The sequence below is a fragment of the Pan troglodytes genome, chromosome 1 (genome assembly GCF_028858775.2).
Source record: "Pan troglodytes isolate AG18354 chromosome 1, NHGRI_mPanTro3-v2.0_pri, whole genome shotgun sequence".
Lineage (NCBI taxonomy): Eukaryota > Metazoa > Chordata > Mammalia > Primates > Hominidae > Pan > Pan troglodytes.
Window position 1 is genome coordinate 199,031,494 of NC_072398.2, and position 71,548 is coordinate 199,103,041.

The window sequence follows — 71,548 nt, forward strand, 5'->3', positions numbered from 1 at the left end:
TCCAGCTCCCGCCGGCACCGGGACAGCGAGCCCCTCCGCGCGCGGACCCACGCCCCGAGCGACCCTTGACTTCTCCCGGAATTCACAGCTTCACTCCCTCCCCTCCCCCAAAGGCGGACGCAGGGGAAGCTCTAGTGCCTGAGGAGGCCGCAGAGTGCGAACTGCAGCGGCTCAGGGTACGACACCAGGGCTTCCTGCACAGGCGGAGAGGCCAGGGGCGGGGGATTCATGCAAACAGCTGGAGCCAGCGCCCTGCCCGGAGGGCCCCGCCCCTGCAAAAGAGGGCTGTAAAATTCCGGAAGAGAGATTAGAGGCAGGGGATGGGTGGGGCGGTGAATAGTACATTCCTTCCTCCCCCTGCCTCCTCCTACCCGGTTATCACTCTGGGAGGGTTGAGTCGTCTCTTGGCCTTCTCTTGTCCGGTGCACTGGCAGCGTCCAGACATGGGGCTTGAAACCTCCCATGCTCATCGGAACTTTGTGGAGCCTGGATCGCTTATTTCGCAGCTCATGACTCCATCTGGTTTCGGGCTCGGAAATTTTGGTTGTTACTTGCAACTGGGTCTTTTCAACTGGGTCTTTTCCATAAGAGTGCTTCATAGGCCTGTCTGTGCATTTGTTAGTAGTTCCTATTTATTGAGCGAACTTTGCAATGGAGGCATACTTTATTTAGTGTTGGAGGGAAGGAACATGAAGGCTTAGAGAGGCTGCGAAACCTCAAGGCCACACAATGGCAGAGCCAGGAATCAACTCAGCGATTGGTTCCACACATTTCCCACCACATCCTGCTGATTCCTTTGCTTCAGGTCTTTAAAAGGCGAGACTTATTTGTTAGGGGGTAGGGAAGTAACATTTATGGACCGTCTCCCACTGTGCCAGCTACTTTAAATATATTGTCTTTAATCACTTAATTTGTCACAACACTTCAAGACAGATGTGATCACCATGCCCATATTACAGATGAGGAAAACTTTAGAGGTGAGGAGTTTAAGGGCCAGAGCTGGGATTCCTGTACAGTCATACTGCAAGGCCTGTGCTGTTTCTAAAACCACAGTTAATGTCTGCATAGTGTTTGACAGTTTACAAAGCAAAGTATTTTCAAGCTCTTCATTTTAGAGCTATAATCCTATTTCATAGATGAAGAGAAAGGTTCATTTGTGAAGTTACAACATCTCTTGAAGATCACAAAACTAATGGTAAGTTGCAGAATCTGTAATTTTGAAATAAACTGCAGAGCTGGTGGTATCAAGGCTCATTTCATTTATTCATTGCACGGTGCCAAGTACCAACTAATAATAATACTAGCTAACATTTATTGAATACTTAACATGAGTTCAATGCATGAGTTATGCACACTAAGTCCTTTAGTCCTCAAAAAACCTTTTTTTGAAGTTTACCTTTTCTGTTTTACAGATGGGGAAATAGTTATTTCATCAGGCAGATGAAATAACTCCCCAAGTCTACATGACAACAAAATGGCAATGCAAAGATGCCAGATGAATTAGTGTAAAATCCCAGGGTGGGAACCAGTCACCTGTTCCCAACCTCTGTGTAAACCACTTTTCTGAGGGCTTCAGTTTCTTTACCACACGATCATGACTTGTTTTCTTGTTTTTCTTTTCTTTTTTTTCTTTTTTTGAGACACAGTCTCACTCTGTCGCCCAGGCTGGAGTGCAATGGTGCAATCTCAGCTCACTGCAACCTCCGCCTTCCCGGTTCAAGTGATTCTTCTGACTCAGCCTCCCGAGTAGCTGGGATTACAGGTAGGCACCACCACGCCCAACTAATTTTTTTTTGTATTTTTAGTAGAGACGGGGTTTTGCCATGTTGGCCAGGCTGGTCTCGAACTCCTGGCCTCAGGTGATCCGCCTTCCTCGGCCTCCCAAAGTGCTGGGATTACAGGCATGAGCCACTGTGCCCGGCAGACCATTACTTGTTTTTCTAACCCCTGTGTGTGGTGGGCCCACATAGCTCCTGCTCTTAAGGAGCTAATGCTCTGTAAAATTAGCCAAGAGTACTGCCAGCTTGCCCCACAGGGGCACTGGGAAGATTAATCAGCGAATGGCACTTGGAATGCTTCAGCAAAAGCACTGGATAAACTCAGGGCACTTATGCGTGAAACTCACTGCTAGGGGTGTTTCCTGCTGTAATAAGGCACCTGCAGCCCAGTTCCTGATCTGTTTGAGGTGTGGAGAGAGTAAAACCATGTTACAGCCTTCTGTGGGAAGCCATTTGGATGTCGGGGTGAGAGCATCTCTCTGCTTTCCGGAGGGTAAGGGAATGTGGCAGTGGTGTCATAGTCTAGGACCTTTCCCTCTCAGAGGCAGATATTTTTTTCAGCATTTCACAAGGGTTTCCAGCTTATTCTGAGGACACCAGTTATTGACTGAAGTCAGAAACGAATATCATGATTATTTGGGCTTCAGAGGCATACAAACCTGGGGTGAATCCTGTTTCTGTCATTTCGTCTCTCTGAGCCTCTGGTTCCTTCCTTTTTTTTTTTTTTTTTTTTTTGAGACGGGTCTTACCCTGTCGCCCAGGCTGGAGTGCAGTGGCAGGATCTCAGCTCGGCTCACTGCAATCTCCGCCTCCCAGATTCAAGCAATTCTCTTGCCTCAGCCTCCTAAGTAGCTGGGATTACAGGCGCACGCCCCCACGCCTGGCTAATTTTTGTATTTTTAGTGGAAACAAGGTTTCACCATGTTGGTCAGGCTGGTCTCAAACTCGTGACCTCGTGATCTGCCTGCCTCGGCCTCCCAAAGTGCTGAGATACAGGCGTGAGCCACTGCAACTGGCCTTTTTTTTTTCTTTTTTCTGAGACAGAGTCTCACTCTGTTGCCCAGGGTGGAGTGCAGTGTTGCGATCTCAGTTCACCACAACCTCCGCCTCCCAGGTTCAAGTGATTTTCCTGCCTCAGCCTCCCAAGTAGCTGGGACTACAGGCATGTGCCACCATGCCCGGCTAATTTTTGTATTTTTAGTAGAGACAGCTTTTCACTATGTTGGCCAGGCTGGTCTGAAACTCCTGACCTCATGATCTGCCTGCCTTGGCCTCCCAAAGTGCGGGGATTACAGGCGTGAGCCACCGCACCTGGCCTTTCTCAAGTGTTTTCATACGTTATTATCGATACATGAAAGAGCCCATGAGGTAGCTGATTATTATTTCCATTTAATAGTTGATAATACTTCCCTTTTTTAATGGGGGTAATAGTACCTTCTTAATAGGGTCATTTTGAATCATAAACTTGATAATAGATTTTATTATTTATTTATTTTGAGATGGAGTTTTGCTCTTGTTGCCCAGACTAGAGTGAAGTGGCGCGATCTTGGCTTACTGCAACCTCCGCCTTCTGGGTTCAAGTGATTCTCCTGCCTTAGCCTCCTGAGTACCTGGGATTATAGATGCCTACCACCACTCTCGGCTAATTTTTGTATTTTTAGTAGAGATAGGGTTTCACCATGTTGGCCAGGCTGGTGTCAAACTCCTGACCTCAGGTGATCCACCCGCCTTGACCTCCCAAAGTGTTGGGATTACAGGCATGAGCCACTGTGCCGGGCCTTGATAACATTTTAAAATGTTTCAATCAGGACTTGAAAAAGAGTAGATGCTTAATAAAAGGTAACTATGGCTGGGTGCAGTGGTTCATGCCTATAATCCCAACACTGGGAGGCCAAAGTGGGAAGGTTGCTTGAGCCCAGGAGTTCAAGACCAGCCTAGGCAACATGGCAAGACCTCCATCTCTACAAAAATAAAAAAAATAATTAGCTGGGCATGGTGGCATGGGCCCATGGTCCCACCCACCTACTTGGGAGGCTGAGGTGGGAGGATTGCTTGAGCCTAGGAGGTTGAGGCTGCAGTGAGCCATGTTTGCACTACTGCATTCCCTCTGGGGTGACAAAGTGAGACCCTGTCTTAAAAAAAAAAAAAATGGCCAGGCGCAGTGGCTCATGCCTGTAATCCCAGCACATCTGGAGGCCGAGGCGGGCAGATCATGAGGTCAGGAGATCGAGACCATCCTGGCTAACACAGTGAAACCCCACCTCTACTAAAAATACAAAAAATTAGCTGGGCGTGGTGGTGGGCGCCTGTAGTCACAGCTACTCAGGAGGCTAAGCCAGGAGAATGGTGTAAACCCAGGAGGTGGACCTTGCAGTGAGCTGAGATCACGCCACTGCACTCCAGCCTGGGTGACAGAGCGAGACTCTGTCTCAAAAAAAAAAAGGGGGGGGGGCGGTAAAGGTAACTACTATTGGAGCCACTATTCTTATCCTTATGTTGTTAATGTTGCTATTACATTATTTTATTTCAGGGCCAGAAGGAGAGCTAGGTGGAGGGAAGGGTCATTCACTTGGTCAGACAATCTACTAGATGAAAACAAACAAGCAAACAATCTGCTAGATTGCCCCAAATAGATCCATCTAAGCAGGGGAGAATCTGATAACAGGCAATTACAATACCATGTTAAGTACTATGGTAGAGTATTGCACAAGGTGTTTTGCAACTTTATCGGAAGAATCAATAACTCACAGACGCAGCAAAAGTTTTGCAGAGGTGGTAGCTCTTTCTTTCAAATCAGTGTATGCTTCCAGGAAGTAGAAAATACTGCTTGCTGGAGGCAGACAGAATGCAAGTGAGCCCAGTCTGTGCTCCTCACCTAAGGGCCTTGCTACTGATCTGCAGCCCCTCTTGCTCCTCAAGGCCTCTCTCAACTCCCACACAGCCCTGCTAGCCAGCCTTGCCCTAGAATACCCCCTCCTGGGCCACCTGGTGGTGAACATCCTGGACTCTGTGCTGTGGCTTGATGCGGCTGAGTCATAAGACCTTTCTTTTTACTGCTAAGCGCTAATGGAAGCCTTCTGGTCAGAAGCAATGCCCCAAGTCTACCTTGTGGGGAAGGTCTAATGACGACAGATCACTGCTTCTCCCCGCAGGGCTGGATGAGCATGGATGTGGTGGCGAGGTGGGGGAGAAGCACCCACGGGAGCATCTTCATTTCTTCCTATATAGGCGCCAGTTCTGGGCAGGCAAGACTTCCCAGGGGTGGACAGAAAGAACAGACCCTCCCCAACCCGCAATTCCCAGGGGGAGACATCTCCCTCCCAAGCCAGCCTCCAATGCCGCACTTTGCCATCTGGTCGTGGCCCAAACCAGCCTCCTAGCTCGCTAGTGACCACATTTTCCAAACCAAAACTCAGGACGCATGATCTGGCAAAGAATTTCTGGCTAGCTTCCAAATGCAAGAGGCAAAAACCTTTCCACTTGAGAATCTCTACGATAATCTGCGTCGTTAAAGGTGACATTAAGTCGGAAAGCTTGAAATTCAGGGTCTCTTCTTTCTCACTTTCTCAACTCAAGCGTTTTCTTTTTCTTTCTTTTTTTTTTTTCTTTTTCTTTTTTTTTTTTTGAGACGGAGTCTCACTCTGTCGCCCAGGTTGGAGTGCAGTGGCACGATCTCGGCTCACTGCAAACTCCGCCTCCCGGGTTCAAGTGAGTCTCCTGCCTCAACCTCCCGAGTAGCTGGGATTACGGCCCTCCTTCCGGGCGGGCGCCACCATGCCCAGCTAATTTTTGTATTTTTAGCAGACACAGGGTTTCACTATGTTGGCCAGGCTGGTCTCGAACTCCTGACCTTGTGATCTGCCCTCCTCGGCCTCCCAAAGTGCTGGGATTACAGGCATGAGCCACCGCGCCTGGCCCTTCTCAAGCGTTTTCATACGTTGTTATCGATACGTGAAAGAGCCCATGAGGTAGCTGATTATTATTTCCATTTAATAGTTGATAATACTTGGAATCACTTGCCCAAGATCCTACATCCTGAGTCTGAATTTTGGCTTGTCAGGGACAGTTCTTAGGGTGGGTGTGTGTCTTGTGGGCAGAGCTGGGGGTGGCGTATTAGTATCTTCGACGAAGATGCACACGCCATTCATTTGGGGCCTCAGGAAGGGCAGCCGAGAACTGAGCTGCCCAGGTTCCCACTTCTGAGTTGGAAATCCCCAAGCCCAGGACGTGGCGGCCACCCCGTTCCATCAGAATCTGACCCCAGGCCTGAGGGCCTAGGAGCGAGAAAGAACCCTTCGACCTTGCAGGTCACACCTCGGCTGCAGGCCCTCGACCCAGCCCAGGTGCGGATGGGCGGGGCGCAGCGTGGGCGAGCGAATCCCCAGGCCACGTTCTGCCTTCCCTCCCCGATCACATGGACTCGCCTTCCGTAGCCGGGAGTGCGGAGCGGAACGAACCACGAGGAGGAGGAGCGGGGGAGGCGCCCAGGGCAGTGGGTCAGCGCCCCGCGGGGCAGGTGGGCGGGCCCAACTGCCCGCGAGCCGGCCAGCCAGCCAGTCAGCGAACGCGGAGGGCGGGCTGGTGGCCCCGCGCGCCGCGCCCCGCAGCGCCCCCTGAGGGGCGGCGGCGGGAGCTGGTTCCGGCTGCGCGCGCAGCGGTGGTGGCGGCGGCGCGATCGGCCGGGCTGTAACCGTCGTCTGTCCGGGAGCGGCTGGAGCGGCAGCGGCGGCCGGGCACGGCGCGAGGCGACGCCACAGGGCAGCGGCGGCAGCGGAGGCAGCGGCGGCAGCAGGAGACGCAGCGGCGGCCGCAGCAGCAGCAGCAAGACGGACTCGTGGAGACGCGCCGCCGCCGCCGCCGCCGGGCCGGGCCGGGTGTCGCGCGCCGAGGCTGGGGGGGAGTCGTCGCCGCCGCCGCCACCGCTACCGCCGCCGCCGCCGCCGCCGAGGTGACTGAGGAGAGAGGCGCCTCCTCGCTCCCGCCACCGCCGGACTTCAATGCCCAGTCCCCAGCTCGCCAGCGTGAGTGCGCCCCTCCCGGGCGGCCCCCGCGCCGGCGCCGGGGGCCTCGGGGAAGGGGAGGGCGGGAGGCGCCGCAGCCATTAGTGCAGGCCGGAGACACGTCCCCGGAAGGAGGGCCGGGCCGGGCCGGGGCGGGGGAGCGAGGGTGGGTGAGCGAGGGGCGGGCTCGTGTGTGTGGAAGGGAGAGAGCTGTGCGAGCGTGGGGGAGAGTGAGTTGGTGAAGGGAGGGCGTGTGAGTGGGGGACAGGGCTGAGTGTCCGTGCGAGGAGGTGGGGGGAGTGGGAGCGCGTCGGGAGGCAGTGTCGATGTTGGGGGAATGTGGGTGAGGGCAGGGGAGGGTATGGGTGTGTGGGGAGCGTGTGGGCATGAGGGGTGGTGGTAGAATGAGTGAGTAAATGGGGGAGGAGAAAGTTGAGAGTGTGGTAAAGAGCGGGTGAGTGTGGGGGGAGAACATGGTGTGTGTCGGTGAGAAGGTGCGTGGCAGAGGCGGGAGTGTGGCAGGGTGTGCCGGCGTGTGTCCAGTGTGTGAGCAGGCATCCTGGAGGCCCTTCCCCTTGGTCTTTGTGTGTGGCGATAGTGAACCCTGGTGTGTTGGGTTGGGGAGTTCTTTCCGGGAGCATCTTGTCCCTGGGTCTTCAGGTTCAAGTATGAGGAAAGGGGGTATAAGTCTCTTCCAGCGGCACTATGATCTTCTGGCTCTGGGATTTTAATTTTTTCCCCCCAGAAAGGATGTGATGTGTTTTTTTGTTGTTGTTCTATGCATTTTTTTTCTCCCACGATTCATGACTTCAAAGTAAATTTTCAAATTTGTCAATGATGCCATCCTATCCTAGTCTGGGGCCCCTGAGAGCTAACGAAAAGAAGTTTGTCTGTTGCCCAAAATCCTACACTCTGGCCTGTAGAGTGTTCAGGAGCATAAACTTTTGTAAAGTACTGCAGTTTTTCAGGTGAAGAGTATTTTGTTGTTAGGTCAGTTGAACTGTAGTCTGGTTTTTTATTTCCTGGAATTTGTCAAGAAATTAGCAGTGACTAGCAATTCTAGTGTCACTGTAGGCATTCAGCAAATGTTTGTCTGTCCGGAGTCACCAAACTACAACCACTGCTGAGTTGGAATATGGTACTTGCTGTCATGCTCTGTAATAGAGAGTAGTTTAAGGGGGAAGTGAGTGAAGTTATGCCTTGCTGAGTGTGCAAAAGGAGATTAAGGATACAGAATGACACATTATCGGGGCTTCAGAATCACTTGCCAGCACACCATTGTATTGGTGAAGATGGTGAGAAGTTGTTTGCTGGTATTCTGATCTTGGCATTTTTAAGTTTCATAATGAATGGACTAATTATTGTCATGGACTTTTCCCATTCTTGTGTTGTAAAAGTAGGGATTCTTGAAGAGTAGTACCTTGATAGGGATTTTACACATTGATATAATCTTAAAAATGATGTTATCTTAAAAATAATGTCTCCTAGAAGTTGGTAGTCTTTCACTTGATCTTAGCCAAAAGGCCGAGAAGCGATAGAAGTTGGTAGTCTTTCAGTATAAGCAAAGAGTAGTATGGTCCTTTTGTTTTTTTGTTTGTTTGTTTTTGAGATGGAGTCTCGCTCTGTTTGTTGCCCAGGCTTCCCAGGTTCAAATGATCTTCCTGCCTCAGCCTCCCAAGTAGCTGAGAATACAAGTGTGTGCCACCACACCCGGCTAATTTTCATATTTTTAGTAGAGATGGGGTTTCACCATGTTGGCCAGGCTGGTCTCGAACTCCTGACCTCCAGTGATCCACCTGCCTTGGCCTCCCAAAGTGCTGGGATTAACAGGCGTGAGGGTGGTCCTTTTGATAGTGAACATAATAGAATTACAGGCAAAATCACTGATGTGTAATTAAAAGTTAGAAATTATATTTTTCGGCTGGGCAAGCTGGCTCATACCTGTAATCCTAGCACTTTGGGAGGCTGAGGCAGGAGGATCGCTTGAGCCCAGGAGTTCGAGACCAGCCTGGGTAACATGGTGACTCCATTTCTACAGAAAATACAAAAGTTAGGCGTGGTAGTGTGTGCCTGTAGTTCCAGCTATCCCGGAGGCTGAGGTGAGAGGATCTTGTGAGTCCAGGAAGTCAAGGCTGCAGTGAGCCAGTGAGACCATCTCTCAAAAAAAATAAGAAGAAAGAAATAGTAAATAGTATTGTTACTATTCAGCGAGGGAAGGAATTAATTAGTATTAATTTTCTCCTGTGCTACAGGTGCTTTTTATATTCATTTAATTCTCACAACTACAAGAAAGGTGGTATCTTCATTTGCATCCATTTAGCTTATTTTGAATCACTTCTATTTGCCAGGCACTAGGGATACAGCGATGAGCTCCCATGGATTTACAGTGGTGAGAAGAAGAGATACAGAAACTCAAAAGGTTAAGTAACTTGTCCCAGGTCACACAGATAATAATTAGTGCTGGATTAAAAATCCAGGTCTTTGACTCTAAAGCCCTTGATTTTTCCAATACGTCATACTACTCTCTCAGTAGCTCCTCTTATATTGAGGTTTCTCATCAACATGATGGCCTAGCAGCTTGTACTTAGGAGAGCTGTTGAAACTAATGGAGAAGGCTGGAGGCAAGGGGATCATTTAGGAGATGCTGACTGGAGGCTCTTTGGGGCCTAAGCTAGGCTTTTATGTGGGAGGAGATGCTGCCTTGAAACTCTCTTGGGGCCCTGGGGTGTGTGCTTTGAGACAGTTTTTATGAGGCACCTGGGATATGTCTGCGTGAGGGAAGTCTGATTAAAGAAATGCAGCAGCGTCTTATGTTTTTTATTTTTTGGAAAAAGAGGAGAGTATATTTATTGGGGCCAAGAGTGAACTAGAACTTAACCACTGTATCAAAGTTTCTCTGTTGAGCTGTGTGGGACACTTAAATCAGAAGAAGTGAGAAAATACACGTGAAAGCACTTTGTTAATTGTAAATTGAACTACAGATTCAAAGTATTATTACCACTAAGATCTTTCTACTAAGGCGACAGATTTTGTAGCTGGAAAAGGCTGGCATTTTAGAACACCTTTATAGATGAAAAATAGTTTTGAACTGCTGAACGGGGTAGTTTCTGACTCAGAACAGCAAAAGTCAGGCCACTCCCTCTGTGAGTCAGTCAAGTAAAATTTAATTTGAACGAACCAAATTTATAGGCAGAAACCATTTACAACATCATTGAACTTTGTAGCACTAGGAAGAGTAAATGTTTGAATACTTTTGTGTATAGCTTTAAAAAACAGTATGAGAGCCCCATATATAGTTGACTTGAAAAAAGTTTCAAACAAGGTAAATTGGATTTATTTTTCTTTAGAATTAACTTTTTATTCATTTTGTCCTATAAAGGTATTTCCTTATGCAGTAATTAAGGAACACTTTACAATTTTCAGACACAAAGTTGAAATTTAGTAGGGATTTATTTTACAGGATTTGACTATACTTTTTCCTTTTTGTTGTAATGTGGGGGTTGGTAACCACTGAAGCCTAGAAAACGAATGTATTTACAAATAAGATGGAGAGGAGCAGGTGCATACATTTTTAGCTGTTGCTCTTGGTCTTGGAAGAATGAAGCTTAAGTTTTTCTGAAACTAAGTTTGGTTGATTTATTTGGGTGCTATTCCATCAACTATATTTGTTGAATAGAAGATGGGATCTTTAAAATTTTGCGTAAGAATCAGGATCCATAGTTTTTTTTGTTTGTTTTGGTTTTTTTTAAGACGGAGTTTTGCCCTTGTTGCCCAGGCTGGAGTGCAGTGGTGCAATCTTGGCTCACTGCAGCCTGTGCCTCCTGGGTTCAAGCGATTCTCCTGCCTCAGCCTCCTGAGTAGCTGGATTACCGGCACACGCCACCATGCCCAGCTAATTTTTTGTATTTTTAGTGGAGATGAGGTTTCATAATGTTGGCCAGGCTGGTCTTGAACTCCTGACTTGAGGTGATCTACCTGCCTCGGCCTCCCAAAGTGCAGGGATTACAGGCATGAGCCACCGCGCGGCCCAGGATCCATAGTTTTAACATGGTGGACTTAGTTATGTTTATTGAATAGGGTGATGGTAGAGATCTTGGGGTACTGGTAAAGTTCAATATTACCCTTTCAGGGTTTAGGTTTCCACTTTCCTTTCTTACGCCAAATCATGTATTGTCTCATTTGAAACTCAATAATCCTGTAAGTAGTATTCTTTTAGCTTTACAGATAAGGAAATTTATTTATAGATTGATTGTTGTTGGGTTTTGTTTTGTTTTGTTTTCTTCCAGACAGAGTCTTACTCTGTTGCCCAGGCTGGAGTGCAGTGGTGCAACCTCAGCTCACTGCAGCCTCCACCTCCTAGGTTTAAGCGATTGTCCTGCCTCAGCTGGTGTTATAGGCGTGCGCCACCACGCCCAGCTAATTTTTGTATTTTTAGTAGAGACAGGGTTTCGCTATGTTGCCCAGGCTGGTCCCGAACCCCTGAGCTCAGGCGTGAGTTGCTGGCCTCAGCCTCCCAAAGTACTGGGATTTGATTATTAAATCCCAGGTTTTAGAATCTAAGTTAAAGATTATCAATAAATAGATAGTGAATAATTTTTTTTTTCCTTTTAGGGGCTTAAAGTACTTAAATCTCTGTTGAACAGTGGATACCACCAGTTATAATTACTTTGGGAGATGGTGATTTGAGTCTCTTAATCTGTGAAATATTAGAAAAGTCTTGGCTAGGCACAGTGGCTCATTCTGGGAGGCAGACACGGGAGGATCACTTGAGGCCAGGAGTTCGAGACCAGCCTGGGCAACATAGAGACACCATCTCTACAAAAAATACAAAAACTAGCCAGGCATAGTGGTATGAACCTGTAGTTCCAGCTACTCAGGAGGCTGAAGTGGAAGGATCACTGGAGCCTGGGAGGTCAAGGCTGAAGTGAGCCGAGACTATGCCACTACAGTCTAGCCTGGGAGACAGAGGGAGACTCTGTCTCAAAAAAAAAAGAAAAAATCTTTTCACCATTTTCATCTTTTGAACTATTTATTAACTACGTATAGAGGTGTCAGTTAGCTTTCTCTCATTATCCTTTGTTTTATTGGCTGAACCTCATTCTATGGGCTCCCTTGACTCCCTGGCCACTGTCTTGGCACTTGAAGCCTTTTAGGTTGCTTAGTGTAGAGCTGAGGTGCATATTGTGTGAAAATCTTTTTGCTCTTTGGAGTGGTAGAGGTCTAGGCTCAACCAGAAACTGTCACTACCCTAGCACCTCCATGAAAGAAGCCGCACAGCAATGCTGGCTGTCTGCTTTCCACGGTTCCCCATTGTGGAGTTACCAGGACTTAGGTGAGAGAATGACTCGTTTCCTGCACTGTTTGTTCAGTCAATGTAGATTTACAGGACACAGAAATCTTTCCCAGAAAAATGACTGTGAGGAGTTGACAGATTATACAGATATTTTTTATGTGACTTGAATATAGACGGTTTTTGTTTGCCTATACTGATTTTCTTGCCCACAGATTATGTTAACACAGCATCCACTTCATTTTAAGTGGCCTAAACTAAATTTCATCATTTGAATATAAATTTACCTTACACAATGTTGGCTTTTTAAATTCTTGAGAATTTTAAGATTAGGCTTTTTTGTGACCCTTTCTTTGCTAGTTGAGCCTGGTTTGAAAAAATTTTGAACATTTAGAACAGTCTTTACCTTTAGAGAAGTGGTGTATTTAATTCCTCTCATAGTATTTTTTATTTGAACTTTTAGTCTTCTCAAGACATTAATTCTTTTGGCATAAAATGTACACATGATATATTTGTTTTAGCAGATCAGATAAATTACTTTATATTTTTATTTCTGCAGTGGCGAGATATGTTGGCTGTTAACTAATGTATTGTTTGACAGGAATTCAAATTCACAATCAGGTCTGTTTTCTTCCAGTTGTCCTTTAGTTTTTGTTTAAATTTGACCAACTTTTTATTTTCCCCACCGTTTTACAGGAAACATTCACTAGGTTGTATCACCACAGTATTTGTAAATTGGATTTATATACAAATGTTGATATTTGTTGTTTTTAGTAGCAGAACAAATTGTTGTGTATTGTATTTTCCATTATTGGTGAAAAGCCTTTCATTAGGGAATGGAGTGACTGGTTAGTGCAGAAGGATATGAGTCACCAGCAGGATTTGTCAGCAAATAGAGAAGGATATGATGGAGAAACAATAGATTCTAGTGACATTATTTTCATTCCACATGTGTGGTTACAAACAAGTTTCCTTTGGTGATTAGTTTAAATTATGCAAATTGGGTCTTTCTGGGTGAAAAGTACTTTAAATATAAGTCACAGGCTATATTCTCAATTGTTTTCTTAGATTGGATCTTCATTTGGAGGTCATCAACAGGTAGAATTTAGTTAAACTCGTTATCTGTTGACTATGATTTAGTAAGTTGAAAGAAAATTTTTGTTAAGCTTTTTGGTAATTACGGAGCTGCTTGCTCAGTAGATCAGGGGAGGCCCATAAATATGGCAATATTTGCTCTTTTTCTCAGTGAGCAAAGAGTTGCTCTCTTACCACTACTCTGCTTTGAAATTCCTAAGAGCTTTTATTGCATTTGAATTGGTCTGAAATTCTCAGCCCGGTCAAGGCTTCTCCAGAGTTATCTAACCAAGGACTAAGCACCTTTCTCAAGTCACACTACCATGGTTCCTTCACTGTTTCTACCAGTTTTCTATTATAAAAGTTTTACCTTTGTTCAGAAGTCTTAATCCTACTCCATTCTTCTGACGCTTACTTTGTATCTTTAAAATTTGTGGTGGTAATATGAAAACTTAATACCAATCAAGCATTTTTCACCCACGTTGATTCTTCTAGGAGCTTGATCCTGGATAGTGTTTGTATGATGTGCACACGTCTCTGCAAATGCTTGTTTGAAGATTGGCTGTGCTGCATTTTGGTATAATTGGGAGGTGACATATTGTCCCTCATCTCAGTAAACATTTGGAGGAAGAGGACGAGAAAGATTGAATTTTGCATTCTTTAATTGGGAAGAAAAGGAAGGTGAATCCATGTTGAGCTGAGCTAGTGAGTAAAGAATAATTTCTTGACATGGCATTATAGAGTTATTTCACCATTTTTATTTCACGTTAATATGTAGTATGAAATATTTACTTTCACTGTGTGGTTTTTAAAGATCGTAATGTTACTGTGTTTTGTGAAAGGATGCCATTATTGGACAATTAGTGGATAGACAGTACATTTTAAAAGGCCACCAGCAGCTTCAAATAGAATGATTTGGATTCTTGACTGTTTATCTTGTATTGTACTCAGTACACAAACATATGTCTGTGAAGTATAATGTAATTTATAAAAAGCAAGTTTAGGAGAGGAAGTGAAGTGTAACTTACCCAGTTATAGGGGAAACTTGGATCAGAGTGCCTGAACAGCAGAAACATTTCTGGGGCTCAAACAAAATAATTTATGTTGACAAGATGTATTTTGGGATGTTTTTATTCTGTGTCTTGTCCATAGAGAGTTTCCCTCCCTCTCTTTGGGGATTAATACTGGAACAGGACCTTTAAATACGCTCAATACATTTGACAAAATGGGGAAATGAAAAGAGTTAAGTTGACCCATAAACTACTAAGTTCTGAGAGATGGTATTTTTTTTTTTTTTTTTGAGATGGAGTCTCACTGTCGCCCAGGTTGGAGTGCAGTGGCACAATCTCGGCTCACTGCAGGCTCCGCCCCCCGGGGTTCACGCCATTCTCCTGCCTCAGCCTCCCTAGTAGCTGGAACTACGGGCGCCCGCCACCTCGCCCGGCTAATTTTTTGTATTTTTAGTAGAGACGGGGTTTCACCGTGTTAGCCAGGATGGTCTCGATCTGCTGACCTCGTGATCCGCCTGCCTCGGCCTCCCAAAGTGCTGGGATTACAGGCGTGAGCCACCACGCCCGGCCCGAGATGGTATATTTTAGATAATGTGAACAGTAGCCGGAAAGTTTTTGCTTTGCATGCTACTCCTGTGCTGTAGGTTATTTTGAAAGGTGATTCAAATAACCTTTCCCAAGTATCTATTTTGCAACCTCAGGGAACTTGCAGCTGTTACAGTCATTTTAACTGTCCTGATATAGCTCAGAAAACATTTCAATGTGGTGTTGACAGGCTGAATCCAGGTGTTCTTTTGGATTTTTACTACTGAATTTGCTTTATTACAATTGAAGTTCAGAATCTTAAATTATTTATTAATGAAATTATTGATTCAATGGTTCTTGGGTTAATGTACATACAGTGATGTTGGAAACTAAATTAAAATGATTAAGACTTAAATTGTTCTCTGGAAAAATTAGCCTTTTGAGATTAAAGACGGAAGGATGGGAGGAGGAAATAAAACAAATGTTAGGATTTAACTTTCTGGGGAAGCAACTGAATTGGAGATAGTTCCTATTCTTAAGAAGGTTACCAAAGTTATTTAGGAAAAGAATGTGCTTAAACTTTATAATAAAGGGGCTTGGGAGCCTTAAAATGCACATAAACTAAAGTCTTTAAACATAAACCCCATAGAAAAGATAGCCATGATACTTTTGTCACAAAAGTATGGATGAATAGAATCCATTTAGTAAAACTATTTAATGTAATTTTTAAAAGATTAACTGAAAACAATTAGATTAATACTCAATATAAGGATTGTGCTGTTAGGATTTTTTAATGTTATTACCAGTGCTATTCCAATACTTTTTAAAGAGAAATTCGGCGTTGGCCATAGTGCTGTTAACCTGCATTTAAATTTTATTTATGAAAGGAAAAATACCAATTTTAGATAAGAGATTCATTTTGAGAATTGGAAATCTTTAGAGGAAAAATGGAGTACAAAATTGTAAAGTAAATATTTTTAAGTGTGGCCTGAAAATATTTAATGCAATTTTTGTCTTATAGTTATTTGTAGAGGTAGAAATTACTAGAAAAGGACAACCGTTAATCACCGGGGTACATGCGCATCTAAAACCACTCCCTTTTCATTTTGGTGGGAACAGGGCCCACAGGACTTCAGTGAATAACTGTCACTGTTCTCAGAAGCAGGTGCGATTGTTGACTAATTGCTTCCCTTATCTTTCTGAGTGGCTGGCCATGTATCTTCTACTGGTTTTGAAATGTTAAGACATTTTCCCACCATCAAGGTCATGATTTCTTTTTATAGAACTGATTATTGATTTCTGTACTGGGACTTGAGTCTCAAGTTCCCTCCTTAAATGAGGAAGTGGAAAAGTGGGAATAACCAAGGGAGTAACTATGAAAATTTTTTTTTTTTTTTTTTTTTTTGAGACAGAGTTTCACTCTGTCACCCAGGCTGGAGTACAGTGGCACGATCTTGGCTCACTGCAACTTCCGCCTCCCAGGTTCAAGCAATTCTCCTGCTTCAGACACCTGAGCTGGGACTACAGCCATGCGCCACAATACCTGGCTAGTTTTTGTATTTTTGGTAGAGACAGGGTTTTGCCATGTTGGCCAGGCTGGTCTTGAACTCCTGACCTCAGGTGATCCGCCCATCTTGGCCTTCCAAAGTGCTGGGATTACAGGCGTAAGCCATCGCGCCCGGCCAAAAAATTTTTTTTAACAGTAAAAAAAGCATCTTATTTTTGGCTTATTCACTGACATTTTGGATCCTTATTTGTGTAGAATTGAATTGATACCTCTTTATCAACTTCCTAGGACTGTAGTTATTGTGGGTAAGGAGGGATATTAATATTAATATTATATTGTATATATTATGCTATATATTTTATTATATTTATATATTATAATATATAAATATATGTTATAATATATATTTGTTATATATAATATTAATTTAAATCTTCTAAGTTTCAAGGACTAGATTATTCTATTTTAGTTTGATAAATGGAACAGTAGAGGGATAAACAAAGGTAGGTAGTGCAGAGGATAGATAGAACTGTTGTTCTATCTACTTGATTTGGGAGTAGGTTATAAGAGATGAATAAATTTTCAGTTTGAGACCAGTTAATCAGAAGATGAGTGTTTACTAATTAAACACTTTACTAATTAAAGATGAGGTTTTTTAGTTTACAAGTTTTCAGACACTTTTTTCCCCCAAGTGGTCAAAATACAATAGGTACAGTAGCATTTTACAGAGGACTTTCCCTACTACTTTGATGGTTGAGAAGATTTTACAGTCTATTGTCTGAATAGCCTCTGAATATTAAGTTGGACTCCACAAAGTTCTGTAGTTACTCAGAGCCTTGACTGTTTTTCATAAACTCTATATCCAGTCTGTGGACAAATCCCACGTCAAAGTGTATCTTGAAACTGACCCCTTCTTATCTTCCCTACTGCTGTTACCCTGGTCTAAGCTACCATTATATCTACTTGTCTCCTTGCTTCCACCCTTACCATTTTTGTAATGTTTCCACATAGCAGATAGAGTGATCCTTTGTAAAACCTAAGTTATCACTCTTTTTTTCTCTCCTTTTTCAGCTTTTATGTTAGGTTCAGTGTGTACATGTGCAGGTTTGTTACATGGGTAAATTGAATGTCGCTCGGGTTTGGCGTACAAATGATTTTGTCACCTCGTCACCAGTTAGCAAGCATAGTACCTGATAAGTAGTTTTTCAACCCCCACTCTCCTCTCACCCTCCACCCTCAAGTGGCCCCCAGTGTCTGTTGTTCTCCTCTTTGAGTCTATGTGTACTCAGTGTTTAGCTCCCACTTATAAGTGAGAACATGCGGTATTTGGTTTTCTGTTCCTGCGTTAATTCGCTTAGGATAATGGCCTCCAGCTGCATCCATGTTGCTGCAAAGGACATGATTTCATTATTTTTTATGGCTTTGAGTTGTCACTCTTGAGTGAAACCCTTCATTGGCTTCATTTGGAGAGGCATCATTTTCTGAATAAAAGTCAAATGCTTTTAGTGGCCTATAAGGCTCTCTTTTATTTCTCTGACTCTATTCATTCCATTGTCCTCTCTGTTCCAGTAGCATTGGTTCCCTTGTTCCTAGCATACTCTAAGCTTGTCCCCACCTCATAACCTTTGCAGCAGTTAATCCTCTGCCTAAAATGCTCCCCAAATACCTGTTTGGCTCACACTCTCAGCTCTTGGATAAAAAGTCACTTTTTTCAGTGAGGCCTTTCCTGTTAGCCTTATTTAAAATTGGAACCCCCCTCCCTCTGGCACTGCTAATTCCCCTACTTCTAATTTTTCTCCAGAGCAGTGACATTTTTATTTCTTTTTTTCTGCCCAGTAAAGTGTAAGATCCATCCCAACAGAAATTTTTGTTTTGCTTATTGCTCTTGCACCTGTAAGAGTATGTGACCCATAGTACATGTTCTGTAAATATTTGAATTAATGAAAGAATTTGAGGAAAATGCCTAGCTCTTCAGGAGGATAAATTCTTTACTGTTGACAGATTAGATTTTTTATACTTATTTTAAGGGGAAATAAAAGTGGCTATTGACATGAAGGGAATTTGCTTTAGGAAAAAAATGTTGCAAGGTGTTAGTTGTATATTACATTATTAGGCTTTCATGTTGACTGATTGTTGAAACCAAGCTGACTCAAATTTGCATTACTTCCTGTAAAATTTCTGGTTAGAAAAGTAGCAGTAAATATATGCATACTCGTTTTTTTTAGACCTTTGCTTTTAGACTGTATTTCCTTAAATCTAGAATTCTTTTATTGTACCTTTATATTTTAATGTGCTGTTTTAATTTGGTGAATACTGGCGTAGCTCACCAAATTAGAGGGTTTATTGTATCATTTAATTTGGAAATGTAAAGGGATGATTTCTTAGAAATCCTGATGTGAGTGGATTGATAGGAGAGATAAATATATATATATATATATATATATATTTTTTTTTTTTTTTAAATTTTTTGAAACGGAATCTAGCTCTGTGGCCAGGCTGGAGTGCAGTGGCGCAATCTCAGCTCACTGCAACCTCCGCCTCCTGGATTCAAGCGATTCTCTTGCCTCAGCCTCCCGAGTAGCTGGGATTACAGGCATGCGCCGCCACGCCCAGCTAATTTTTGTATTTTTAGTAGAGATGGGCCAGTATGGCTTCGATCTCCTGACTTCGTGATCCACTCACCGTGGCCTCCCAGAGTGCTGGGATTACAGGCATGAGCCACTGTGCCCGCCAATTGATAGGAATTTTAAAAGGATGCCCGGTAAAATTGGGTTAAATTAAATGAGGCTGCTTTTATAAAATTCCGTTATACTTCTAAATTCACCTTTTTTTTTTTTTTGAGACGGAGTCTTGCTCTGTCGCCCAGGCTGGAGTGCAGTGGTGCGATCTTGGGTCACTGCAAGCTCTGCCTCCCGGGTTCACGCCATTCTCCTGCCTCAGCCTGCCAAGTAGCTGGGACCACAGGCGCCCACCACCACACCCGACTAATTTTTTTGTATTTTTAGTGGAGACGGGGTTTCACCGTGTTAGCCAGGATGGTCTCTTATCTCCTGACCTCGTTCGTGATCTGCCCAACTCGGCCTCCCCAAAGTGCTGGGATTATAGGCGTGAGCCACGGCGCCCGGCCTCTAAATTCATTTTATTTGTAGTTAGAATTACAGTTGCCAAGGCAAGGACGTGAATTTTACTCATTTAGCCTCTTTAACAGGAAAGAAAACACTTTATGGAATTGTGTAGGTACAGACCTGCCTGGGACAGAGGACTAGCCCTCTGGAGCCTCTTTCTAATCCTATGATTATAGAACTGTTAAGAACGTAGTTTGATTGTAAATCATTATAGGGTTCTTATCACCTTAGAATTTTTTTTAAAGGTAATACCATATGTACATGGGAAAAGTTAAAACAGTTCAAAAGGTATATGTTAGGGTGTAGTAAATCGTGCTGTTGACCTCCAGCCTTCAGTCCTGTGTTCCTGGCCCTGCCCCAACCCTAGGAAACCACTGTTACCTCTTATCTTTGTAATCATCCAGATATCCCATGTACATGAATGCATACAGTACTCACACATATTTCTAAGCACACTGTTCATACTGTCATGTACTGTGCCTTTTTTTTACTTATTAGTGTCTTTTAGCTGTCATTTCATATCAGTTCATACAGATGTTTTCTTTTTAACCTCTGGATAGTTTTTTCTTTCTTTTTTATCCCTTATCTCCCTCCTTTCTTAATTTAAAAGGACTGCTCTGTCACAGACTATCCTTTCTCATCCTTCATTGAAGTTGTATTCTTTTGTTAAAAATGGAAATGTTGCCTAGGAAATGGAAATATCCCAAATTCAACATTTTAAAAGTTAGGTTTTATGATAAAATTAAATGGAGAGAGAGTATTTGGGTGTATATTTGAATTTACCACTGTTATATGTCAAGTAAACTAGCCTTTTTCATCACTTGGTAAGTTAAAACAATAATTTATTTAAGTAGATAGAGCAGAATTAATGTCAGAGAGACAACTTTAGGAGAATTTTCCTGTATGGTGTACATGCACTGAATTTATGTTAAAATATAGGGTTCTGCAACTTTTGAGTACTTTCTAGCTGTGATAGGTTGTTTATGATTTTTTACACACTGTTTGCTTTGCATTCTTAAGTGTGTCACAGGAATTAACATTAGTTTATCTGAATTGACAGGTGCAAAAATGTAACTGTTGATGTGTAGTTGAACTTTTGATGGAGGGGGAGGGAACAGAAGCTTGTTTTTATCATGTATCTGTTAAAAGTGCTAGAACATACTGTTTCTTTTGGCAGAAATTCCTTTGCTGGGTTCTCAGTATTAAGAATTGAAAATCTTAATAATGAATTATCTTTATTCCTGGAAATGGTCTTTCCAAAATGAGGTTGGGAGAGTAAGATGGGATAAAGCTTGTTCTGTTTGCTGAGCAGACACACACTGGAGACTAGGTAGAAAACTTAATGCTGGAGCTGTAGCCTTTAAGCCTGGCTGTCACTACAATGCAGGTCTTTCAGTGCCTTTACTCAGCTGACACACATTTGCAGTGATAACGTCATTGAACCAAAGGGATTCAAATAGGTTAGAATTTCCTTGTGTTTTGCTCTGCATTGCGTGCAAACTATTGTTCTTTGAGTAGTTACTTTAATAAACTCCACCCAGTCTCCCACCTTATTTTAAGGTTGCAGAGTTGGAGATGAACATCCAAGCAGATATTTGGAAAAAAAATTATACTTGTATGGAAGATTGCAACTTGAAAAATATGTGGGGCTGGACTTAGTGGCTCACGAGGCCTGTAATCCCTGTGCTTTAGGAGGCCAAAGCTGGAGGATCGCTTGAGCCCAAGAGTTTTAGACCAGCCTGGGCAACATAGCAAGGCCCCCGTCTCTCCAAAAATACTTTAAAAATATTAGCTGGGCGCAGTGGCATGCACCTGTAGTCCCAGCTACTCAAGAGGTTGAGGCAGGAGGATCACTTGTGCCCAGAAGTTTGAGGTTGCCGTGAGCTATGATTGCACCACTGCATTCCAGCCTGGGCAATAGAGCAAGACCCTGTCTCTGAAAAGAAAAGAAGAGGCTGGGTGTGGTGGCTCACGTCTGTAATCCCAGCACTTTGGGAGGCCAAGGTGGGCAGATCACGAGGTCAGGCCTTCAAGACCAGCCTGGCCTTTGGTGAAACCCTGTCTCTACTAAAAATACAAAAATATGCCTGTAATCACAGCTACTTGGGAGGCTGAGGCAGGAGAATTGCTTGAACCCAGGAGGCGGAGGTTGCAGTGAGCTGAGATCGTGCCACTTAACTCCAGCCTGGGCAGCAGAGTAAGACTCTGTCTCAAAAAAAAAAAAAAGATAAAAAGTATTTGGGCCGGGCACGGTGACTCATGCCTGTAATCCCACCACTTTGGGAGGCCGAGGCAGGAGGTTGGTTTGCATCCAGGAATTCGAGATCAGCCTGGGCAACATAGTGAGACCTTGTTGCTACAGAAAATCAAAAATTAGCCTGGTGGTGTGCACCTGTGTTCCCAGCTCCTCAGGAGCCTGAGGTGGGAGGATCGCTTGAGACAGGAGGTTGAGGCTGCGGTGAGCCATGATCGCGCCACTGCCCTCAGCCTCGGTGACAGAGTGAAAACCTGTCTCAAAATGAAAGAAAGAAAGAAAGAAAGAAAGAAAGAAACCTGGGGTTTTGTTCTTAAGCTGCTACCAGTTAGCAGTGCGATCATACTTAAGCCATTTTAACCTCTCTGAGCCCCAAACTTTGTTTTAAATTTTTTTTTAAGACAGAGTTTCGCTCTTGTTGCCCAGGCTGGAGTGCAGTGGCACAATCTTGGCTCACTGCAACCTCTGTCTCCCAGGTTCAAGCAATTCTCCTGCCTCAGCCTCCCGAGTAGCTGGGAATACAGGCATGTGCCACCACGCCCAACTAATTTTGTATTTTTAGTAGAGATGGGGTTTCTCCATGTTGATCAGGCTGGTCTTGAACTCCTGACCTCAGGTGATCTGCCTGCCTTGGCCTCCCAGAATGCTGAGATACAGGCGTGAGCCACCACGCCCGGCCAACTTTTTTATTTTTTAAAAGGTCAGGGTAGTTGATGTTTCTGTTGGTTCTAAAATTTCTTGACTGTACAAGGAGTACTTTATGAAATGTTTTCCTCTGTAATCTAAGGTGGCTATGTTTTGGGGTTACAGTTAGAATTTTGAGGTAGGAAGAGCGATGGAGTGTATTTTTGTTTTTAGTTTTGAGGGTAGACATTTTGTGTTTTTACTGTAGCGAGTAACTCATTCTGCTGTAGTGTTATTGAAGTTCTTAGAATGCCATTTTGAATTTCATTTGTGTCTTTTATATTATTTTAGTTTTATGTTTGTGTCCGTGGTTATATAATCACAAGTATGCAATTTACACAATAAAATGCCATAAGAGTATCATAAAAAAAGCTTGAGGATAGATGAATAGTGTTGAAGCTTTGTAGGCCTAGCTACTTAGCTATATATTTCAGTTTCTTCCTGAAAATGGTTCCGTAGTCATTATCTTCCATACCTATTTCTGTTTGGTTACAGCTATTTTTTAGAGACTTCTAAATAAGCCTTTATTGGTAACTTAGGGAAAAGGCAAGTGAAAGAACTTAAGCTTTGTCCCTTTTTCCAGAGGAATTTATGATTATGTTGATGTTCTCTGACTGAGCCAGCTGTAAAGAGTACTGTGTTTCAAAGCAGCAGGCCTAAAAATAATAATAAAAATTCTGTCACTTCTTGCTTTGTTTTTTTTGGTAGGGATTAATGTTTCGGGAGAAGTCTGTGTGAATCAGTGACCTTCAAATAATTTTGTATTCTTGAGGCAATTATTATGTGACAAATAATAAAAAGGTAAACTGAAATAGAAAGGAGAGGATGAGGTTTATACATTAGTTGAGTCAGCAGGCATTTGTGGTACATTGGAAAAAACGGGACTGACAGAAGACTTGAGTTTGAATTTGGGCTCAGTTAAAAACTTCCATTGTGTGATGTTAGGCAAGTCACTTCATTTTTCTGATCTTCTTTCCTCATTCCTTATATGTTGTAACAACTACTCAAGACTTGTGAGGAAAAGGGGAAATGATTTTTAAAAAATCAATTCTTTATTTATGTAACAAGTTGGTTATGTCCACTGCATTGTGTGAAACATTACAGTATCATATAGGAAAGTACTGTCAGTACAGTGTTGGATCACAGGATTTTTTGAGAATGCCTTATGAGTTAGTCTCATCATTGAGGGCCAACACATATACTTTGGATAGAAAGAATAAAATCCTCAAAGTGAAATTTTGATTAATATCCTCTACCCATTTATAGGTACACCTTATTTTAACCAAAGAGTATATCTGAAGGACCTAACCATCAAAGCAGAAAAATAAGGAGATCTTTGTGAAGTTTATGAAGAGTTCATGGGCCAGGCGCAGTAGTTCACGCCTGTAATCCCAGCACTTTGGGAGGCCTAGGCAAGCGAATCACCTGAGGTCAGGAGTTCGAGATGAGCCTGGTCAACGTGGTGAAGCCCCGTCTCTACCAAAAATACAAAAATTAGCCAGGTGTGGTGGTGGGCACCTGTAATCCCAGCTACTTGGGAGGCTGAGGCAGGAAAATAGCTTGAACCTGGGGGGCGGAGGTTGCAGTGAGCTGAGATCTCGCCATTGCACTTCAGCCTGGGTGACAGAGCAAGGCTCCGTCTCAAAAAAAAAAAAAAAAAAAAAAAAGAGTTCATGGAAGTTTTAAGTATCTAGTAATCATTTAAAAATTATTTGAGTTAAAAGTAATCGAGTCTCTGAAATTTTTTTTGTTTTGTTTTTTGAGACAGAGTTTTGTTCTCATTGTCCAGAGTGGAGTGCAGTGGCACAATCTCAGCTCACTGCAACCTCCACCTCCCAGGTTCAAGCAATTCTCCTGCCTCAGCCTCCCAAGTAGCTGGGATTGCAGGCATGCGCCACCATGCCTGGCTAATTTTGTATTTTTAGTAGAGACGGGGTTTCTCCATGTTGGCCAGGCTGGTCTTGAGCTCCCGACCTCAGGTGATCTGCCCGCCTCAGCCTCCCAAAGTGCTAGGATTACAGGCATCAGCCACCACACCTGGCTCAAGTCTCTGATTTTTTTTTTTTTTTTTTTTTTTTTTTAGGCAGAGTTTTGCTCTTGTTGCCCAGGCTGGAGTGCAGTGGTGCCATCTTGGCTCATCACAACCTCTACCTCCCGGGTTCAAGCGATTCTCCTGCCTCAGCCTCCTGAGTAACTGGGATTACAGGCATGCACCACCACACCTGGCTAATTGTGTATTTTTAGTAGCGACGGGGTTTCTCCATGTTGATCAGGCTGGTCTCAAACTCCCAACCTCAGGTGATCTGCCTGCCTCAGCCTCCCAAAGTGCTAGGATTACAGGCATCAGCCACCACACCCGGCTCGAGTCTCTGATTTTTAAAACTCTTCATAATACCCCTTTATCCAATTCTTCATAGATGGTAATAACGTATAATTGGTGACATTTCACATCACTTTGGGCTTATAAAGAATGTATTTTGACTTCAGGCATTTGTGTTTACTGTGCCATCAGCCTCTAGTTCATTTTACTTATTCTTTTCTTCTCCAGGTTTTTCGTTGGAATATACGTTGCACATTTATGGCGATTCTGAGTGTGAGGGCAGACTTCTGCCAGGCTCAGCACAGCATTTTCGCTGACAAGTGAGCTTGGAGGTTCTATGTGCCATAATTAACATTGCCTTGAAGACTCCTGGACACCGAGACTGGCCTCAGAAATAGTTGGCTTTTTTTTTTTTTTAATTGCAAGCATATTTCTTTTAATGACTCCAGTAAAATTAAGCATCAAGTAAACAAGTGGAAAGTGACCTACACTTTTAACTTGTCTCACTAGTGCCTAAATGTAGTAAAGGCTGCTTAAGTTTTGTATGTAGTTGGATTTTTTGGAGTCCGAAGGTATCCATCTGCAGAAATTGAGGCCCAAATTGAATTTGGATTCAAGTGGATTCTAAATACTTTGCTTATCTTGAAGAGAGAAGCTTCATAAGGAATAAACAAGTTGAATAGAGAAAACACTGATTGATAATAGGCATTTTAGTGGTCTTTTTAATGTTTTCTGCTGTGAAACATTTCAAGATTTATTGATTTTTTTTTTTTCACTTTCCCCATCACACTCACACGCACGCTCACACTTTTTATTTGCCATAATGAACCGTCCAGCCCCTGTGGAGATCTCCTATGAGAACATGCGTTTTCTGATAACTCACAACCCTACCAATGCTACTCTCAACAAGTTCACAGAGGTAAGATTGTAGCATGGTCTACTTTTTGGATTGATTTCTAGGTAAAATCCCATTAAAAAATTCTCTTAGCACAAAGCCATTTATTTCTGTATTTGGAGTCATCCTGCCAATCCTGGTTTGAATTGGGTTGGGTTAGTTACAGCAGATTTTTTCAAGAACATTTTGTGAAATTTGGGGACTGTAGAGATATCTAGTACTGTTTTCTCTGTGTTCTTTCTACATTTATTGACAGGTTTTTTTGGTCAAACATTCAGTAATGATAATTAACATTTATTGACCACGATATGCACCTAGCATTATAATAAACAATGTTACACATTATGCAACGAGCAATGTTTGTTGCAAATACAAAAACCCTATGAGGTGTAGATACCATTATTTCCCTCTTACCAATGAGGAAACAGGTTCAGAGCCATTTAGTAATTTGCCTAATGGCACATAGTATGTGGTGGAACTAATGTACTTGCCTAGGTGTCTGACACTAAAAACCATTCTGTATGTACTTCAGATATTCTAACCACCTTTGATGAAAAGGCACCCCCAGACTACTTCGTTGTAATAATCGTATACAAGGGTCCAGAAACTTGGGTGAAGGAAAGGTGGTAGAGGTAGTATTTTTATGTCAGATCCTTAATATTTTTTCTATTGGTAGGAGAAAAAACTCTTTGTACTTCTTTGAGCAAGCATTTGAACATAAGCTTTTTTTTTTTTTTTTTGGGAGACGGAGTCTCGCTCTTCGCCAGGCTGGAGTGCAGTGGCACTATCTCGGCTCACTGCAAGTTCCGCCTCCCGGGTTCACGCCATTCTCCTGCCTCAGCCTCCCTGATAGCTGGGACTACAGGCACCTGCCACCACTCCCGGCTAATTTTTTGTATTTCTAGTAGAGACGGGATTTCACCATGTTAGCCAGGATGGTCTTGATCTCCTGACCTTGTGATCTGTCACCTCGGCCTCCCAAAGTGCTGGGATTACAGGCATGAGCCACCGTGCCCAGCCCTTTTTTTTTTTTTTTTTTGAGACGGAGTGCAGTGGCACGATCTTGGCTCACTGCAACCTGCACCTCCCAGGTTTAAGCGATTCTCCTGCCTCAGCTCCCAAGTAGCTGGGACTACAGGTGCGCGCCACCACACCCAGCTAATTTTTGTATTTTTAGTAGAGACGAAGTTTCACCGTGTTGGCCAGGATGGTCTCGATCTCTTGACCTCGTGATCCGCCTGCCTCGGCCTCCCAAAATGCTGGGATTACAGGCGTGAGCCACTGTGCCTGACCAGAACATAAGCTTTTTAATCATTCTTGGGTTGTTGAGTTTAAATGATTTTTCTTGCTGTATTTATGGAGTAGAGTTAGAAAGGTGGGTGAACTCTTAGTGATTTTCATTTTATAGATGGGAAAACTGAGACCAAAAGAGGATTTGACTTGCTTAAGGTCACAAATACCATAAAAAATGTTATCGCAACTTTTCAATGAATGGCTATTACAGAGTTTATTTTAATGGGATTTTATTTGTATTTTGAAACATTTTTAAAATTCCTGACAATACTTCTACCTTTCTTGAGTCTGTATTATAAGAAGGCCTTTTTGTGAAAAATGAAGTCCTTTAGCAATTAAAATAATTTTACACTTTAGATAACTAAATGATGGACCCTTCTTATAGGATATCACTGTGCCTGCTTATTTATACTTATAATTCCCTGAGCTTCTTAACTTTGTATACACAGCGTACAAGTTGATTCTAGGCCTGTATGCCCTCAGATTGTTCAGTCACCTTTAAGCCTGGCTGAATTATGTGGTACTATTTTCAACCTGTGGATTCCTTGGCCATTGTCTCCAGAAGTGGCACAGGCCACTGTCCTCCTGCAACTATAAAAAAGATATTGGTAGCCCCTTGAAGATAGGTAGTCACTGGGTTAGGGATTCACCGTAGGGAGAGTTTTAAAGGAGCAAGGCTTCTGGCTATAACTGCATTAGCTGTCTTTTTAATATACCACTTTTTTTCTTAATTTCAGAATTTTATTTCTTTAAAAAAAGCATGTTTATTTCATAAAAATATAAAGATACAGACAAGCAAAAAGAATTTAACAACATTTAATTGTTAATAACTGGCTTCTAGATGTTTTTCTCTGCATATATCTGTGTGTATTCATAAATACACATACAGATAGGATCACACTATATATTTTTTAAAATCTTTCCCCATCCTCCTTGGTATTGTTTTTATAGCTGTCATAGTGTTCACTATATGGATGTGCCATACTTCTTTAATCATTCCCTTATTCTTGGACCATTAATGTGGTTTCTAATTTTTCACCATTCCAGTTTGTGGTGAACGTGCTGTTACCTAAATCTTTGTATATGTCTTTAATTATTTCTTTTGTATAAACTCCCAGAAGTAGAATTTTTAGGTTGCAGTTTATGTGAACTTTTGTGTAAGTTTTCACGTTATGCTACCAAATTGCCCTTTAGAAAGGTGAGTCTTACACTGCCACTGAGATTTCATGAGTGTCCATTGAATATATAACCACAGTGAGAACAATTCTGATCTTTGTCTAAAAATGATATCTCATTGTTTTAATTTATAATAGTACATTTCTTTTTTTTTGGAGACGGAGTCTCGCTCTGTCGCCCAGGCTGGAGTGCAGTGGCACGATCTCGGCTCACTGCAATATCTGCCTCCTGGGTTCAAGCGATTCTCCTGCCTCAGCCTCCTGAGTAGCTGGGATTACAGGCCCGCACCACCACACTCAGCTGATCTTTGTATTTTTAATAGAGACGGGGTTTCACTATGTTGGTCAGGCTGGTCTCGAACTCCTTACCTTGTGATATGCCCGCCTCAGGCCTCCCAAAGTGCTGGGATTATAGGCGTGAACCACCCCGCCCGGCCTATAATAGTACATTTCTACATTTTTGGCTGTAGGTTTCAAAAACACAAGTTCCATTATAATTTTTTTTTTTTTTTAAAGGAACTTAAGAAGTATGGAGTGACGACTTTGGTTCGAGTTTGTGATGCTACATATGATAAAGCTCCAGTTGAAAAAGAAGGCATCCACGTTCTAGTGAGTGTGTAGTATTTAAATTTTTCAAAACAAGTTGTATCTTTCAAACATAAATATTTATAAAACTAGGCCAGGTGCACTGGCTCACACCTATAATCCCAATATTGTGGGAAGATCACTTGAACCCAGGAGTTCAAGACCAGCCTGGGCAATGTGGCGAGATCTCATCTGTACAGATAATTAAAAAACTGGTGGGGCATGTTGGTGCACACCTGTGGTCCCAGCTACTTGGGTTTTTGAGGTGAGGGAATCACTTGAGCCCAGGTGGTTGAGACTGCAGTGAGCTGTGGCCACGCCACCACATTCCAGCCTGGGTGACAGAGGGAAACCCCGTCTCAAAAAAAAAAAAAAAAAAATTAAAAACTTGGTATTAGGTGGGCACGGTGGCACACATCTGTAGTCCCAGCTACTTGGGAGGCTGAAGTGAGAGGATCGCCTGAGCCTGGGAGGTCAAGGTTGCAGTGAGCCTTGATTATGCCACTGCACTCCAGCCTGGATGAGAGTAAGACCTTGTCTCAAAAACAAAAACAAAAAAACCCTGGCAGTAATACTTTTGGATTTTTTTAAGGTTGTAGTGGAAAATACATTATTGATAGCAATCTTTCAAATTCTTTTGGATTAACAAATTGGCAGTTTTGTTCATTTGTGCTCTTAAAGCCTACAAATCATAGTATTTTCAACTAATAAAAAGCAAAATTTAGTGTGCTCTTATTTTAACAACATGTAAATTTGCAAGTTTTATTTTTTAGGAAATTAATGCAATATTTAGCTTTTGTTTCTAGGCTACTAATTTGAATATAATGAAAGTAATTTCCATCAGACATTCTTAAGTCCATATGGAACTCTGCCACTTTGCAAGTACAAGATTAGTTACTTAATATTTTGTGGATAACTTGTAGGAGGCAAAAAGGTGGGATAAGAGGATGAGGAGAGGTAGAAGGCATCCTCCTCCAGAGTAATCAGCATAGTTTCTGATACTTTTTGTTAGGTTTCTGAGGAGCTTTAGTATGATTAGATTTCTTGTCTAGCTCAATTTGAGCACAAAGTGATTGAAATTATTTTAAATTAAGTTCCTTTTTAGCATCAAAATAGGCTGTTTCCTTATAGCAAATGGGAGCATCAGATTAGTTAACATTTTATTCTTTCTTCCTTAAGTAGTTGTCTAAGTTGTAGGAGCAGCTTTTAGGAGCACGTAATGAAATGATCTTGTAGTTTTAGATGTCTTTGAGCTGTTGGTTTGATTGTGGGAAGGTTATGTAGTAGGAAGAGAACTGGAGATTTTATAAGTAGTTAGGTAGGAAGAACGTAATAAGGAAGATACTGGTTTAAGGTTATGTTCCTGCTTCTTATTGAGAGGTAGTTCTGTAGTCTTTATTATATTGGTCAGTGGTTGGGAAGGCAGTTGATGCAAAAAGAATAATGACCTATTGGCAAGGCAGTCCTCTTATATCTGATCCATAGTTTCCTCATGTCCATTTTGGTGAAAATAAAAACTAAATAGCCAAATGTGTTTTAAAAAAATGTGTTTTAGGGCCCTGTGTGGTGGCTCATGCCTGTTCCCACCACTCTGGGAGGCCAAGGTGGGTGGATCACTTGAGTCCAGGAGTTCCAAGACTAGTGGGGCAACATGGTGAAACCCTGTCTCTCCGAAAAATACAAAAATTAGCTGGACGTGATGGCATGCACCTATAGTCCCAGCTACTTGGGAGGTTGAGGTGGGAGGATCACCTGAACCCGGGAGGTCAAGGCTGCAGTGAGCCATGATTGTGCTGCTGTGCTTCAGCTTGGGTGACAGAGACCTTGTCAGTCAATCAGTCAATAATGTGTTTTAATAGTTTGGCATGGTAATAATTTGCTTGCAGTCAAATTTCTAAATGACTTTACTGTCCACTGCTGGAAATCACTGGGAATGAGTGGAAACATGTCAAATGCAGCCCTGTGTTTAAAAAGTAGTAATAAAATTTAAACTTCCAAAAATAAGCTGCATACAAGTTTATTTTGCTGCATTATGAATATGTTCTCTAGTGAGCAAAAATCAACTTGTTTTGACAGATGGCAGAGTGAGAAAATGACTGGATTGACCATAGTCTGTTTGAGAGTCACTAATGTTGGTAAACATCTTTGTGAAATAGAAATGAACTAAAGAACTTGAACTAGTTTGAGGAAGATAATGGTAGGCCTAAGATTTATTCCAGGCCTTTAAATTTAGGTTTTTGTTTTGTTTTAAATAGCTGTGATCTGGGAAATGCAAATCAAAAGCACAATATGATACCACCTTACTCCTGTAAGAATGGCCGTAATCAAAAAATTAAAAAAAAAAAATAGATGTTGTCAGGGATGTGGTGAAAAGGGAACACTTGTACACTGCTGGTGGGAATGTAAACTAGTACAACCACTATAGAAAACAGCGTGGAGATTCCTTAAAGAACTAAAAGTAGAACTATCATTTGATCCAGCAATCCCATTACTGGGTATCTACCCAGAGGAAAATAAGTCATTAAAAACAAACAAACAAATAAATAGCTATGATCAGATAAAATGAAAGGTTTAACTTACACTTGAAAAAACAAGGGCATTTAGCCTTAAGCTTGGAATTTCCTTTTCCCAGACAGAGATTTTAAGAGTTAATCTAATTTTGCTAGGTGAGGAGGGTTTTGGAACATTTCATGGTAAGAGGATATCCCCAAATAAGGCCTGTCAGTCCTCTGAATGCTCTTGCAAACCAGACACACATTGGAATAGACTAATGGTGGTTTTAGCTGTATCAGTTTGAGGTTCAGATGTTTCTAAATGATTAATGATTTTTTTAAAAAATAGACACTATATGAGTAAGTGAAGCATGTTTTATATTGTTTCTTAACTAGGTGCATTTTAGGGAGTATTAGAGGAAGTAAGCTCTTGACTAAGATACTGGTTTTATTGCTATTTACAGTTAAACTCTCTAGTGACATTTATAATAACACAGACAGTCCTTTAATTATGGGGCGTAGTTGTCAACTCAAACGTACTGTTTTGGCTAATGGGCTACATGAAGTGTTCTAGTGGTGCCAATAATGAATGCAGAATCAATTTAATGCTCTGTCACTTTTCTCTTTTTCCTCCCCTAATATCTTAAAGTGTCCTTATCCAATCTCATTAGAATAGCCTTATGTTTTTAAAAAAATTCCTAACAGTGTTTTTGCATTTCTATCTTTGAAGCTTAGATGGCAGGAGGGAAGGCTTGTAAAATGTCAGCCCCCAGTCCCCCTCCTCCACTCCCCATTTGTGTTGGTTTCTTAGGACCTCTTGCTAAGTAGTGAGGAAGATAAACCCCTGCCTATACTGTGAATGCTCGTGGGATTAGTCTTAATTGAAAGATAGCCCAAATAGGTGAATACAGAAAGAGAAAGGGATACTTGACAAAATGGTCTCCATTTGCCCAGGACCCTGTCATGCAGCACTGTCCTTGTTAAATGGGGACATATATAATTTAGTAAGCACTTTAAAAATACTTACTGCTTGCCTTTTAATAAGCACAAAGATGGTAGTTTGTTTCTGTTATGATTTACTATTGGAGATTTGTTATCAGATAACCTTTCTCTAAAGATGTCATAACTTAGTTATCTTGAATTATAATCTTCAATTATCTGTAGAGACCAATGAGACACCAGTTGGTATGCTTTGCCAGAATGGACTTTTAAACCATGTTGACATGTGCTGTGTCCTCTGTTACTTTGTCTTGGCTTTAATTACAGTTTTGTCTATTATGTCTAATTACTACTCTATTCAGATATCATTTTTGGGAGAACACTAGCTCTTATGACTCTGATAGAGATTTCTGTACGTTTTTGTAAATTCAGATGTGTGCGACACTGCATTGAGAAGGCTAATTTATTTGGCAAACTTTAATTTCAATCCTGGATCATTTTACAGCAATGATCAGAATTGTGCTAACAGTAGGTATATATAGTGCAGTTAGTTCAGTTAGGCCTGCCGTGTGTACTGTGTGCAGGTATTCTGTATTAGGATGTTAATCATGGAGAAAATATCAATTTAATGTAAAAGGTCATTTCTTTTCAGGATTGGCCATTTGATGATGGAGCTCCACCCCCTAATCAGATAGTAGATGATTGGTTAAACCTGTTAAAAACCAAATTTCGTGAAGAGCCAGGTTGCTGTGTTGCAGTGCATTGTGTTGCAGGATTGGGAAGGTAAACTCTTACCTTTATTACCCTTTTTGTCTGAATTCATTACCATGCCTAAGTTAGTTGGAAGTTTCACTTTGGTAGACATTTGCATATATTATACTAAATAACATTAAATTACCTGAAAGGAAAGGAAATGAGAGGAAAAAGTAGTGTAATGATTTCTCAAAAGAGCCTGTTCATTTCATCTGGTTGTCTGATTCTGATGCCAGCCTGGATTTAGTGGGTGTTTTATTTTTCTCCCTATTTCAAGTAATCAAAAGTTCAGGTCACTGAAATTGGCAACAAAATTAAAATAATTTTAGAGTTTGATGAATCTATACATGGTTAATTTTGGACTGAGATGAATGGGAAGTTAATAGATAGAGAGCAGATATCTGAACTTTAAACTCTTGAAAGAAGATGTATGGACAAGAATGGACTTTGATCTTAAAACCTTTTCCCCTGAGCATTGCTTAGAATGGTGTTGCAACGCTGTCATCAGCAGCAGATTAAATGCCAATTTAGGATGCACACTTTGACTCAAAACATTAGTGTAGGCTGCCATTGCCTCAAGGTGGTGGTGACTCAAGCTGTTAGTTCTGCTCTGCCCTTTTGTTTGCTATTTCCTTTTTTGTAGTGTGGTACTGTTTGTTCATAAGGTTAGAAGTTTTAGTCCTTATCCTGAAGGTTGAAGATAATGTTGTAACTTGACTTGGCAGTTTTATAACTAGTAGCTATCCTAGTTTTAGGTAGCCCAAAATTGGTGCCCTGTAATGGGCTTTATAAAAACATCATTTCCTTTGTTAAATTTTTTTAAAAAGATAGAACTTCTTCTAGTCATCAATTCTTGGGCATTTTCCTAGCTCATCAAAAGGACTTTCTTGAAAAAGTCTAGCACCTTTTTAGCATTTGATAAGGAAATATTAAAATCAATTGGTAATGAAAATTCTGACACATTGGAGATAAGTAATATGTTTGGTCATTTATTTTACTGTGATAATGGCTAAAGGCCAATGAAGGATTTTTGATCATATCTAGTGATGAGAAAATTTAATGTATAATGTGATGTTTTAAAGAGTAAAGATTTCTTAAGGTTTAGAATTTAGTGCTTTACTAAAAGTAGATAATCAGGCTGGGCGCTATGGTTCACTCCTGTAATCCCAGCACTTTGGGAGGCGGAGGCAGGCAGATTGCTTGAGCCTAGGAGTTCAAGAGCAGACTGGGTAACACGGAGAAACCCCGTCTCTACTAACTACTAAAAATCAAAAATTAGCTGGGCATGGTGGCGGGCACCTATAGTCCCAGCTATTTGAGGAACTGAGGCAGGAGGATAACCTGAGCTTTGGGAGGTTGAGGCTGCGGTGAGCCGTGATTGTGCCACTGCACTCTGGCCTGGGTGATAGAGCGAGACCCTGTCCCCTGCCCCGCCAAAAAAAAAAATCATAGAATTAATGATGATGAGATATATTTACTGTATTAGGCAGATACCAGCTACTTTAGTATACAGGAAAAAGAAAGCTCATGCGTTGCATTGGTAATATGCAGTTACAGGTTTTTAAAAATCCTTTCACTCCAAGACTTATGGATACTTACATACAGGTTTCTTTCTGCAGGGCACCTGTGCTGGTTGCACTTGCTTTGATTGAATGTGGAATGAAGTACGAAGATGCAGTTCAGTTTATAAGACAGTGAGTATGAAGTTTTGTGTTCAGAAACACAGAAAGCAAGATCATGCATGAGGAAGGAATTATGGAAGGGATATTCATTTATAGTATGGGATAATTTGCTTTTTTTTGGCTTGAAGTATTATTTGAAGATGTAAAAAATTTAGAGCAAGTGATAGAGACTCAGTACAGCTGGTTTCCAGATTCAAAAGTTTTCTAATTTGGACATTATAGACTGTGTCCAGTATATTGTTTTGAGTATCTAGGAATCTCAAAAATGCCCCTTTTAATAGATTCCATATACCTTCCAAATATAATTCTCTGTTAGGAGGAGGCAAGAAGAATGTGTAGAGGAGCAGTTAATCACCTGAGACTCTTTTTTTTTTTGAGATGGAGTCTTGCTCTGTTGCTCAAGCTGGAGTGCAGTGGCTCAATCTCGGCTCACTGCAACCTCTGCCTCCTGGGTTCAAGCGATTCTACTGCCTCAGCCTCCCAAGTAGCTGGGACTACAGGCACGCACCACCACGCCCAGCTAATTTTTGTATTTTTAGTAGACGGGGTTTCACCATGTTGGCCAGGATGATCTCAATCTCCTGATCTCGTGATCCGCCCACCTCGGCCTCCCAAAGTGCTGGGATTACAGGCGTGAGCCACCACGCCTGGCCTCACCTGGGACTCTTAAGTGATCTATTCAGGGACAAAATCAGGATGGTAGTGCACAGACAGGATCTTGACATTGATCTGGAATAACGAATCATGCTATTTTGTTATCCAGAATTCTTTGACAATTTTTGTCTTGCCCTTTCCCTTTCAACCCTTCCTTTAAAAAAAGAAAACGAAAGTAGAAACTATTCTGATCTTTATTAAATGGTTAATAGACTATAATGACAGTCAGCAAGAAAAATTTTTCTATTCCTTCTAGGAGGGCTTAGAAAGTTGATGTTGCAACTTAGCTCTTTAAGAATTGTTGTAGTATGGGAAATATGCTGGTTTTCAGCTGTGTGGAATTAGAAAGGCTTTAGGATGTAAATAATGCATTTCAGTGAATCAGACAGCTCTTTTTTTACATGATAAAGTTTGCCATTCTTGTATTTTCAGAAAAAGAAGGGGAGCGTTCAATTCCAAACAGCTGCTTTATTTGGAGAAATACCGACCTAAGATGCGATTACGCTTCAGAGATACCAATGGGCATTGCTGTGTTCAGTAGAAGGAAATGTAAACGAAGGCTGACTTGATTGTGCCATTTAGAGGGAACTCTTGGTACCTGGAAATGTGAATCTGGAATATTACCTGTGTCATCAAAGTAGTGATGGATTCAGTACTCCTCAACCACTCTCCTAATGATTGGAACAAAAGCAAACAAAAAAGAAATCTCTCTATAAAATGAATAAAATGTTTAAGAAAAGAGAAAGAGAAAAGGAATTAATTCAGTGAAGGATGATTTTGCTCCTAGTTTTGGAGTTTGAATTTCTGCCAGGATTGAATTATTTTGAAATCTCCTGTCTTTTTAAACTTTTTCAAAATAGGTCTCTAAGGAAAACCAGCAGAACATTAGCCTGTGCAAAACCATCTGTTTGGGGAGCACACTCTTCCATTATGCTTGGCACATAGATCTCCCTGTGGTGGGATTTTTTTTTTCCCTTTTTTTGTGGGGGAGGGTTGGTGGTATATTTTTCCCCTCTTTTTTCCTTCCTCTCCTACACCTCCCTTTTCCCCCGATCCAAGTTGTAGATGGAATAGAAGCCCTTGTTGCTGTAGATGTGCGTGCAGTCTGGCAGCCTTAAGCCCACCTGGGCACTTTTAGATAAAAAACAAAAAAACAAAAAAAAAAACACCAAAAAAAACAGCAGTGAGATATATATATATATATATATATATATATATATATATATATATATATATAAATAAATAAATAAATAAATATGATCCAGGTGGTTTTTAGTCTTTACTGATGAAAGGGTGTTCATGTTAGTTTCCTCAAAACCCTATCTAATACTAGGCAAAGTAGCCAAGAGCCTTTTGTTTTTATTTTGATAAATTAGTGGAGAAATGGCATTTTAAGAGGAGTCTCTTCTCAACTTACCTGAGAGTCGAATTCTTCTCTTCCCTAACCAATGAAGCTAAGTGGATATCCCAGAAACTTGTCTTCTAAAAGGGAGGACTCCAGGCCATCAATAAAGATGTCCAGGCAGTGAGCGTACTTTTTACACCCTGTAGAATTGTGGGCTGTAGCGTTACTCTGATTTTCTGTCTAGTATCAGAGAATGCTGGTAGCTTAAAATTTTTATTTTAGGACTTGTACTCTGAATTTTCAGGAACCGTCAAAGGAGCAGCAGCAAATTCACATATTTTCGACTTGAGAAATGCTTGTGGTATGTGTTTTCCAAACTGCCCCCTATATGTAAAGTTCAGTTTAACCACTGATTGCCTTGTTATTACTAGTTTTTTTGAGATTAAAAAAAAAAAAATCCCTGGTTTAAAACCAACAATGATGCCTAGTGAGTATATGTCCACAGGCCATAACAGGGTAGAAGAGAGACATCGTGCAACCCAATGAGTAGTGAAGGGACTGTGTTGCTTGTGAAGCGGTGTAGTAGCATTTTTGCAGATTCTTGGCTGGGTTTAGTGTACTGATCTAGAAAAGCTGTTTTTCTGCTCCTTTGTGGAAGGCAGTTATGATCAGGCTGCATGGACAAAGCAGGTAGAGGGGCACCATCAGGGGCTCTTGCACTATTTTCACCTCTAAATATTACATACTTAGTAGTGCCCTGCTTCTAGGGCTCTGAATACGGGCTTAAAGTCATCTTGTCCTGCTGGAATTTGCTGTGCAGAGCCATAAGCCTCCCATTTTGTTAGCATCAGCTAGGCCAGTAGGAACAGACCGGGACCTTGTCTCACACTGGTGATACCTCAAATGTTGACCGGCTATGTGAACTGCCTATTTCCTATTGCTGGAGTTTTGATTTTTAACTAAACGCAAATCTGTAGATTCTCTCTCCCATCCCAGAAAACAAAACAAAATAATGCTTTTTGAAATTGTTTTTAGGACTTTAAAACATAATGGTATATCCAAAATTCTTTATTTCAGAATGCAACAATAGATTCCATTAATATAGACTCAAGATCAAAACAGCATACCTGCTAAGCTAAGATAGATGGTGTTGATTCCACTGGGTTTTGATCAATACAATAACAAACCTTTTTCCTTTGACATACTCTGAATTTTGTTGTTTGGGGGGAGGGTGTGTGTGTGTGTGTGTGTGTGTGTGTGCACGCGCGCACGCGCAGTGTCCATCAGTATCAGTGCCTGCCTGAGTTAGGAAGATTACATTCTTGGTTCTGTATTGAGGAGAAGGATGTATAAAGCAACATGAAACATTAGCCCTCCTTTTATTTTAAAGACTAATGTTAATTGTTCTTAAAACTGGATTTTTTTCCTTAAAATTAAAGCAATTTTTTTCTTTTCGATTTAATGAAGTATTGCTAGCTGAAGCCAGTTTGACATAGAGAGATGTCAGATTGATTTGAAAGGTGTGCAGCCTGATTTAAAACCAAACCCTGAACCCTTTTAAAGAACAATAAAACATATTTTACACGCTCTTTGTGCATTTTTTTCCTCCATCCTCAAGAGTTTATGTCTGTGCTTATAAAGCGGAGTTTAAGCTGGGTGCAGTGGCTCATGCCTATAATCCCAGCACTTCGGAAGGCCAAGGCAGGCGGATCACTTGAGCCCAGGAGTTCAAGACCAGCCTGGGTAATGTGGTGAGTCCATCTCTACAAAAAAAAATGTTTAATAATTAGCTGGGCATGGTGGTGTGTGCTTGCAGTCTCAGCTACTTGGGAGGCTGAGGTGAGAGGAACACTTGAGCCCAAGAGGTTGAGGCTGTAGTGAGCTGTGATCATGCCACTATACTCCAGCCTTGGTGACAGACACCCTGTCCCAAAACAACAACAACAAAACCAAAATTTCACTTACATCTGTTCCCCTTTCTTTGCCTGCTATTTTCAAGGACTGTTTTGGGTCCTGCTAGTTTACTGCAAGGAGGTAAAATAGAGGCTTGGAAATTCAAAGATTTTATGTCACTGAGGTGTTACCAGTAAGAGCCAACTTAACCATAGCTGGGATACATCTAGTACATTTTCTGGTTCAGTTCTTGTATACAACCCTGTAGGAATTCAGCATCTTGTCAAAGGCTTGGTTTATACCATAGATTATTATTTTTTAGAGACAGAGTCGTGCAGTGCTTCCCAGGCTGGAGTGCAGTGGCTATTCACAGAGTCAATAATCGCATACTATGGCCATTCTGAGTAGTCTCTCACTGCACCCAGCTTATTTATACCATAGGTTTTGGTGAAGCATTGCAACTTTGTACTTGAATTCGTATTAAAGAACAATGAGGAAGTAACAGCTCTGTATTAATATATCAGGATTTGGGAGTGTGGAATTTCCCTTTCACTATGGGTAAGCATCCATCCACCCAGCTAACAACATGCTCAGATACTAGGGAAAGATACGACACTCATTTCACTTTGGAGTACCTCAGTCTGGAGGGGGTGTCAGATATGTAGACATAAAACAGTTACAGTGGGTGGTTATAGTACTATTTATAGATCATTGATCCACAGCCTGGGCAACATGGCCAAACCCCAACTTGACAAAAAATACAAAAACTAACTGGGTGTCGTGGTGCACTACCATCTGGACTACAGTCCCAGCTACTCGGGAGGCTGAAGTGAGAGGATTGCTTGAACATGGGAGGCTGAAGTTGCAGTGACCTGATACTGTGCCACTGCACTTCATCCTGGGTGACAGCGAGACGAGTCTCAGAATTCATTGATCCTGCCACTTCTCTTCACCTCTTTTCACTTCTTCATGTCCATTACCTAGCTCAGGTTCTGTGATGCACTGTGACAATCAGCTTTTCAGCCTTGCCCCATCTCTTGTTTCATTGTACTTCCCTGGCTAAAATCCATTTTTGGTTAAGTTCAGTACTCCACTTTCTGTGCACTTAAGTACTTACACAACTGAACATGCTGATTCAGTCTCTCTAAGGTCATGACCTCCCCGGGCCAGGTGGTACGCGCCTGTTAAGTCTCAGTCAGTCAGGAGGCTGAGGCAAGAGAATCACTTGAGCCCAGGAGTTTTGAGGCTACATTGTGAAATGATTGTGCCCGTGAACAGCCACTGCACTCCATCCTGGGCAACATAGTGAGACCCTGTCTTGAAAACTAAAGCTATGACCTCACATGAGCCTCAAAACCTCTCAATCCTAGTACATTTCTCTATCCCATTTACACTTTCTCTTAAATTTTTAACACCTTTGCCATCCTCTCAGCTTATGACTTTTTAAAACTTATAAAATTTTCACAAGCTCCTTCCATCACATCTACTCACCCACCTGCATCTGTGCTACTGTCTTTCTTTTAGTTACTATAGGCAGACTGTCCTTGCCCAATTTTTTTTTTTTTTTTTTTTTTTTGAGACTGAGTCTTGCTCTGTCACCCAGGCTGGAGTACAGTGGCGCAATCTCAGCTCACTGCAACTTCCGCCTCCCGGGAGCAAGCGATTCTCCTGCCTCAGCATCCTGAGTAGCAGGGATTACAGGCACATGCCACCAAGCCCAGCTAATTTTTGTATTTTTAGTAGAGACGGGGTTTCACCATATTGGTCAGGCTGGTCTCAAACTCCTGACCTCATGATCTGCCTACCTTGGCCTCCCAAAGTGCTGGGATTACAGGCATGAGCCACTGCCTGGCCTGTCCTTGCCCTATTATTTAAGGCAAGCTTTTCCACTTGTGTGCTAAATTCCATCCCTTAACCTGTTCAAAGGGCCCAGAGGTGTAGCCATTTTCCTTCTCTGTCCTGCTCATTAACTTTTCCCCCTACTAGATCATTCCCATGAGCTTATAAACATGCTAGTATTCCATATTTTAAAAAAATCCTTGTTTGACCCCACATCTGCCCCTTCAGCTGTCATCCCGCTTCTTTGCTCTTCTCTAGTACAAGTTGAGAGTTATCTATCTATGCTCTCTACTTCTCTCCTTTGAGCTTGCACCAATGAGGATTTTGACTCCACAGAACAGCCCGTGTTAAAGATCACCAGAGGCTGGGTGCAGTGGCTCATGCCTGCACTTTGGGAGGCCAAGGCAGACAGATCACATGAGGCCAGGAGTTCAAGACCAGCCTCCCAACATGGTGAAACCCCGTCTCTACTGAAAATACAAAATTAGCTGGATGTGGTGGCACACGCCTGTAATCCCAGCTACTCTGGGTGGCTGAGGCACGAGAATCGCTTGAACCTGGGAGGCAGAGGTTGCAGTGAGCCAAAATTATGCTTCTGTGCTCCTACCTGGTCAACAGAGTAAGACTGTCTCAAAAAAAAAAAAAAAAAAAAAAAGGATCACCCCGATGGTCAATTCTCATAACTTTTTTTTGAGGGTCTTGTTTTGTCACCCAGGCTGGAGTGTAGTGGCATGATCATAGCTCACCGTAACCTTGAACTCGGGCTCAAACGATCCTACCTCAGCCTCCTGAGTAGCTAGGACTACACGTGCATGTCACTGTGCCCAGCTAATTAAAATTTTTTGGTTGGGTGTGGTGGCTCACACCTGTAATCCCAGCACTTTGGGAGGCCGAGGTGGGCGGATCACCTGAGGCCAGGGGTTCGAGACCAGCCTGGCCAACATGGCGAAACCCCGTCTCTTCTAAAAATACAAAATTAGCCAGGCATGGTGATGCATGCCTGTAGTCCCAGCTACTCGGGAGGCTGAGGCAGGAGAATCGTGCCATTGCACTCCAGCCTGGGTGACGAGCGAAACTCTGTCTAAAAAAAAAAAAAAATTTTTTTTTTTTTTTTTTTTTGGAGAGACATAGTCTTCATAGCCTTTATTTATTTATTTATTTTGTACATGGAGTCTTGCTCTGTGGCCCAGGCTGGAGTGCAGTGGTGCGATCTCGGCTCACTGCAATCTCTACCTCCTGGGTTTAAGCAATTCTCCTGCCTCAGCCTCCCAAGTAGCTGGGACTACAGGCACGTGCCACCACGCCCAGCTAATTTTTGTATTTTTAGTAGAGATGGAGTTTCACCATGTTGGCCAGGCTGGTCTTGAACTCCTGACCTCAAGTGATCCCTCCACCTCGGCCTCCCAAAGTGCTGGGATTACAGGCATGAGCTACCGTGCCTGGCCAAAACATAGTCTTTTTATGTTGCCCAGGCTGGTCTTGAGCTCCTGGTCTCAAATGATCCCCCTGCCTCCGCTTCCCAGAGCGCTGAGATGATGAGCATGAGCCACTGTGCCCACCTTCATAACTTCTTTGACATGTCAGCATATGGTACAGTTGACCACTTCCGCTTTGAAATGCTTCATTTGCATGTAGGAAAATAATGCCCTTCTCCCCTAACCCCCCCTCAAATGTCCAGGTTCTAAGTCCCTGGAACCTGTGAATGTTATCCTACATGTCAAAGGGACTTTGTGGGTGTGATTAAGTTCGGAATTTTGAGATGGGAAGAATATCTTGGATTATCTTGGTAGGCCTGATCTAATAGCATGGATCCGAAAAGCAGAGAACCTTTCCTAGCTGAGGTCAGAGGGAGATGTGTCTAGGATAGAAGGATCAGAGATTTATTTGAAGGTGGAGGGAAGGGGCCAGGAGCCAAGGAGTGATGGCAGCCTCGAACCTGGAGAAGGCAAGGAAACAGATTCGCCCAACAGCCTCCAAGAAGGAACTTAGCCTGCTAACACCTTGATTTTGGTTGCATGTAGGATTTCTACAGAACTGTAGGGTAAATCTGTGTTGTTTTCAGCCACAATGTTTGTGATAATTTATTATAGCACCAATAGAAAACGAATACAGGTTTTTGCCTCTAGAATACCACACTCCTGAGTTTTCACCTAGTTTAGTCGCCACACCTCAGTTTCGGTTTCTGGTTCCTCATTAGCTTCTACACTTCTGTTCTATCTCCCTGGACTCTATTCTCTGGATTCTAGACCCATATCCAATACCTCCCTCTCATCTCTCACTGATGTGTCATAGTGGAAACTTAACTTTAATTCTTGCTCAAATGTTAGCTTGAGTGAAGCTTTCCATGGCCACCCTATTTGTCCCACTAAGCTTTAGTGTCCTCTGTAATACTTACCACCATCTCACAAGCTTCTTTTTTTTTTTTTAAAGTTTCACTCTTGTTGCCCAGGCTGGAGTGCGATGGTGCAATCTCGGCTTACTGCAAACTCCGCCTCCTGGGTTCAAGCAATTCTCCTGCCTCAGCCTCCCAAGTAGCTGGGATTACAGGCATGTTCCACCATGTCCGGCTAATTTTGTATTTTTAGTAGAGACAGGGTTTCTCCATGTTGATCAGGCCGGTCTCAAACTCCCAACCTCAGGTGATACGCCTGCCTCGGCCTCCCAAAGTGCTGGGATTGCAGACAGGTGTGAGCCACTGCACCCGGCCTCGACATTTTAATTATTTGTTTCCCCCATCAAAATATAAGCTCAACAAAGGCATAGCTGTTTTTTGTTTTGTGTTTCGTTCACCGTATCTTCAGCACCTCAAATAGAGCTTGGCATGCAGCAGGTGCTCAGTGGATACTGAATGAATGGGTACGGATAGAGACATAGACAAATTATGGTACTATGATACTAGGGGGTAACTAAAACTGCCCTGGAGCACATCAGGAGATGCTGCAGTGGGCATGTTTGAGCTGGATTTTGAAGGATGAGATAGAAAAGGTTGATACACAATGAGATAGCATGTTCCATCCATCTGAATGGCTATCATAAAAAAGATGGACCATAACGAGTCTTGGGAAGGGTATGAAGAAATTGGAACCTTTATACATTGCTGGTAATAATATAAAGCGATGGTGCAGTCACTTTTGAAAAACAGTTTGGCAGTTTCTCAAAAAGTTAAACACTTGCCATATGACCCAGCAATTCCAATATGTACAATTTTCAATTCTACATATATACAAGGGAAATGAAGACATTACGGTTACATGGGCTAGGGCGGGGACAGGGTTTCTTTCTGTGGTGATAAAAGTGTTCTGGGATTAGACAGTGGTGATGGTTGCATAATAGTGTGACTGCATTAAATGCTGCTAAGTTGTACACTTACAAAAAAAGGTTGATGTGGGGACAGTACATTTCAGGTTGAGGAAATAATACAAGGCAGTGGAAGTATGAAAGAGCATGGTATTTTTGGGAGAAGGGGCAAGATTTGGTCTCTCTGGAGGGTTTGGATTTGTGCTAGGCAGGTTTGGTTGTCATCAGAGTAGAAGAGGTACTAGACACCCCTTCCTTGTACCTCCCCGTCTACCCCCGAGGCCATAGATGATTGGATCAGGGATAGACAGTTGACTCAACTGCTGACATTGGCCAGCAGATTCTCGATTTTTTTTTTTTTTTTTGAGATGTAGTGTTGCTCTGCTGCCCAGGCAGGAGTGCAGTGGTGTGATCTCTGCTCACTGCAACCTCTGCCTCCCAGGTTCAAGCGATTCTCCTGCCTCAGCCTCCCAAGTAGCTGGGACTACAGGTGTATGCCACCAGGCCTGGGTAATTTTTGTATTTTTAGTAGAGATGAAGTTTCACCATGTTGGCCAGGCTGGTCTCGAACTCCTGACCTCAAGTGATCCACCTGCCTCAGCCTCCTAGAGTACTGAGATTACAGGCGTGAGCCACCGCGCCCAGCCCAGATTCTCAATTTCAACTGAGGTAGACTCTTGGATGTGAGGGGCCAGTAGGGCCATGTGTATGTTGGGTCATATGTGAGACGAGTAGACAAAGGACAGAGGAAGGAGGACGGAGAAGCAGCCCAGGGGAGCAGAGAGAAGAGACTGTGGCCTGGGATTAGGGGAGCAATGCCCCTGAATTCAGAGTTCTTTTTCATAAAGCCCAGCTGCATGTCGTCCCCTGAAGTCCTTTCGATGGTTTCTGTCCCTTCCCTCGCCCCTTGTTTAAAATAGCTTGAGTCAGTTTCTTAATAACCAAGACAGCCTTGACTAGAAGGGATTATACAAATAGCATGTTAAATGCTGTGACTGAAGCTCCTATAGGTAGAGTGGTGATTTATGCTACATCCTATACACTATTCTAGGCACTGAGGATATAGTGGGAAACAAGAAACACGCTCTGCCCTGGTAGGGCTTACATTCTACTGGAGAAGACAGAGAATAAACAGGTACACAAATTAGTAATCTATTTTCAGATAGTGATCAGTGCAACAAAGATAGGAAGAAAATAAAGCAGGTAAAGGGATAGTGATTGGGGTTATACATGACAGGAGCGGTCGGGGAAAGTCTGTGGAAGGTAAAGGAGCCTGCTGTGTGCAGATGCTATGAGAAGATACTGGAGGCACTTCCCACGCAGTATGTGTAGCAGTATGTGCAAAGTTGAAAGAATAAGCTTGGTGCGTTCAAGGAACATCAGTGTGGGTTTTATGGTTGGAGCATAGCGAGGAGTGAAGAATAAACTTAGAGACCAAATTGTGTTGATTTGGTGAGGCTGGGAAGGTTGTTGGGGTCATATTGCAGAGACTTATGTATCATATTAAGAAAGTTGAGGCTGGGCACGGTGGCTCACACCTGTAATCCCAGCACTTTGGGAGGCTGACGCGGGGTGGGTCGCTTGAGCTCAGGAGTTTGAGACCAGCCTGGTTAACATGGTGAAACCCCATCTCTACAGAAAATACAAAAATTAGCCCGGCATGGTGGTGCATACCTGTAGTCCCAACTACTTGGGAGGCTGAGGTGGGAGGATTGCCTGAGCCCAGGAGGCAGAGGTGGCAGAAAGAAAGAAATTTGAAACTTTATCGATCATTTCTCAATCTGGAGAAGACATCAGATTCAACTATGTGGTTTATTAAAAATGTCCACGTCCAGGTACCACCCAGATCATTCTGAATCAGTCTCTAGTTGTGAATCCGCTTTGGGCGGTGGGGAGCCATGAAGGTTGGTAAGCACAGCAGCTACGTGGTCAGATCTATGCTCAGAAAGTTATTCAAGGAGCTCCTTAAATCAGAGACCGTACCTGTTATGTAAACCCAGTTCCTGATTTGTACTATGCATGCAACAAATATCAGCTGAATGAATGAGAATGAATTGGAGAGACTAGAAGCTGAGAGACATTTATGGATGGTGGGTGGATGATAGTTGCAGCAGTTCAGGACAGAAGTGTTGGGGCCTTAACTAAGGGAGCAGCGGATGGATGGGATAGAAGATTCTTTCCTTTTAGCCACCAGATCCCAGATCTACATGAAAAGGTATCCAGCATATCTACATGCTAATTTCTTTCTTTGTTTCTTTTTTTTTTTTTTTTTTGAGACGGAGTCTCGCTCTGTTGCTCAGGCTGGATGCAGTGGCACGATCTCAGCTCACTGCAAGCTCTGCCTCCCGGGTTCACGCCATTCTCCTGCCTCAGCCTCCCAAGTAGCTGAGACTACAGGCACCTGCCACCACACCCGGCTAAGTTTTTGTATTTTCAGTAGAGACTGGGTTTCACCATGTTAGCCAGGGTGGTCTCGATCTCCTGACCTCGTGATCTGCCTGCCTCGGCCTCCCAAAGTGCTGGGATTACAGGAGTGAGCCACCGCACCCGGCCTACATGCTAATTTCAAAGGATTAATTTACAGGGATATCTGGCCATGGGAAAGATTTGTAAAACCGCCCCTACCTCTTATTTTCTCCACAGATCACACTTGCAAATGAAAGTAAATAGAATCCTCTTCACTACTTGCAACACTGCTAACCACCGCAAACAGGTTAACAGAAGTGTGATATTAGCCATGTTACTTCTGTTTCCTTTGCTGTTTTGGGGTCTGGCAGTCAGGAAGATAGAGAAATAAAATGATGATACTGGCCATCATATGTTGAGTACTACTGTGCTCAGAATTTCATGTGCATGATCTAATTTAATCTTCATAGGCTACTACATAGGCTTCATCATTGCTAATCCCATTTTATAAATGAGAAAATCAGGAGGTGAAGTAATAGCAAGCTGGTGGCAGGGGCAGTATTAGAATCTGGGCCTGGGCCGGGCGCGGTGGCTCACGCCTGTAATCTCAGCACTTTGGGAGGCCGGGGCAGGTGGATCACCTAAGGTCAGGAGTTCGAGACCAGCCTGGCCAAAATGATGAAACCCTGTCTGTACTAAAAATACAAAAAATTATCTGGGCATGGTGGCAGGCACCTGTAATCCCAGCTACTCTGGGGGCTGAGTCAGGAGAATCACTTGAACCTGGGAGCGGAGGTTGCAGTGAGCTGAGATTACCACACTGCACTCCAGCCTGGACCACAGAGCGAAACTCCATCTCAAAAAAAAAAGAAAAAGAAAAAAAGAAAAAAGAATCTGGGGCTGATTTTAAAACCAGTGCTTCGCTGCTCAGCTGCACTGCTGTGGAGGAATGAGAAGGTGTTTCTTGGGGATCTCATGTTCAGGATGTTGCTGTGAGGTTTTGCACTCGATAAGCATTCCTGTTAATTGAGTTGCATCTTTATGTTAGGTGCAGCGGGGACACGCACCCATGCATGTGTGTGTATAGCAGTTCTATCTCATCAGTGGATTTAACTTACGCAAACTGTGTGTAATGGGCCCTGTCAGTAACAAACCAGGATGTTTGAGCAGAGTGGTTTATAGTCTATAATTGGCTTCCTATTATTGTTGGCTGGTTCTCCTGCACATAGAGTATTATGCCAGGATTGGCATTTGATTTAAGAAATTTTCAAATTGATTTTATCTTCAGTGCATTAATGTGTGGCCTAAATTCCTGCAGAGGCATTAGATAACCAGCCTGGACATGCTTTAGCAATCGCAACTGGATCTGAGCTGCCAGTGCTACAGCTTTTATTCAGCACAGATAAATCATTTCTCTGAAAACACTTTTCTAACTAAGTCTTGTGACTGAGTTTTAAGGGCACCTCAAGTTTAGGCCCCTTGAAACTGGAATATATATATTCTCCAAATCATGCAAAACACAAAAATGGGAATTTGTTAACATGAGTACATTTAATCACTATCATCCTTTTGGAACTGAACACATAAATATTGAAGGAATGGTGTGGAAATCAACCTAATTTTCAAGGGTGTAGAATTTTGATGCCTTTTAAAGTCAGAAAATATGAAATATGATCCCAGTTATGAAAATGCTATAAATGTGGCTGAGTACACAGAAAACTAGAGAATGTTCTGCAATTTCCTGTAGATTAGCATAGGTAAATGTTTTTGGTAAAAAATTTTCAGCTCTAAAAGCACAGAATAGATCACAGCTGCATGAAAATACTAATTAATCATCTTTAATGCTTTTATGCAAATGATTATATTTGACTTTCATTTAGAATTGCCATTAACACCTGGAACCCTGAGATTGATAACAGGTAAAATTTTCATGAATACATAAAGATTTGAATCATGTTTAGATTAATTTATAGCACCTATATTCATTACTACAAGTCCTCTTGAAATCTAAAAATCATGGGATGAGACAGAAAATAGAGAAGAGGAGATGGCCTTTGAACTTACCAATTTTTTTTATCGGTGATGAAGGATGGGCTAAACTTGTATTTTTTCTACCTTTTGCAGTAATTTGCCCAGGTGTTATGTGTGTTTGTACTACAGGAGACTTTCTAATTATTTCATGTTCGGAGACAGCACTATTTTGTTTTTTCTTTTTGAGATGGAGTCTCACTCTGTCACTCAGGCTGGAGTGCAGTGGCGAGATATCGGCTCACTGCAACCTTCGCCTCCTGGGTTCAAGTGATTCTCATGCCTCAGCATCCCAAGTAGCTGGGACTACAGGTGCCCGCCACTACACCCAGCTAATTTTTGTATTTTTAGTAGAGACGGGGTTTCACCATGTTGGCCAGGCTGGTCTCAAAGTCCTGACCTTGTGATCTGCCCGCCTAGGCCTCCCAAAGTGCTGGGATTACAGGTGTCAGTCACTGCACCCACCCTGTTGTTCTCGTCTTTGTTATTATTAAAAAAAATATTTTGTTGAGACAGAATCTCACTTTGTCACCCAGGCTGGAGTGTGATGGCACAATATGGGCTCACTGCAACCTCCGCCCTCCTGGTTCAAGTGATTCTCGTGTCTCAGCCTCCCAAGTAGTTGGGACTACAGGCGTGCACCACCATGCTCAGCTAATTTTTTGTATTTTTAGTAGACATGGGTTTTCACCATGTTGGCCAGGCTGGTCTCGAACTCCTGACCTCAGGTGCTCCGCCTGCCTGGGTCTCCCAAAGTGCTGGGATTACAAGCGTGAACCACTGTGCCCAGCCTGTTCTCATCTTTGTGTTCATGAGTACTCAGTATTTAGCTCCCACTTATAAGCGAGAACATGTGGTATTTGGTTTCCTTTTCCTGCATTCATTTGCTTAGGATATTGGCCTCCAGCTGTATCTATGTTGCTGCAAAGGACATGATTTTGTTCTTTTTTATAGCTGCATAGTATTCTATGGTTTCTATGTACTACCTTTCTTTATCCAATCCACTGTTGATGGGCACCTAGGTTGATTCCATGTCTTTGCTATTGTGAACAGTGCTGTGATGAACATGTGAGTGCATGTGTCTTTTTGGTAGAATAATTTATTTTCTTTTGGCTATATACCCAGAAATGGGATTGCTGGGTTGAATGACAGCTCTGTTTTAAGTTATCTGAGAAATCTCCAAACTGCTTTTCACAGTGACTGAACTAATTTAGATTCTCACCAATAGTGTATAAGCATTCCCTTTTCTCTGCAGCCTCACCAGCATCTGTTATTATTTGACTTTTTAATAATAGCCATTCTGACTGGTGTGAGATGGTATCTCATTGTGGTTTTGATTTGCATTTCTCTGATGATTAGTGGTGATGAGCAATTTTTCATGTTTGTTGGCCACTTGTATGTCTTCTTTTGAGAAGTACCTATTCATGTCCTTTGCCCCCCTCTTTTTTTTTTTTTTTTTTTTTGAGACAGGGTCTCACTCTTTCACCCAGGCTTGAGTGCAGTAGCACGAACATGGCTTATTGCAGCCTTGACCTCCTGGGCTCAAGTGATCCTCCTGCCTCAGCCTCTCAAGTAGTTGGGACCACAGGTGCACACCACCATGCCCTGCTAATTTTTAAATGTTTTCTAGAGACAGAGCCTTGCCCTGTTGCCCAGGCTAGTCTTGAACTCCTGGTCTTAAGCAATCCTCCCACTTTGGCCTCCCAAAGTAATGAAATTACAGGTGTGAGCCATTGTGCCTGGCCCCTTTGCCCATTTTTTTAGTGGGGTTATTTGTTTTTTGCTTGTTAAGTTCCTTACAGATTCTGGATATTTGTTGGATGCATAGTTTGCGAATATTTTCTCCCATTTTGTAAGTTGTCTGTTGTAAGTTTCTTTTGCTGGCCAGAACCTCCTTAGTTTAATTAGGTTCCACTTGCCAATTTTTGTTTTTGTTGCAATTGCTTGTGAGGACTTAGCCAAAAATTCTTTGCCAAGGCTGATGTTGAGAAGGATATTTCCTGGGTTTTCTTCAAGGATTTTATAGTTTGAGGTCTTACATTTAAATCTTTAATCTATCTTGAGTTGATTTTTGTATATGGTGAAAGATGGGGTTTCAGTTTCATTCTTCTGTATATGGCTAGCCAGGATCCAAGCACCATTTATTGAATAGGGAGCCCATTCTCCATTGCTTGTTTTTGTCTACTCTGTCGAAGATCAGATGGTTGTAGGTGTATGGCTTTATTTCTGGGTTCTCTATTCTGTTCCACTGGTCTATGCATCTGTTTTTGTACCAGTACCATACTGTTTTATTTACTCTAGCCTTATAGTATAGTTTGAAGTCAGATAGTGTGATGTCTCTGGCTTTTTTTTTGTTTTTTTTTGCTTGGGATTGTTTTGGCTATTTGGGCTCTTTTTTGGTTGTATGTGAATTTTAGAATAGTTTTTTCTGATTCTGTGAAAAATGACATTGGTAGTTTGATAGGAATAGTGTTAAATATGTAAATTGCTTTGGGCAGTATGGCCATTTTAAAGATACTGATTCTTCCAATCCATGAGCATGTAATATTTTTCCATTTATTTGTGTTGTCCCTGAGTTCTTTCAGCAATGTTTCGTAGTTCTCTTTCTAGAGATCTTTCACCTTTTTGGTTAGCTGTTTTCCTAGGCATTTCAATTTTTTCATGGCTATTGTAACTGGGATTGGGTTCTTGACTTGACTCTCAGCTTGAACATTATTGGTATATATAAATGCTACTGATTTTTGTACATTGATTTTGTATCCTGAAACTTTACTAAAGTTGTCAGTTCCAGGAGCCTTTTGGTGGAGTCTTTAGGGTTTTCTAGGTATAAAATCATATTGTGAGCAAAGAAAGGAAATTTCTTATTTGGAATTAGAAATTTTCCTATTTGGATGCCTTTTATTTTATCTTGTATGCTTACTTTTTTTTTTTTTTTTTTTTTTTAGAGAGGGAGTCTCGCTCTGTCACCCAGGCTGGAGTGCAGTGGTGCGATCTCTGCTCACTGAAAGCTCTGCCTCCTGGGTTCACACCATTCTCCTGCCTCAGCCTCCCGAATAGCTGGGACTACAGGCGCCCACCACCACGCCTGGCTAATTTTTTTGTATTTTTAGTAGAGACGGGGTTTCACCATGCCAGCCAGGATGGTCTCGATCTCCTGACCTTGTGATCTGCCCACCTCGGCCTCCCAAAGTGCTGGGATTACAGGCGTGAGCCACCGTGCCCAGCCCTTGTATGCTTACTTTTTAAGTGTACTATCTTTTGCATGGTAAATGACGTTTTCTCCATTTTACACACTAGGACATGAAAGCTCAGAGAAGGTAAGTAGCCTGCCCAGTCTCACATGTATAGTAAGTGGCTGAGCCTGAATTCTAACCTGAAATGTCTAACTCAGAAGCTCTGATCACACCGCTGTACCACGGTCCCCGTGCATTCAATAAATGGAAGCTATTATTATGAACTGAAACCAGGTTGTCTCCTGAGGACACTTATTTTTCTGTAACCTAATAAATGGGGACTACTCATTCTCCATATACTACAGGCCAGTGAGAACCAAGGAGTCAGCCCCCTGCAGCCACATCCAGACCATTGTTCTTGGGTAGTACCAGCTTGAGATAGTTATCGTCAGGCTGTTACAACTACTCATCCTCATTGCTACCGTTCTCTCAATGCATGGAGTTCTCTCGTCACTCAATGCGTGGAGTTTCTTGGGCCTTACAGACCCACATCCCTTAGTCATTCTTTTATCCTGCATGAATTCAGTGCCTCTTCCAGCCCTCTCAGTGCTGAAGGCCTTTACTACTTTAACTCCAATGACCTATTCCCATGGCAGTGGGACTGTTCTGCCTCTTACGTCATCAGGAGGTTGAATAATGTCTGGGGGGAAAAACATTTGTGTGTGTGTATATACATAGATATATGTGTATATGTGTACATACATAGATATATGTGTATATGTGTACATATATACATACATACACATTAGTTTACTATACATTTTAGTGACATAATGGATATGTAACACATAATTAAATTGTATTATAAATTCCATATAGACAATTGATTTTCACAGATTGCTTTTGTTGATTTTTGCCAAACTTTTATGTCCTGGGCAACCTGTGGTTACAATTGACAAACCCAACATAAATATTGGTTGATATTTGCCTTTATGTAAAGGACTTGAAAGTTAAACAATGAAGACATATGTCAAAACTTCACTCATTCATTAGTGATATGAGTGACTTCTTTGAGGAATTGGATAATAGTTTTATTAATTCATTCATCTACAGACAGGGTCTTGCTCTGTTGCACAGGCTGGAGTACAGTGGCACAATTATAGCTCAATGTACCCTCGAACTCCTGAGCTTAAGGGATCCTCCTATCTCAGCCTTCTGAGTAGCTAGGACTACAGTCGTGTGTCAAATGCCTGGCCAATTTATTTGTAGAGACAGAGCATCTCTATGTTGCCTAAGCTGATCTTGAACTTCCAGTCTCAAATGACTCTTCAGCCTTGGTCTCCCAAAGTGCTGGGATTATAGGAATGAGCCACCGCACCTGGCCAGATAATTGCTTTTGAATACTGGAAGACTATTTCTTCAGTTTTTAAAAATTCTGTTTACAATGTGATGGCTACAGACATGATACACTTTTAAGTAAAAGCCGCATTACTAACATTTTCTCCTTTACTTTCGTAAGTCTAAACAATCAATAAAACAATAAATAAATCAAGTTCTGACTTATAGCATTTGGTAATTTCCATGGTTAGTTTCAAGCTACCAACTGACATCACTGAACACAGAGCTGGGAAACGAGGTGCAGTGGCACATCATTATGGCATTTCCACCATACAGATACAGTAAGTATAAGAGCATGGATAATAAAGCCTAGTAAAATAATTAGGAAGTGATGAGTTTTAAGAATTTATGACCTTTGTTATTAATTTAATTTATATTTAATTGTAAATCTCTTCAATTAATTTTTTAATAATGACTGTATTGGCTGGGCACAGTGGCTCACACCTATAATCTTAACATTTTGGGAGGCCAAGGCAGGCAGATCACCTGAGGTTGGGAGTTCGAGACCAGCCTGACCAACATGGAGAAACCCCATTTCTACTAAAAATACAAAATTAGCTGGGCATGGTGGTGCATGCCTATAATCCCAGCTACTCAGGAGGCTGAGGCAGGAGAATCGCTTGAACCTGGGAGACAGAGATTGCAGTGAGCCGAGATCGCGCCATTGCACGCCAGCCTGGGCAACAACAGCGAAACTCCATCTCAAAAAAAAAAGCTATATCTAACAACCAGCTTGCAACATTTCTGAAATTTAATAATCAGCTCTCATTTGATGCAAGCTGGCTCCAACCAACAAACCACCGTGTCTAGTCAGGCATTTCCACACTGATTCTCTGCCACAGCCCATCAATCCATCTGTCACTTTCTCACCTGTAACACATACATTTTCCCTGTGATTCATTTTCTATTCATTCCTCAAGCCACCACAACCTGACTTGTTGTTTCCACGACAGAGCCTTTGCTAGGAAGTAAAGGATCCTTTTCTTTCACTTGCCCTGTGAATTCCAGTGTCCTCAGGGCTCTGTCTTGGGTCATCTGCTTTCTCTTTCTATACACTGTGCTTTGGTGATCTCATTCAAACCCTGACATTAAGCATACTGATGGCTCCCAAGTCTATAATTCTAACCCACGCGCCTCTCTGGAGTTCCAGACCCATGTGTCCAGCAGTCTATTGGACATCACTTGTTTGTCTTCTTGGTAATTCAAACTCAGCATTTTAAGAACATATTTGTTGTTTCCCCAGACTCCAACCTCCACCTCACAAATCTGATGTCGCCTCTCTTTTTCCTGTCTCACTAAATGGAGATACCTTGCCTACTAAGTCATCTGAGCCAGACACCTGGGAGTCATCCTCACTTTTTTTTTTTTTTTTTTTTGAGGTGGGGTCTAACTCTGTTGCCTAGGCTGGAGTGCAGCGGCACAGGTCTCAGCTTACTGCAGCCTCTGCCTCTGGGCTCAAGTGATCCTCCCACCTCAGCCTCCCGAGTACCTGGGACTACAGGCACACACCACCAGCACCCGGCTAATTTTTGTATTTTTGTAGAGATTGGGTTTCTCCATGTTGCCCAGGCTGGTCTTGAGCTCCTGGACTCAAGCAATCCACCCATCTCGGCCTTCCAAAGTGTTGGGATTACAGGCGTGAGCCATCGAAACCATGCAGTGTCCTGATCCTGGTTCAATGCAGCCTCGATCCCTCCAGACTCAAGTGATCCGCCCACCTCAGCCTCCCGAGTAGCTGGGACTACAGGTTCAGGGCATCACGCCCAGCTAATTGTTTTATTTTTTATAGAGATGGGGCCTTGCCATGTTGCCCAGGATGGTCTTGAACTCCTGGCCTCAAGTAATCCTCCCACCTTAGCCTCCCAAAGTGCTGGGATTGCAGGCATGAGCCACCACACCCCACCCATCTTCACTTTTTACTCTGGTACCAAATCCAGATTGATCCAGTCATTCATTTATCCATCTGTTGAACTTTCCAGCAAATATTTAATAGAACAGCTGCATAGTACATTGGGTAAGAGCACTGGAGCCCGAAGTCAGCCTGCCAGGCATCAGATCCTGGCTCTGCCATTTAACTAGCTTTGTAACCTTGGGAAATTTGCTTGCCCACTCTGTGTTTCAGGGTTTTTTTTTTTTATTTTTGACAGAGTCTCACTCTGTCATCCAGGCTGGAGTGCAGTGGTGCGATCTTGGCTCACTGCAACTTCTGTCTCCTGGGTTCAAGCAATTCTCTTGCCTCAGCCTCCCACATAGCTGGGATTACAGGCGTGTGCCACCACACCCATCTAATTTTTGTATTTTTAGTAGAGACGGGGTTTCACCATGTTGGCCAGGCTGGTCTCAAACTCTTGATGACTGTCTTCTTATAAGGACAACAGTTATAGTGAATTAAGTGTCCACCCTACTCTAGTGTGATCTCTTCTTAACTAATTACATCTACAATGACTCTATTTCCAAATAAGGTCACATTCTGAGGTACTGGGGGTTAGGACTTCAACATAGCTGTTTTGGAGGGACATACTCTGCTATAGTTGGAATGTTTGTGTTCCCCTCAAATTCATATGTTGAAATCCTAACTCCTAAGGTGATGGTATTAGGAGGTGGGGTCTTTGGGAAGGCAGAACACTCATGATTGGGATTAGTGCCCTTATAAAGAGACCCCAGAGAGCTAGCCTGGCCCTTCTACTATGTGAGGACATAGTAAGAAGGCACTATCTGTGAACCAGGAAGTGGGCCCTCACCAGACACTGAGGCTGTCAGGGCCTTGATCTTGGACATCCCAGCCTCCAGAACTATGAGTAACAAATTCTGTTGTTTATAAGCCACCCTGTTATAGCAGCCCAAATGGACTAAGACAGCGTTCAATCCGTAACAGGCAGGAACTCTGATACAGGAATCATATCTGCTTTCTGACCTTGTGTGGCTCACAGTCTAATGGGGCTGCAGTTGTTAATGTCTTACTTCCTGTCCCCCCCACCGCGACTGTCTTAGTTCCTTTTGTCTCACAGCAGCCTCCTGAGTAGACCCTAGTCTGGCCCCACCATAGTGCATCCTCCATGGGGTGTCAGAGTGATCTTTCCAACACATAGGTTGATCATGGCACCTCCTTCTGAAGCTCCCTGGGCTTTCAGGTAAAGGTTTAGCATAAAAAATCCTTCTAGATCCAGCTCCTTCCTGCTTGTCTGCACTGAACCTTATACCACAGCCCAGAAAACTGTTTGTAGTTCCCTGATCATATTCTTCTTCTTCTTCTTTTTTTTTTTTTGAGATGGAGTTTTGCTCTGTTGGCCAGGGTGGAGTGTAATGGCGCAATCTCAGCTCACTGCGACCTCTGCCTCCCAGGTTCAAGCGATTCTCCTGCCTCAGCCTCCTGTGTAGTAGCTGGGATTACAGGCGCCCGCCACCACACCTGGCAAATTTTTGTATTTTTAGTAGAGACGGGATTTCACCATGTTGGCCAGGCTGGTCTTGAACTCCTGAGCTCAGGTAATCCACCCATCTCGGCCACTCAAAGTGCTAGGAATACAGGCGTGAGCCACCACGCCGGCTATATTTTTTAAAATTTAAAATTACTTCCTTAGGCACAACTCAACAACAAAAAGACAAACAACCCAATTTAAAAATGGGCAAAGACTTGAGTAGACATTTCTCCAAATAATATATATAAATGGCCAAAAGCACATGAAAAGATGCTCAATGTCATTAATCACTAGATTAATGCAAATAAAACTACAATGAGATACCACTTCATACCCACTAGGATGGTTATAATAAGAAAAGTAACAAGTGTTGGCGAGGATGTGGAGAAGGAGAAATTGGAACATTGCTGGTGGGAATGTAAAATGGTGCAGCTGCCGTGAAAACAATTTGGCAGGACCTCAATAAGCTAAACATAGAATTCATAGAATACTGTCTGACCCAGCAGTTCCACTTCTAGGTATATACTCAGAAGAATTGAAAACAAGTGTTCAATTGGTGGCTCACGCTTGTAATCCCAGCATTTTGGGAGGCTGATGCGGGAGGATCACCGAGGTCAGGAGTTCGAGACCAGCCTGACCAACATGGAGAAACTCCATCTCTACTAACAATACAAAATTAGCTGGGTGTGGTGGCACATGCCTATAATCCCAGCTACTCAGGAGGCTGAGGAAAGAGAATCGCTTGAACCTGGGAGGCGGAGGTTGCGGTGAACCGAGATCACACCATTGCACTCCAGCCTGGGCAACAAGAGCAAAACTCCGTCTCAAAAAAAAAAAAAAAGAAAGAAAAACAAAAAGAAAACAAGTGTTCAAATAAAAACTGTACACAAATCTTCATAGCAACATTATTCACAATAATCCAAAAGTGGAAATGACCACCCATGGATGGACAAAGAAAATGTGGTATCTCTACACAATGAAATATTACTCAGCCAGACTGGGCGCAGTGGCTCACGCCTATAATCCCAACACTTTGGGAGGCCGAGGTGGGTGGATCACTTGAGGTCAGGAGTTTGAGACCAGTCTGGCTAACATGGTGAAACCCTGTCTGTACTAAAAATACAAAAATTGGCCAGGGACGGTGGCGGGTGCCTGTAATCCCAGCTACTCAGGAGGCTGAGGCAGGAGAATGAATCACTTGAACCTGGGAGACAGAGGTTGCAGTGAGCCAAGATCGTGCCACCGCCCTCCAACCTGGGTGACAGAGCAAGGCTCCATCTAAAAAAAAAAAAAAAAAAAGAAATATTACTCAGCCATAAAAAGATGTGCAGTCCTGAAGTCCTGATATATGTCAGAATGTGGATGAGCCTCAAAAACCTAATGTTAAATGAAAGAAGCCGGACAGAGTCACATAACGTGTGATTCTGTTTATATGAGTAATATCCAGAAGAGTTAACTTTATAGGGGAACAAAAGTAGATTGGTGGTTGCTAGGGGATGAGGGGAGGGGAAAATGGGGATTAATTGCTTAATGTATATGGGGTTTTATTTGGGGCTGATGAAAATGTTTTGGAAGTAGGGTGGTAGTTGCAGGGCACTGTGAAGGTACTAAACGTCATGGATTTGTACACTTTAAAATATTTAATTTTATGTTATGTGAATTTTATGTCAATAAAAGAAAAACAAAAAAGAATGAAGTATTGATGCATGCTACCATGTGGGTGAACCTTGAAAACATTTTGCTGAAGTGAAAGAAGCAGACAGAGAAGGTCACATATTGTGTGATTCCATTTATATGAAGTATCTAGAATAGGCAAATTCATAGAGACAGAAAGCAGGTGAGTGGTTGCCAGAGTCCGAGGGAGGCGGGATGGGGAGTGGCTGTTTAATGGACATGGGGTTTCCTTTTTGGGTGATGAAATGTTTTGGAACTAGATAGTGGTAATGGTTGTACACTATTGTGAATGTACTGAATGCCACCGAATCACAGACTTTAAAATGGTTAAAATGGTAAATTTTATGTTATGTATATTCTACCACAATAACAAATATTTCCTTAAGAAAGATTTTCGGAAGTGAAGCCAGAGTCAAAGAACGTGAGCATTTTATAAATTCTTGGGGCGTGTTGCTGAATTTATGTTGAGAAGGGATCATTCATTGCCTTCCCTCCACGAATGTTTAAGAACCTGTATTGCATCTTTGCTAGACTTGAGTATCGTGGTTAAAAAACAAAGCAGCCAGGCGTGGTGGCTCACGCCTGTAATCCCAGCACTTTGGGAGGCCGAGGCGGGCGGGTCACCTAAGGTCGGGAGTTCGAGACCAGCCTGACCAACATGGAGAAACCCCGTCTCTACTAAGAGTACAAAATTAGCCGGGAGTGGTGGCGCATGCCTGTAATCCCAGCTACTCAGGAGGCTGAGGAAGAGAATCGCTTGAACCCAGGAGGCAGAGGTTGTAGTGAGCTGAGATCGTGCCAGTGTACTCCAGCCTGGGTGACAGAGTGAGACACTGTCTCAAAAAAATAAATAAAATAAATAAATAAACAAAGCAAAATGGCCTCGCTAATTTGATATAACACGGTGCCTCTTCAGGAAAGTTCTCTTGCTTCCAGGTTAACTTGAATGAGAAGAGTGTTTAGGAACACAGCAAGAATAAAAGGATTTTAGAGGTAGGAGAGGCCTAGAGAGCTTTGAGACCATTGCATCTCATTTTTATCGGACCAGTATTTAGTAAATAGCTTACTATTCTGAAATAAAATTCATAGATAAAATAATCTACCTGAAGTCTATATGATACAGTGCTTTAGACAATATGAGTTTTGGAGTAAACTTCCTGGGTTCAAATGCCTGTTCAGCTGCTCACCAGCCTTGTGGGCTCTGGCACCACTCTGTGCCTCAGTTTCTTCATCTATAAAATGGAGCTAATGACAGTGTTGCCTCATAGAATTGTCTGAGGATTAAATGTATGTGTATGTATATAAATATAAAATATGCTTAGGCTTATAATTGAACTGTACAAAAGAGGAGAAATAGAAGGAAAGTAATTTATAATAAATGCACTTTAAATTTGTAAATATCTAGGCATGATTACCCTAGGAAGACACTGAAATAGATGTTTGCACCTATGCATAGAATCACCCCAGATGTCACAGCTATAAATTCATATTGGTTCGACTATATTGCACCTCAAAAGCCATGAGTGTTGTTATTGGTGACATGCTCTATTGCCTAGGCTGGAGTGCAGTGGTGTGATCTCGGCCCACTGCAGCCTCTGCCTCCCAGGTTCAAGCAATTCTCCTGCCTCAGCTACCTGAGTAGCTGGGATTACAGGTGGGCACCACCACACCTGGCTAATTTTTGTATTTTTAGTAGAGACGGGGTTTCACCTTGTTGGCCAGGCTGGTCTTGAACTCCCGATCTCAGGTGATCCACCCGCCTTGGCCTCCCAAAGTGCTGGGATTACAGGCGTGAGCCACCACTCCCAGCCATGGGAAGTATTTTTAAACAACCATACTTGCATGTACAGGCTTTTCATCTTCATAAATGTTTAGTGGGATATTTGGAAGTGGGACATGGGACCATTCTTTATTGGGTGGGATTTCCCACGTTTCCAGATGTCTAGCATCCTTAGTCCCCTCCTCTAAATGTCAGTATGCTGTAGTGAGTGGTTCCACCCCCACTGAGAACCACTGAGACTACTCCAACCCTCTTCTTTTCCCGACCAGTTTCCTGAGAGATTCAGAGAGGATTTTTTTTTTTTTTTTTTTTTCAGAGATAGGTTCTGGAGAATACATACTCTCTCCACTTCTGCTCTGTCACCCAGGCTGGAGTGCAGTGGTGTGACCAGAGCTCACTGCAACCTTGAACTCCTGGGCTTAAGCGATTCTCCCATCACAGCCTCCGGAGCAGCTGGGATTACAGGTGTGTGCCACCATGCCCGGCTAATTTTAAACAGTTTTTGTAGAGACTGGTGGCGGGGGGATCTTGTTCTGTTGCCCAGAATGGTCTTGAACTCCTGACCTCAAGCTATCCTCCTGTCTTAGCCTCCCAAAGCTCTGGAATTACAGGCCTGAGCCACCATGCCCGGCCTAGAGAGGGAATTTAAAATCGGCAGCTATGACAGTGACTGCTTGTTCACCCCAGGCCCACCTTCAGCCTTGTGATCAGCTGGAAGATGCCTTGTTAGTAACCCAGACTCTGCCTGCCCTGCTGCATTTATCCAATTTATTTCTCTTTTGGGGGCCTTCTTCTTCCCCATCTCTCACGTCCATCCTCCCAACATCTGATCCATTAGCAAGTCCTGTTGGCTGTCCCTCCGAATATGTGACTGACCACAGTAGGCTTCTCCTCATTCTCTGCTCCACTCTTGTCCCACTACAGTCTATTCTCATGGCAGCCAGAGGAGCTTTAAAAAAAATCTATGGCTGGGCGCGGTGGCTCACGCCTGTAATCCCAGCACTTTGGGAGGCCGAGGCGGGCAGATCATCTGCGGTCGGGAGTTCGAGACCAGCCTGACCAACATGGAGAAACCCCGTCTCTACTAAAAATACAAAATTAGCAGGGCATGGTGGCAGGTGCCTGTAATCCCAGCTACTCAGGAGGCTGAGGCAGGAGAATCACTTGAACCTGGGAGGTGGAGGTTGTGATGAGCTGAGATCACGCCATTGCACTCCAGCCTGGGCAACAAGAGCTGAACTCCATCTAAAAAAAAAAAAGTTACATCAAGCCATTCTGCCTCAGCTCTCCAGAGTTTTCCCAAGACACTGGGAATAAAATGCAAATTCCTCTCCCTGCCCTGCAAAGCCCTGTAGGATCCGGCCTCATCTCCCAAACTCCTTCCCACTGAGCTCAGCCACCCTGGCCTCTCATGCCACTGTTCCTGCCTCAGGGGCTTTATACCTGTTCCTCCTTCTGCCTGGAGCCCACTTCCCTGCAGCCTGGTCTTCGCTGAGTGGGCCCCTTTTGTCTGTTCCAGGTCACCTTAGAGACTATTCCTGACCCCCTCATCTGGATCACTGCCTTCCCAAAGTTGCTTTCTGTCCCCTAACTCTGTTTTTTGTTGTTGAAAGTGCTTATCTTGATTTGAAGTGGGAGCAGACTAAGCCACTATGGGGCAGAGACTTCATTTGTCTCACTCTCCACAGTGTCCCAGGGCCCAACAGGATGCTGGTCAGTGCTGCTCAGTATCTTTGGAACACATGAATGAAGGCCTAATACCTAACCCCAAATGGGCCAATCAGAATCCTTCCCCGTGGGCTGGTTGTGGTGGATCCGGCCTCTAATCTCAGCATTTTGGGAGGCTGAGGTGGGAGGATCACTTGAGCCCAGGAGTTTGAGACCAGCCTGGGCAACATTAGAGATCCCATCTCTACAAAAAATACAAACATTATCTAGGTGTGGTGGCGTGTGCCTGTAGTCCCACCTATTGGGGAGGCTGAGGTGGGAGGATCACTTGAGCCCGAGAGGTTGAGGCTGCAATGAGCTGTGATTGCACCACTTGCACTCCAGAATGGGTGACAGAGGAAGACCCTGTCTCAAAAAAACAAACAAAACAAAACCCCAAAAAACTGATCTTAAGCACACAGTTGGAAGAGCTTTAACAAATGTGTAGTTGTGTAACTACCACCACAGCCAAGAGACAGGACATTTCCTTCAATCCAGGAAGCATAACCTATTTCTTGAGTTCTATGGGATAACCCAAGATTAAAAACAAACAAACAAAAAACAGCTTTATTGTGGTATAATTGACATGCAACAAACTGCATATATTCAAAGTGTGTAATTTGATGAGTTTTGGCATGTGACTACACCGTGAAACCACCACCACAACCAAGATTATGAACATATCCATCATCTCCAAGAGTTTCCTCCTGCCCCTTTGTAATCTTTCCCTCCCAGCCCTATTTGCCCCCCCATCTTGAGCACCCACGAATGTGTTTTCTGTTACTATAGGTTAGCTTATATTTTCTAGGGTTTTCTTTTCTTTTTCTTTTTCTTTTCTTTTTTTTTTGAGATGGAGTCTCACTCTGTTGCCCAGGCTGAAGTGCAGTGGCACGATCTTGGCTCACTGCAAGCTCCACCTCCTGGGTTCACGCCATTCTCCTGCCTCAGCCTCCCAAGTAGCTGGGACTACAGGTGCCCGCCACCACACCCGGCTAATTTCTTTGTATTTTTAGTAGAGACGGGGTTTCACCGTGTTAGCCAGGATGGTCTTGATCTCCTGACCTCGTGATCTGCCTGCCTCAGCCTCCCAAAGTGCTGGGATTACAGGCATGAGCCACCATGCCCAGCCATACATTTTCTAGGGTTTTCTATAAACGGAGTCATACAGTATGCACTCTTCTTTGGCTTTTTTCACTCAGCATCATTATTTTTAGAATCATCCATGTTGTTACATGTAACAATAGTTTATTCGTTTCTATTGTTGAGGATTCTTCCATTGTATGGTATGCCATAATTTGTTTATCCACTTATCTATTGGTGGGCATTTGGACTGTTCCCAGATTGGGGTTTTTACAAATAAAGCTGCTATGAACACGTGTGTGCACGTCTTTGTATGGACATAGGTATTTCTTTTTCTCTTGTGTAAAAATCTAGGAGTGGAATGGCTGGACCATATGTTACCTTTAGTTTATTCTTTTTTGTTTTCTTTTGAGACAGAGTCTCGCTCTGTCGCCCAGGCTGGAATGCAGTGGCGTGATCTTGGCTCACTGCAACCTCTGCCTCCCGGGTTCAAGCGATTCTCCTACCTCAGCCTCCTGAGTAGCTGGGATTATAGGCATGCGCCACCATGCCCAACTAATTTTTGTATTTTTAGTAGAGACGGGGTTTCACCGTGTTGGTCAGGCTGGTCTTGAACTCCTGATTTCGTGATCTGCCTGCCTCGGCCTCCAAAAGTGCTGGGATTACAGGCGTGAGCCACTGCGGCCGGGCTACCCTTATGCTATTCTTAATCACAGATTTCTCCTTTTTACTTAAGCCAATCAATTTGGGACTGTCAAGGTCCCTCAGCAGGATGGGGACTCAGCTCTCTCCCTCTTGTCTCCCTCCAAGCTGCCTCTCATCCTGTGCAAGTCTTGCTGTTGCTGCTGTGGACTGAGCTAGGCTGAGAATGCACGTTACCTTCCTGAGCACGTCGCCTTTGAGAAGCAATGTTGACTTACATAAGCACACTGACCTCTTGCTTCTTGCCAAAGTCTAAAATCATGGAATCTTTTGCAAGTGTGCTCTCACTGCCTCTGGACTGGAATGTTAAGTGCAAGAGGAGTTGTCTGGCTTAATAGTCCGATCAAAATATGTCTGTGGATGGACAAGGTCAGTGATTGACTCGTAGAAGGGGCGCCTTAGATGAAAAGACAGTCTGAGTATCAGAGAGCCACAGGGATGAGTTAAGAAGGAGGCTCCTGCATTCAGAGCAGCTCAAAGATAGCACACCCAGGCAGCATATTTTTACATTTGAGTTTAATTTATTTTTGAAAAAGGAATGTATTCAGATGGTTCAAAATTCAAAAGCAAGGGTGGGTGTACAGTACTGTAAAAAATCTTTCTCATGTCCTCAGCCACCCCTTGTCCTCAGAGGTAACCACAACTCCTCCCCACCCCCAGTTCCTTAAATAGTCTTCCAGATATTTGCATATACAAAGATTTGCATATACAAATATATATGTGTATATCTTATATGTGTGTGTGTGGGGCGTTCTTTTTACACAAGTGCTTGCAGACCAAACACGTTGTTGAACACTGATTTTTTTTCACTTTACATAGCTCAGAGCTTAGTCCACAGTACAATGGAAAAAGCCTCCTCATTCTTGTTCTGTATTTACACAGTATTGCATTATAATTTCTTAACCAGTTGAGGCAGCATTTGACCAGTGATATTAGTAGGATCATGAGATTACGGGGGTGAATAATTTTAGTTTGCACAGTAAATAATGGCAAAGTCACAGGTGGATTCACTTGACTTACTGAACTGTGATATAATCTCATAGACTGCAGGGAAGATAGCATTTCTAAGTGCTTGATATGCCAATGGATTCATAAAGTCGTAGTTCTTAAACTTTGATGTCCTTAAGAATTACCTGGGGAGCTAATTAAAGTGAGGCTAAGCAGGCTCCCCACTCTTCTGCTGCCCCAGAAAGTCTAATTCATTGGAGCAGGAGGTGGCGGAGTGGGGCCCAGGATCCTAATATAGATGGTCCTCAGACTATACTTTGTGAAATGAACTTGCTCTGCAGAAGGAAAAGAGCTTCCTGCTGAAAGAGTAACTCAATAGTTTGTTAATTCAAAGTGTTAAAAAGAATTTTATTCCCATATCTTTAAACCCGAAAAGAAATTCATGAACAAGTCTGTTTTTTTTTTCAAACAGTTCAGAAGAATATGGACTCTCTCCACCTCTGCCTAACAGTTCTCTTTCCCTCTCCTCTCTCCCTGCCACTGTCTCTCTCTCTCTCTTTCTCCCCTCTCTCTCGACAACAGTCTTGCCAGTCATTACCTTTGAAGAGACATAAGGTCTCCACCACATGGCAGGGAGCACTGTGACTGAGGAAACAGCCCTTATCCTTAGCTGGAGGCAGTTCCATGGGCTGAGAACAGTAATGAACTTGGACCTGGGAGTCCTGGGTCAAATGCCTTGTTGAAGATCAGTGGCTCACTGTGTGCCGGGCACCAAGCTGAGGATTTGATGTGCATTATCTCAGTTAATCTACAATGACCCAATTTACAGAGAGGAAAACTGAGGCTGAGAGGTTTTTAGTAATTTGCCTGGGGTTAGAGGTGTGCCACACAGCTGGTGTTGTGTTGGGCAGATCTCTTCTGGAGCTCTATCTTGCTCTCGACCACACATTTTCATGTTTTTTTTTTTTTTTTGAGACGGAGTCTCACTCTGTAGCCCAGGCTGGAGTGCGGTGGTTGGGTCTCAGCTCACTGCAACCTCTCCCTCCTGGGTTCAAGCAATTCTTCTGCCTCAGCCTCCTGAGTAGCTGGGATTACAGGTGCCCAGCTAATTTTTGTATTTTTAGTAGAGATGGGATTTCATCATGTTGGTCAGGCTGGTCTCAAACTCCTGACCTCATGATCCATCCGCCTTGGCCTCCCAAAGTGCTGGGATTACAGGCGTGAGCCACTGCGCCCAGCGTATGTTTTATTATTATTTTTATTACACATGTCACACATGGTCATTATTTTAAAAAGTTATAATACAGATAAGCAGAAATAAAAAAAATCTACCCACGTACCACCCTGCAGTGATAAGCACCATTAATGGTTTGGTATATCTTATTCCAAATATTTTTCTAGGCATTTATACCTATAATTATACATACATCAATATACACATATACAAACTTGCATTTATTATTATTGCTTTTTTGAGAGGGAGTCTCGCTCTGTTGCCCAGGCTGGGGTGCAGTGGCGAGATCTCGGTTCACTGCAACTTCCAACTCCCGGTGGTGGGGGGCGATCCTCCCACCTCAGCCTCATGAGTAGCTGGGACTATAGGTGTGTGCCACCACACCTGGCTAATTTTTGTATTTTTAGTAGAGACAGGATTTCGCCATGCTGGCCAGGCTTGTCTCGAACCCCTGACCTCAGGTGGTCTACCTGCCTCGGCCACCCAAAGTGCTGGGATTACAGCCGTGAGCCACCATGCCCAGCCCAAACTTGCATTTAAACATAAAATAAGTTCACACTGTATATATTGATATGTAACCTGCTTTTTCCTACTAAATAATAAATACATGAACAGTTGTCCACATCAACAGGTATAAACCCGCATTATAATTTTTAATGGCTGCACAGCATCCTACTGCATATAGGGATGTAACACCTTTTTTTTTTTTTTTTTGAGACAGAGTCTGGCTCTGTCGTCCAGGCTGGAGTGATCATTGCTCACTGCAACCTCTGCCTCCCTGACTTAAGTGATTCTCCTGCCTCAGCCTCCTGAGTATCTGGGACTACAGGCACGTGGCACCATGCCTGGTTAATTTTTGTATTTTTAGTAGAGAAATACGGGGCTTCACCACGTTGGCCAGGCTGGTCTTGAACTCCTGACCTCAAATGATCCACCTGCCTTGGCCTCTCAAAGTGCTGAGGTTATAGGTGTGAGCCAGAATGCCCAGCCAACACTTTCATTTAACCAATTGCCTATCGATAGAATTTAAGTTGTTTCAATTTTTTGTTATTATAATCAAGCTGTGGCAAACATGGTAACAATGGTACCATTTATTATTTCCTATGTACCAGATACTGTACTAAGTTTTTTACAAGCATTATTTAATTTAATCCCCACAGTGATCCTATAAGGTAATACACTTATTATACCTGGTTTACAGGTGAGGAAAGTGCAATTTGGAGAGGCTGAGTCACTTGTCAACATTATCCAGCTAGCAAGTGGTAACGTTGGGATTTGAATGGAGCTCTTCCTGGTTCTAAAATCCATCCTCTTTCCTCCAAATTGTGCTGGGTTCCAACTATTGAAATAAGATTTGCTAAATTCCCTTTGTGCTGCTGCAGCCACAGAATGGGAAGGATTGGTGGCCAAGGGGCCTGAAAGGTCCCCTATCTAGCTCTTTTGAAACCTAAATGGAGCCAAAAAGTCCCGGACTCATTTCCCCTTAAGAAAGTTTGTGTACTTGGCAACAAAGATACAAAGTCTTCCCTGGAGACTGGTCAGAGGAGCTTTGATCTGGGTTACCCCAGCCTGAGGCCACATGGTCTTGAGCTGCTGGTTTGCCTGCCGTCTTCTCAGCCCCAAGAGACACATACCGGGTCCTACAGACTTTCTTGCCAGCTGAGGCCTAGATGCTGGCCAGCCCAATGCTGAGTCTTGTGCTTCTCTGCAAAACAGAGAAGATTCTCCCATGGCCCAGGACCGTGGCCTTCATAAGCACACAGCCCTTGGAGCAGCAGCCACTCAGGGGTGGCTCTTGTGTCTAATAGACACTTGGGGAACTGCCTCTCTTTAATACAGGTCCTGGGAAGTGGCACAGGAGACATGTCAATAAAAGTCTGCTTCCCCCAGAAGCAGACCCTGAGACATGGACTTCAGTGCACAGTAATTCAGGAAGTAAAGGAAACACCAGTAGAGGACTGAGAAGTGTACAAGAAAGGGAAGGCTCCCAGTAAAGGGCGTATTATCACACCAGAGACCACTTTGGGCAACTAGAGCTAAAGTCCATGGGGAAGCCGAAGAAAGCCTCAGGGTCCTCTTCCCAGATGGGCGAGGGAGCTGGGGTATTTATACACCTATCCTGCCATTCATTCTCCAGGTAGAGAGGTCTTTTGTAGCTCTGAAAAAAGCCTGCTGGGAGTGGTGGCTCACACCAGTAATCTCAACACTTTGGGAGGCCGAGGTGGATGGATCGCTTGAGTCTAGGAGTTCAAGGCTAGCCTGGGCAACATGGCAAAACTGCATCTCTACTAAAAAAAAATCTATCTATCTATATAGATATAAATACACACACACACACACACACACACACATATATACACACAAAAATTAGCTGCGCATGGTGGCTCATCATTCATCATGCCTATAGTCCCAGCTATGTGGGGGGCTGAGGTGGGAGGATCACGGGGGCCCAAGAGGTCGAGGCTGTAGTGAGCAGAGATCATGCCACTGCACTTTCGCCTGTGCAACAGAGCAAGAGTCTCTGTCTCAAAAAAATATATAAAAATAAAATATAAAGTAAAATGAAAAAAGCTTTGGCCGGGTGCAGCGGCTCATGCCTATAATCCTAGCACTTTGGGAGGCTGAGGTAGGCGGATTGCTTGAGCTCAGGAGTTTGAGACCAGCCTGGGCAACATGGTGAAAGCCTGCCTCTGCTAAAAATACAAAAAATTAGCCAGGCATGGTGGCGGGCGCCTGTAATCCCAGATACTGGGAAGGCTGAGGCACAAGAATCGGTTGAACCCGGGAGGCAGAGGTTGCAGTGAGCCGAGATCGTGCCATTGCACTCCAGCCTGGGCAACAGAATGAGACTCTGTCTCAAAAAAAAAAAAAAAAAAAAAAAAAAAAAGCCAAAAAAATTGCCTTCAGGTAATGAGATACAGAAACTGGAAGATGAAAGTTCACTGAAACAGACTGAAGTGATGAGGTTTGAGGGATATGGTGGGGGCTCCACCCTGGGACCAATGCTCCTGGGGCCCAGATTCCACTAGTGAACTAAACCTTAGCACACTAAGCCAGTCTCAGCCAGTCCCAGCTATAGCTGGAAGCGGCCTTTTTAACATCTATGTGGAAGTCCACATATATTCAAATCTTATAAATCCCTGCTTAGATTTTTGTCTGCTGCTTCCATCAATTATGAGAGAGGTCTGTTATTTTGTCTTGTTCTCTTTTTCCTCTAGTTCAAAAGATCTCTTTTCTGTTTCTATTCTTGTAGTAGTTATCCTAGTAATTTCAACTTGCTTCCTGACTTATCAAAGTCTAAAATTAATCAATGCCTTTTCTTTCCCTGAACTATGCAACAACCTCAGAACACTTTAACTTCATTAACCAGTCTCCAGCTTATATACTATTGTCGCTGTGTGTTTTTTCTTTTTTTTAACCCCCAAGAGATATTATTATTTTGATTTTATGTAGTCAATGAATAACATGGATTATTTAGAAACATCTTAATTTCCAAATACATGGGGATTTTATGATTACCTTTTCTTTATTAATTTATAGCATATATGCATTGTGGTCTGAAAACATATTCTGTATCATTTTAATACTTTGACATTTGTTCAGATTTGCTTAATGGCCAAGGATACAGGATGTATTTGATTTCTAGAAATACTTCATGAGTGCTGAAGCAACGTGGATTCTGCAGTGGTTGCATACTGTGTTCTATAGACGTCTACTAGGTCAGGCTAGTTAATCATTAAATCCTCTGTGTTCTTACTGATTGTTTTTGTCTACTTGTTTTAGCAACTAATGGAGAGAGATATGTTAACATTTCCTGCTACGATTATGGATTTATGGATTTATCTGTTTCCCTTTGTCATTCTGCCATTTTTAATTTTTTACTTTATATCTTTTAAAAAGCATGTTGTAGCTGGGTGCGGAGGTTCAAGCCTGTAATCCCAACAATTTGGGAGGCTGAGGTGGGTGGATCACCTGAGGTCAGGCGTTCGAGACTAGCCTGGGCAACATGGTGAAACCCTGTCTCTACTAAAAATACAAAAAAATTAGCCGAGTGTGGTGGCAGGCGGCAATCTCAGCTACTCTGGAGGCCGAGGCAGGAGAATCGCTTGAACCCAGTAGACATAGGTTGCAGTGAGCCGACATCGTGCCATTGCACTCCAGCCTGGGCAACAAGAGTGAAACTCTGCCTCAAATAATAATAATAATAAAATAAAAAGCATGTTATTAGGTACATGCCAATTTAGAATTGTTATATTTTTCTGGCTAATTAAATTTTTATCATTATGAAATGACCTCTCCCATTATGAAATGATTTTGGCTTTAAAGTCTATTTTCTTCTGTAACCTCATTTCAACTTTATTTAATTTCAACAGATTTCTGTTGTTTAGTATTTGCTATGACTGGGATGTTTGTCCCCTTCAAAATTCATGTTGAAATTTAATTGCCATTTTGACAGTATTGAGAGGTGGGACCTTTAAGAAATGTTTAGGTCATAAATGCTCAACCCTCATGAATGGATTAATGCTGGGAGTGCGTTAGCCCCCTCTGGTGCACGTGCTCTCTCTCTCTTTCTGTCTCTCGCTGTCTCTCTCTCGCTCTCTTTCACTCCTTTGCTGTCTGCCTTTCACCATGTTATTATGCAGCAAGAAGGCCCTTGCCAGATGCTAGCACTCTGATTTTGGACTTCCCAGTCTTCAGAGCTGTGAAAACAAATTTCTATACATTATAAATTATCCAGTCTTAGATATTCTGTTATAGCAGCCCAAGACAGTTTTGCATAATATACTTTTTCTATCTTTCCGTTTTCAACTTTACTTTGTTTTTCTTTTCTTTTTAAAAATTGAGAAAGGTCTAGCTCTGTCACCCTGGCTGGGGTGCAGTGGCACAACCTTGGCTCACTATGGCCTCAGCCTCCTGGGGTCAAGCAATCTTCCCCTCAGCCTCCTGAGTAGCTGGGACTGCATGCGTGTGCCACCATGCCTGGCTATTTTTTTTCTATATTTTGTAGAGATGAGGTCTCACTAGAGATGACGTTGCCTAGGTTGGTCTTGGACTCCTAGGCTCAAGTGATCGGCCTGCCTCAGCCTCCCAAAGTACTGGGAATACAGGTGTGAGCCACCATGCGCAGTCCAATTTTCAACTTTTTTGTATATCTGTGCTTTAGGTGTGTTTCTTACACACAATATATAATTAGATTTTTATTATTCAGTCTGGTAATCTTTGCCTTTTGACTGAAATATTTGTTTTAAAACTTGTAGTCTATTATTATTATTTCATATACATTAGTGTTCGTTTAAACCTCCTACTTGAGGGCTGAGAGCAGTGGTTTATGCCTGTAATCCTAGCACTTGGGTGGCCAAGGTAGTTGGATCGATCACCTGAGGTCAGGAGTTCGAGACCATCCTGACCAACATAGTGAAACCCTGTCTCTACTAAAGTACAAAATTAGCCAGGCGTGGTGGTGCATGCCTGTAATCCCAGCTACTTGGGAGGTTGAGGCAAAAGAATCACTTGAACCTGGGAGTGGAAGTTGCAGTGAGCTGAGATCTCGTCATTGCACTCCAGCCTGGGCAACAAGAACAAAACTCCATTTCAAAAATAAAATAAACCTCTTAGTTCAGTTTTTTTTCTTTCTTTCTTTCTTTTTTTTAAACAGGATCTTGCTCGGTCACCCAGGCTGGAGTGTAGTGGCACAGTCATGGCTCACTGCAGCCTCGACCTCCCAGGCTCAAGCGATCCTCTCACCTTGGCATCCCGACTAGCTGGGACTACAGGCACATGCCATCACTCCTGGCTGATTTTTTTTTTTGAGATGGTGTCTAGCTGTGTTGCTCAGGCTGGAGTGCAGTGGCACGATCTTGGCTCACTGCAATCTCCGCCTCCCAGGTTGAAGTGATTCTCCTGCCTCAGCCTCCTGAGTAGCTGGGACTACAGGTACATGCCACCATGCCTGGCTGATTTTTTTGTATTTTTAGTAGAGAAGGGGTTTCACCATGTTGGCCAGGATGGTCTCAAGCTCTTGACCTCATGATCCACCCGCCTCGGCCTCCCAATGTGCTGGGATTACAGGCATGATTTTTGTGTTTTTTGTAGGGATGGGGTTTCCCCATGTTGCCCAGGCCGGTCTTGAACTCCTGGGCTCAAGAAATCTGCCTGCCTAGGCCTCCCAAATTGCTGGGATTACAGATGTGAGCCACCACCCCCACCCAAGATCATTTTCTATCTGCTAGAAATAAAATATTTAGAATGTCTTTGGTATATTTAGATCTGTTGATGGCAAACTGTTTCAGTTTTTATTTGTCTGAAAATGTCTCCTTTATGGTTGTTTTTCTTCCAAATGTCTAATACACGGAAAGAAAACAAATGTCAACCCAGAATTCTACACCCAGCAAAAATATCCTTCAGGAATGAAGGTAAAATAAAGACATATGATCTTTCCACTGAACTCTTAGTTCTTCTCACCCAAACCTGCCCTTCCCTAGCAATACCAAAATTTTGAGTGGAGAGTGCAAAAGTATTGGAGTTATCCAAGATTCGTTTTCTTTTCCTTTTATCTCATATCCGGTTCTTTGTTAAATCTTGTCTAATCT

General features: G+C 42.8%; 2 protein-coding genes across 4 annotated transcripts; both read left to right on the forward strand.

The window, feature by feature from the left end:
- The first annotated feature begins 6,980 nt into the window (after positions 1–6,980).
- On the forward strand, positions 6,981–24,891 carry LOC129136804 (uncharacterized). Its single transcript, XM_063803708.1, has 3 exons — positions 6,981–7,008; positions 9,127–9,197; positions 24,796–24,891. Exons 2-3 carry the CDS (start codon positions 9,144–9,146, stop codon positions 24,889–24,891), a joined length of 150 nt encoding a protein of 49 aa, XP_063659778.1. The 5' UTR covers positions 6,981–7,008; positions 9,127–9,143.
- Positions 24,892–25,353: 462 nt separating this feature from the next.
- On the forward strand, positions 25,354–37,967 carry PTP4A2 (protein tyrosine phosphatase 4A2). 3 transcript variants are annotated; one of them, XM_511509.8, is made up of 5 exons: positions 25,354–25,486; positions 28,447–28,539; positions 32,599–32,729; positions 34,319–34,393; positions 35,468–37,967. In XM_511509.8, the coding sequence occupies exons 1-5, from the start codon at positions 25,391–25,393 to the stop codon at positions 35,574–35,576; spliced, it is 504 nt and encodes a 167-aa protein (XP_511509.4). In that variant the 5' UTR covers positions 25,354–25,390; the 3' UTR covers positions 35,577–37,967. The 3 variants fall into 3 exon arrangements, with proteins under 3 accessions (XP_511509.4, XP_016813589.1, XP_016813592.1); XM_016958100.4 differs by lacking the exon at positions 34,319–34,393; XM_016958103.4 differs by lacking the exon at positions 28,447–28,539 and having other exon boundaries at positions 25,357–25,486.
- Positions 37,968–71,548: the final 33,581 nt, after the last annotated feature.

Coding starts and splice junctions, on each gene's coding strand:
- LOC129136804 (XM_063803708.1), top strand. CDS start 9,144: ATGAGCTCCCATGGATTTACAGTGGTGAGAAGAAGAGATACAGAAACT. Junction 9,198..24,795: donor GAGATACAGAAACTCAAAAG/GTTAAGTAACTT, acceptor TTTCTTCTCCAG/GTTTTTCGTTGGAATATACG.
- PTP4A2 (XM_511509.8), top strand. CDS start 25,391: ATGAACCGTCCAGCCCCTGTGGAGATCTCCTATGAGAACATGCGTTTT. Junction 32,730..34,318: donor TGTGTTGCAGGATTGGGAAG/GTAAACTCTTAC, acceptor TTCTTTCTGCAG/GGCACCTGTGCTGGTTGCAC. Junction 34,394..35,467: donor GCAGTTCAGTTTATAAGACA/GTGAGTATGAAG, acceptor TTGTATTTTCAG/AAAAAGAAGGGGAGCGTTCA.